Source organism: Pseudochaenichthys georgianus, chromosome 14 (genome assembly GCF_902827115.2).
Source record: "Pseudochaenichthys georgianus chromosome 14, fPseGeo1.2, whole genome shotgun sequence".
NCBI classification, from domain to species: domain Eukaryota; kingdom Metazoa; phylum Chordata; class Actinopteri; order Perciformes; family Channichthyidae; genus Pseudochaenichthys; species Pseudochaenichthys georgianus.
Genome location: NC_047516.1, coordinates 9,215,262 through 9,287,350, shown reverse-complemented (window position 1 = coordinate 9,287,350; position 72,089 = coordinate 9,215,262). Strand labels below are relative to the sequence as shown.

The 72,089-nt window shown below is 44.4% G+C and overlaps 1 protein-coding gene and 1 long non-coding RNA gene across 4 annotated transcripts; one reads left to right on the top strand and one right to left on the bottom strand.

The window, feature by feature from the left end:
* The first annotated feature begins 16,980 nt into the window (after positions 1–16,980).
* On the top strand, positions 16,981–31,393 carry LOC117458979 (uncharacterized). The gene is made up of 5 exons (XR_004553466.2): positions 16,981–17,051; positions 17,706–17,849; positions 17,948–18,020; positions 18,342–18,491; positions 31,312–31,393. It is a non-coding gene; the product is annotated as an uncharacterized lncRNA (long non-coding RNA).
* A 19,891-nt stretch (positions 31,394–51,284) lies between these two features.
* Positions 51,285–64,181, bottom strand: slc22a5 (solute carrier family 22 member 5). Of its 3 annotated transcripts, none has more exons than XM_034098471.2 (10): positions 63,618–64,181; positions 63,407–63,510; positions 61,748–61,902; positions 61,447–61,618; positions 61,183–61,309; positions 60,642–60,730; positions 60,263–60,477; positions 52,240–52,422; positions 51,918–52,053; positions 51,285–51,699 (listed from the first exon to the last, which is right to left on the bottom strand). In XM_034098471.2, the coding sequence occupies exons 1-10, from the start codon at positions 64,005–64,007 to the stop codon at positions 51,600–51,602; spliced, it is 1,671 nt and encodes a 556-aa protein (XP_033954362.1). In that variant the 5' UTR covers positions 64,008–64,181; the 3' UTR covers positions 51,285–51,599. The 3 variants fall into 3 exon arrangements, with proteins under 3 accessions (XP_033954362.1, XP_033954363.1, XP_033954365.1); XM_034098472.2 differs by having other exon boundaries at positions 61,204–61,309; XM_034098474.2 differs by having other exon boundaries at positions 61,246–61,309.
* Between the last annotated feature and the right edge of the window lie 7,908 nt (positions 64,182–72,089).

The following is a 72,089-nucleotide window of genomic DNA, read 5'->3' as shown; positions in this document are numbered from 1 at the left end:
TCACTACAATATCTGAGTACTTATTCCACTTCTGGTAGTGTATTAGTCTGAATTGTAGCTACAAAATCACACAGAGCTGCATAAAAATAGAATAATATGTACACGTGTGTACAATGATTTGTAGGTAATTTTGACTACTCAAGACACCTCACTTATACATCTTCAAAGTATTGGCTTTCAGAATATTAAACTTGTTTCGGCAAATTCAGATGATAAAATACAACTTTGAAGCTTGTAACGGCATAATTACAAGCAGAGAACGGACTAATGTAACATCACAGCAAGCATAACAACAGCCGTGTGTTATGAACACATACGCAAGAATGACATCATCTGTCGCTTAGTGATTTTTTTAACATTTAGTCTTAACACAAACGTGTGAATGTGTAAGGTTTACCATTATATTCAAATGTGAACAAAAATTGACTGTCTTTGTGTACCGGAACACTGGAAAAAAAATGCATTTGAGACATCTATGGCAGTAAATATGTTGCAGAGGCTGGAACTTGGGAAATAATCAGATAAGGATTCCGGACGAGCGTGCATGCACAGCTGCATTTCCATCGTAAATCCTGGACAAATCTCCACTCGTCAGGAGGTTTGTCTCTGATCTTTTTGACAGGAAACACTGGAATCGTTACACGGAATAATGACCCCTTGTTTAAGCAGAGAGGTAAACACTGGCCGAATGCCATCAACAGCTTCACGTTTCAATGAGTACGGTACGGAACGTGGACATTAACCCAACGTCATATCTGTGAGCTGCCCAGAGTGAGTATGGCACATCTGATTGCGCGGCAGGAAGCTCAGAGATATGAGAATTACCTTATCCTCAACCAACAGCAATGTGCGCAGAACGGCTACGTTCGTGCACATTTTCATTTGATACACGTCACGTGACATAGAGTACATGACATATTCTGTGTGTGTAGGTGCCCAATCAGTGACTGACTCCCAATCTTTAACGATTGGACCCAAATCCCTCCATCTATCAGTGGGGCCCCCTGGCTAGTGAAATGTGTGGACCGCCCCTGGGATTTGATACAGCTGGTTGTGTCTTGTGTGTGTGTGTGAGTCTAACAGAGATAGCGCTACCCAGCGAATTCCAATACATTTTTAAACATGAGCTCATCATTCACACATTCTAACAGTAAAACTCTCATCATAGCATTTACACGGATCTTTCAACCACGTTAGCAGTACAATGCAAAATGAGAAGCCTCCACACAGCAGGTGGAAAAACACATTGACCAAGGCAAGGCAAGGCAAGGCAAGGCAAGGCAAGTTTATTTATGGAGCACTTTTCAACGCAAGGCAATTCAAAGTGTTTGACCAGTCAAACGCAACAACTCCTGAGAATCAGGTTATGTCAGCAGCCCATTGATACACATTCACCAGTTATTTATCTTCAAATGACACTTTTTGAACCATCGTAGGAGATGGCTGTCGGACTTTAAGACCCTCATTTGTGGAAAAATGAGGTCCAAGCCGAACCGGAGAATCAGATCTCTGCCCAGTAAATGTATTGGGCAGGCAGATGATAAAATAACTGTTTTTTACTGATGTGGGAAATGGATGACTCATCACCGTTATCTCCACTCTGAAGTGGTACAGAAACTTCTCCTCTACAGTTACCCAGAAAATCCTATTGAGTGAATACATTTACTACTAAATTTGCATTCAGGCAAATCTGCCCTTTTTTACCACAGAATGTGTAGCCCCAGAATCAACCAAAAATGTGTGGGACATTTCTTAACGCAAACATTCACTGTCATATTTCAAATATGTACCCTTTTTAATTACAGACCTGTTCTCTAATTCTTCTAATTTCTCAATAGCATGTATGATGCGTGTGTGTGTGTGTCACTTCCCTGGTTAGATGCTGCTGGCATGGGTTCCGTCTCCCCCGACCGAATTCCTTCCTCCTCCACTCCCTCCCTCGACTGTCAGCTTGAAGAATTGTCTTTGTTGTGGTCCGATTTATCCGATCAAAAGTTCTTTTTCTGCTTCTCGTGTGGGCATTCAGCGATCCGATGACCCGTCTGTCCGCAGTTAAAACAGCGATTGTAGTTATTGCGGTCTTTTCCCCGTTCTCTGCCATTTCCTCCCCGGCCTCGGAAACCCCCTCCTCTGCCCTGGCCATCATTTTGGGTCCAGGTGGTTGTAATAGCCTGGATCATGGTCAGCTGGCCGGGGAAAGCGGAGCATGTAGTTATTCCTTTTTGGAGGTGTTCTTTTCTGTAGAGTTCAGCTTTCTTCGCGTCTCTTTTCTTTTTCTCTCTCTTGTCATGGATCTTTTTCAGTCCTGCTTCTTCTTCTTCATCTTCTTTTCTCTGTCTCTCTTCGTCTCTTTCCCCTCTCTGTATGTCCTGCTGCTGTGCAGCTGCTCCAGTGGCGGCTGGTATGTTGACCTCTGGTCCAGCAGCAGCAGCCCCTCCAGGAGCCTCCTCAGCAGGTAGCAGACGGGGGGAGGAAGGGGGGAATGGGGAACTTAGGTGAGGGAGAGGGTCCCGCACGCCTGAAAACAGAGGATAAAGGGAAGCATGTGGTTTATATTGTGGAGGAAACACAAAACACTTTTTATCTTTCTTTTCACCCTTATCGTCAGCCTGTATCTTTTTTATTGCCGCGGCCAATTGCCTTCTTTCACGGCACTCTGCTTCATCCTCCCAGTATTTTAAACACTTTCTATGAGTGTCCAGTTTTTCCAAGTCTTTTACTTTAATTGTACTCTTCTTTTTCATCCCATCTCCATACTCTTGTAATTTATCTCCCAGGTTTTTGATTTTTAATTTACTCAAAGAACCTCCCTTAGGAAATCCGAACATTTCCGTCCATATATTTAATTTAGACAGACTTTCTTCACCATATTTTGCTCGCATGACATCCACAATCGGACCCTCAGGAGGCTGTACACACCCCCTCCCCTGCTTTGCCCCCATAACAAAGTCTTTAAAGTGTTACCAAAACACTCCGTGTTACAAAAACACTATTTTTCATCCGTCGATGCCAGATATTACAAATATCTCTGCTTTCGAGCAGTCCCTCTCATAAATGTCATGGAGTTTAATTACGTTTAACTTTAAACAATTTAGACTTTGTACATCTCACCCAGTATTGAAAGCCCCTTTTAGTTCGTTGGATCTCGTGAAGTCAATCGGTTCCACCCCTCGCGCTGGTCCCCTCGTCCCGTACGGTTTTTGTCGGGGTAGAGGAGGACCCAAAGATCCCGGAGCTAGCAGCCACCAGCGTCCAGAGGTGTTCCCAATCAAACATACAGAGATCCTGCCAACAACGCCACTTGTTATGGAAATCTAGGACCCAAACACGGCTGGAGAGTACAAGTCAAGTGATCAAAACAAATAAATGGTGAATCGAGAAAAGCTGTCTTTTGGTTATTTATTTGAAGCTTCAAATACACGATACAATAATATAATGTCACAAGTCGGACAGAGTATAAGATAGTCTGCGCGAGAGTGCGCAGAACAATGAAAAAGCAGAGATTATATAGGAAATGAGTGGGAACGTGAGAAATCTGGATTCACACAGTCACATATTGTTATTAGACACCTGGCCTTGAGCGGGAGATAGCATAACGGTTCTCAGAGCAGGGAAGTTCGTGTGTGACTGTGTATGAGTCTCCCAGTAGTCAAAGCAGCTCTGTGGCCTTGACGCGTCTGGGAATAAACCCATAACAGAATATAATAGAATGATAATAGTAGAAAGCACATCAGGAAATAAGAAGCATTTGGTTTAAGCATATGAAAGATATAATAAGGATGATATAATAAAAAATGTCCACTACACTATTCAAAACTGGACTCGAATGCCCCCCCAGAACTACACATGCTGGCTATTGTGTTTCGCAACATGTTCTCTATGGCACGTCTCTACTGGGAATTGTAGTTTTAAAAGACGTTTTCGTTTTTCCAAAAATTAGAAGTTGACAGTATTAAACTGTGTACAGCCCTGGAGGTTTAGGCGATAGGAAACACATTGGTGTGTTCACATTTAAAACATGTAATTACTACATGGGTGAAAATCGCTTGTATCCATAATGGGCAGCATTAATATATACCCACATGACAGCTCATTGTTACTTTGTAATTCTACTCCACTACAATTCAGAGGTTAACCTGGTATTTTTACTCCACTACATTTACTTTAGTAACTCTACAGATTCTGATTAATGATGTGAAATATAAACAACCCTTAAAGCAGAGTTTAGTTCCACCTGAGTAAAATTCAGGGAAAGGTGATTGTCAAGTGCCAACAATCAGGCGAGATATTTGATAGTTGGTGCTTGAGAAGACTAAACATTTATCTGCAGATCTCTATAAAGTATATTAATTACTCGTTATTCTCTACTAATAGTTGATTAACTGTATATAATTGCTATTTTGCACATCCCTTTCAAGATTTCAAGATTTTCTAAGGTTTATTGACATATCATATACACAACTACGGTGTAGTTATGCAATGAATGAAAAACTTGGGTCACAGGTTCCTCAACAGTGCATTACAAGACATCTATCAATATGTGTGTACCTCCACCATTAAACTATCATATTCTGCACATTTCTTATTCTATCTACATACATAAGAGTATAATTCATGTGTATAATATCAGTTAAAATAAGTGCTTCGACATAGTTAACATTGCAGAAAAGCAATACATTAGACGTTAAGAGAGGAGCTGTGGATTATTGTTGATTAATGCATCTGTGTTTCTTAGGGTCAAAAACACTAAACCCACAATTTAAGATGAAAGCGTTTAGTTTATTTAATAATAGAGCACATGTTCATTGTGAAAAGTGACTGTAGTTATAGATTATTTGCAATTTGGTGCTATATATATTTAAAAAAATATATATATTTTTTAAACACCTTGAATTTCAGGGGGGGGGGGCGCGGGGTTCCGTTGGCGGGGCGCAGCGAACCTCCAAGACAATGGTAGGGGAAACACTGGATAGTGTTTAATCAACGATAGGTTTTCCCCCCCTCAAAGGTGATTGGTTCACTGCATCGCAGGTATTATTGTGATTGGCTCTTGGGCCACAACAAAATTAGACGTGCTGTCATCCTCTCATACTGACACCACACATACACACTTAGGGAGAGCCGGGACGAAAGTAACACGGGACGAAAGTAACGGAGCGATTTGATCCAAGCCCAAACAACTTTGACCGGCTGTCACAGTTTGCTTTCTCACTCACCTATTTTCTGCATTAACTTTCCTTAGTCACCTGGTAGTCACACCCTGTCTCTCTCTCACTCTGTTACACCCATCAGCTCCATTAGTATTTAGGCCCACTTCACTTTCACCTCAGTGCCAGATCGTACTTTGCAGCATGCCAGTCTTTCCCGCATTACCCTTCAGATTGCTCTCCCGGTTTCGACCCTGCCTGTCCCTGACCAGCCTGCTCCCTGACCCGTTCTGTACCTGCGACTCCCGTCCTGCTTTCTCCTGGAACCCTCGCCTGTCCCCGACCAGCCCTTTGCCTACTATCTGCCGTTTTGTCTCCTACCAGCCTATTGCCATCAATAAAGCTGGTTACCGACTATCCCTGGTTTCCCGTGTTCTGCATTTTGGTCCTCAGCTCGTTTGTGACAGAACGATCTGGCCAGAAATGGACCAAGCAAGCACCGGGTCTCCTAGAGACCGCTTTGAAAGGGTTGAGGATGCCATCCAAAGACAGGAGGTCACGATAGCTACCTTAGCTACCGAGACCCACCAGGCAACCTCAACCCAGGGACAAATGCTGGATTACCTTACCTCCCAGATGCAACAGATGGTCGCCACGGTACAACAGCTAGCTGCTACCATGGCTGCTACCGCCCCTCCGCCCGCAGCTCCGATGCTCGCTCCAGCCCTTGGCCCGACAGGATACGCTCCGGAGCCTCGTGTGGGAACGCCGGAACGCTACGCTGGTGAGCCGGAGGGATGCAGTCCTTTTCTCACAAACTGTTCCATATTGTTTTCACTGCAGCCACACACCTTCGCCTCCGAGGCGGCTCGGGTAGCTTTCACCGTTAATCATCTGACGGGAAGAGCCCGGTTATGGGGAACTGCAGAGTGGGAGCAGCAGACGTCAGCCTGCGCCTCTTTTGTTGCATTTTCCGCGGAGATGCGGAAGGTGTTCGGTTCCGTTCGTCTGGGTCCCGACGCTGCCGGGGGTCTGCTGAGTTTGAGCCAGGGTTCCGGCACGGTGGGGGATTACGCTATTGACTTCCGCACCAGCAGCCGCCGCAGCAGCTGGAACGAGCCGGCGCAGTGTGACGCATTTCTGAGAGGATTAGCGGATTATATGAGAGATGAGCTGGTTTCCTATGATCTCCCTGCTTCCTTGGATGGGTTGATTGAGCTCACCTCTCGGATTGACAGACGAATCCAGACCCGGAGAGGAGAGCAACAGACGCGAGCGGCGGGCCGCTGCTCGCGACAACAACTTCCGGTTTCTGGGAGATTTCGACTTCCGGTTTCGGCGGAGAATTCCCATTCCTACTCTGACTCACGGTACGGGGAGGCCGAGCCCATGCAAGTGGGTCGTACCAGTCTTACCTCTGAGGAGAGGGAGTTACGTCGAAGAGGTAATCTTTGCCTTTACTGTGGTCAGGCTGGACATATGGTTTCCCGTTGTCCGGTAAAAGGCAGAGCTCATCAGTAATGGAGAGTATACTGGTGGGCCAAACCTCTGAGTTGATCCCCAATCTAAGACCCTTGTGCCATGCTCAACTCCTCCTGACAGGCACATCTCAGGCTCTGGCTGTTTTTATCGACTCCGGATCAGATGTCAGCATCATTGACGAGGAGCTCGCACTACAGCTGGGCATCCAACAGGTTCGGTTGCTCCAGCCGGTACCGGCTAATGCTTTGGATGGTCACCTACTGGGAACGGTGACACACCAGACGACGCCGGTACATGTGCTCATGTCGGGGAACCACCATGAGACAATCCAGTTTCATGTGCTACGGTCCCCCCAAATCCCTCTGATTTTGGGCTATCCGTGGCTCCGCCGCCACAACCCAAACATTGACTGGGCAACTGGGTCTATCTTAGGTTGGAGTTCCTCCTGTCATCAGGTTTGCCTCAAGCAGGCTTCCGCACCTCAACTATCTGTGGATATGAACCTGGTTCCGGATGTCACAGGGGTTACGGCAGAATATTTGGACTTTAAGGAGGTTTTTAGCAAGGCTAAGGCGACATCTCTCCCACCTCATCGGCCCTATGACTGCGCCATTGAGCTACATCCAGGAGCAGTTCCACCCAAGGCCCGGTTGTACTCGCTTTCGGCACCAGAGAGGAAGACTTACATCAATGACTCTCTGGCTGCAGGAATTATTCGTCCTTCCACATCACCCGCAGGAGCAGGTTTTTTATTTGTGGCGAAGAAGGACAAGACCCTGAGACCCTGCATTGACTATCGGGGCCTGAACGACGTCACGGTGAATAATCGTTATCCCTTGCCACTCATCTCGTCAGCATTCGAGTTACTACAGGGGGCTACAATCTTCACTAAGCTGGATCTACGAAACGCTTATCACCTGGTACGAATCCGTGAGGGGGACGAATGGAAGACCGCCTTCAACACCTCTTCAGGACATTACGAGTACCTGGTGATGCCATTTGGACTTACCAATGCCCCTGCAGTTTTCCAAGCATTGGTGAACGACGTACTCCGGGACATGTTGGATCGTTATGTTTTTGTTTATCTGGATGACATTTTGATCTTTTCAAGGAACCTCAAGGAACACGTCCATCTTGTCCAGACAGTCCTCCAGAGACTTCTGGAGAACTCGCTGTTCGTCAAGACGGAGAAGTGCGAGTTTCACACTTCTTCGGTCGCCTTTCTCGGTTACATCGTGGGTCAAGGAAGTGTGGAGATGGATCCTTCTAAGGTTTCAGCGGTTACTTCGTGGCGGGTCCCTGATTCCCGGAAGGAGCTGCAGCGTTTCCTGGGATTCGCCAACTTTTACAGACGGTTCATCCGTGGCTACAGCACCGTGGCCGCCCCGCTCACCGCCCTGACCTCGTCCAAGGTGACGTTCCGATGGTCCCCTGCAGCCGAGGAGGCTTTTCAGGACCTCAAGGGCCGGTTTACATCGGCTCCTATCCTGCAGGTACCAGATCCTGCTGGTCAGTTGGTGGTGGAGGTGGATGCTTCTGACGTTGGGGTGGGGGCCATCCTGTCGCAATGTTCTGGTGAGAACCAGAAGCTCCATCCCTGTGCTTTCTTTTCGAGGAGATTGAGTCCGGCGGAGAGGAACTATGACGTGGGGAATCGGGAGCTTCTAGCAGTCAAGTTGGCGTTGGAGGAGTGGCGACACTGGCTTGAGGGGACAGAACAACCATTTCAGGTTTGGACCGACCATAAGAACCTGGAATACATCAGGTCGGCCCAAAGACTGAATTCCCGGCAAGCCAGGTGGTCGTTATTTTTTACCCGGTTTAATTTTTTCCTCTCCTACCACCCGGGCTCCCGCAAGGTTAAGGCCGACGCTTTGTCCCGGCAGTTCGAGAGGGGGGGAGACAACTGGGGTATTCCGGACACTATTCTCCCTGCTCCTCGGGTGATCGGCGTCCTCACTTGGGAGATTGAGGAGAGGGTTAGGACCGCTTTGGTGGACCAACCCGGTCCGAGTTCTTGTCCTCTCAACCGTTTGTTTGTGCCTCAGGTTTTGAGGGCTGAGGTGCTTCAGTGGGCTCACAGCTCCAGACTTTCCTGCCTCCCTGGAATTCAACGTACCAAGGGGAGGGTTCTAGAACGGTTCTGGTGGGCCACGCTGGAGGCTGACACTCGGGAGTTTGTGAACGCCTGTCCTGTGTGCAATCGGCACAAACCATCTCACCAAGCGCCAGCGGGACTCCTTCATCCATTACCGGTCCCACGTCGCCCTTGGTCACATATTTCATTGGACTTTGTGACTGGTCTACCACCGTCCCACGGACATACTGCCATCTTGACGGTGGTAGATCGGTTTAGTAAGATGGCTCATTTCGTACCCCTGCCTAAGATCCCGTCAGCTAAGGAGACGGCAGAACTGATTCTTATCCACGTTTTTCGCATTCACGGACTGGCGACTGATGTGGTTTCCGACCTGGGGCCCCAGTTCACCTCTGTGTTTTGGAGGGAGTTTTGTGAACTGATCGGGGCGACGGTCAGTCTCACCTCCGGGTTCCACCCACAGGCCAATGGCCAGACCCAACGGAAGAATCAGGATATGGAGACCACTCTCCGCTGCATGGCTTCCGATCATCCCACAACCTGGTCAAAACAACTCCTGTGGGTGGAGTATGCCCACAACACCCTCATCAGTTCCGCTACTGGTCTTTCCCCTTTTCAGTGTGCATACGGTTTTCAACCCCCATTGTTCTCTGCATTGGAGAAGGAGGTTACCTGCCCGTCTGTCCAGGCTTTCATCAGACGTTGTCGGAGGACTTGGAGGCAGGCTCGAACAACTCTGCTTCAGTCTGCTAACCGGTACGCCAGATCAGCGAACCGCCGACGCACCAAGGCACCTGTGTACCAGGTAGGCCAGAGGGTGTGGCTTTCCACTCAGAACATTCCCCTTCGGGTGGAGTCTAAGAAGTTAGCACCCAGGTTTATTGGACCCTTCGAGATTGTCAAGGTCATTAACCCCGCAGCAGTTCGACTGAGTTTGCCCCGGAACATGAAGATCCATCCCACCTTCCACGTTTCTAGGATTAAACCTGTCCGGGAGAGTCCTATGATTCCCGCCGCCCCTCCACCACCACCCCCTAGGATGATCGATGGGGGCCCTACCTACACCCTTCGTCGTCTACTTCGTTCCCGTCGCAGAGGAAGAGGGGTTCAATATTTGGTGGACTGGGAGGGCTATGGTCCCGAGGAAAGGCAGTGGATTCCTGCTCGTCATATCCTCAACCCTCAACTCATCCGAGACTTCCACCTGCGTTACCCGGAGCAGCCTTCTAGGACCCACGCTCAACCAGGCGTTAAGCCAGGGGGCACTCGTCCGCTACAGACCAGAGGCTTCGTCGAGGAGGAGGGGGAAGCGTCATCAGTCGAGGAGGACGAGGATTTCCAGGAGGGAGAAACCGAGAGAGCATTCTCAGATGAGTATTAGCCTTTCCCCATACCTCCACCTTCCACCCTTTGTCTGTAGGGTTTTTGTCTATTCTTCTTATATATATATATATATATATATATATATTTTTTTTTTTCTCCTAGAATTTTTCTTAGATGTCAGGAGCCGTCCATTAAGGGGGGGGTTCTGTCACAGTTTGCTTTCTCACTCACCTATTTTCTGCATTAACTTTCCTTAGTCACCTGGTAGTCACACCCTGTCTCTCTCTCACTCTGTTGCACCCATCAGCTCCATTAGTATTTAGGCCCACTTCACTTTCACCTCAGTGCCAGATCGTACTTTGCAGCATGCCAGTCTTTCCCGCATTACCCTTCAGATTGCTCTCCCGGTTTCGACCCTGCCTGTCCCTGACCAGCCTGCCTCGCCTGCTCCCTGACCCGTTCTGTACCTGCGACTCCCGTCCTGCTTTCTCCTGGAACCCTTGCCTGTCCCCGACCAGCCCTTTGCCTACTATCTGCCGTTTTGTCTCCTACCAGCCTATTGCCATCAATAAAGCTGGTTACCGACTATCCCTGGTTTCCCGTGTTCTGCATTTTGGTCCTCAGCTCGTTTGTGACACCGGCCAAATTACGTCAGAATGATCAGCATTCGATACTTAACAGACCTACTAAATATCAGGTTTAACTGTCAGGAGTAGCTAGTGTTATCACGATACCAACATTTTGGTTTCGATACCAAGTCAAGAATTGCGATTCCGATTATTTTTCGATACTTTTCTTAAAAAAAAGGGAAACAGTCTTAAATGTAATTATTGTGCTTTATTTCACACCAGAACCATAACCATAACACACACTTTTAAACAATGAGAACAATAAATTAAATAAATGACAAGAATTCGTATTAAATAAAATTAACACATTTCTTACAGACAGGCCTCGTGGTGTCCGAAGGCTTGCCCTCACTGTCAGAGATATCGCTCAAATACATCCAAATGTAGCTTCTGGCGTCTTTTTTGTCAACAAGCCGAGGCGCAGCGGCAGTTGCACTCCCACTTGCACTCCCACTTGCAGCCATGCTTCTAGTTTTCTCACATGCTCTGGCAGCTAGCGCGTGCACGAGAGAGGGGAGGCACTTGAGCGTGCTTGAGAGGGGCGGGACTGCAGGAAGCAGAGCGCTGAACACACACGGCTCTTATTAAAACGGCGCTTTCTCACCTGAGTACTTTTCCCCGTCATTCTTAAAGTACCGATACTAATGAAACGGAGGAATCGTAACGTTTTTAACGGCAGGGTATCGCGGTACCTTTAAAGTATTGGTACACCGTGCAACACTTGTCAGGAGTCAGTGTCTCTCCCCCAAACTCACACAATTCGATATGAACTGAAGAGCCGCATGAAACTAGGCAAAGAGCCGCATGCGGCTCGAGAGCCGCGGGTTGGCCACCCCTGCACTAGGCGGTGCACACAAGGTACACACAGCATACTAATAATAACTTTGTATTATTAGTGTAGGACACTTATGTATGTATAACATCTGAAGATGTGTAGTTTTATTCATGTTTTTACATAATTTTACAGGATATTGCTATACTATGTCTCATGCTTTACTTCTACACATTAATATCTGATTTGTAAAACATCACAGACAGAAAGCCATATCCGTCATTTAATGATCAGCTATTGAAATTGTGATTCCATAGATGTGTCTCCCATCACCCAAATTCCCTGACTATTCTCTCAACTCAGTATTTACATTCTTATATTCAAAGAAAATCAGTAATAAAACTACAAGTCCTTTTCTATCAGCTGTGCACCGTTATGGTGTAAATATAACCTATACCAATTGGATCAAATATAAAAGTCAGCCGAATTCGTAATGATACTGCAAGGAGACGTATTTTGTGAAAAGAAATGCAAGGTGTTGTTTAATTGTTGATATTTTTATGATCCACGTCACATATTCAGTTTTGGCGGCAGTTCTCCTGTTTGTCCAGAAGTCTTCTCATCAGGGCTCTATAAATAAAGAACTACAGCAGATGTGTAATATTTAATGCAGCCGAACTGTGTATTACAATGCCGTTATGTGATGACTTTCAAAGAGAAAAGCAAGAACACTCGGAATAAAGTATTATTATTATTTTATTTTTTTTCGGATATCATATCGCATTAACATCATATCCCAACATGCATTGCGGCTAAACATCCAATCAACGAGCTTCAAGCTGAGGATCTTGGGTAATCTGTTCAGTGGGTTTGTGTGTATCCTCAAAATGTCCCTTATAGGCCTACGTCTGTTTCCGGTGACTTTATTTACGGCTAAAAAGCATGCTAAAAAGCCCAAGATTATAGAATTAAACGAATAAATAAAACAAGGATAATTGTGTGTTATTGTTGAGTAAATAAGGAAAAAAGATTTTCAAAAATACAGATTTCAGTATTTTGAGGCTCTAAGCCCCATTTCTTTTCCTCACAGATGGGAAAAAAGTCCGACATTATACGATTTAAAATGAAAAACATAAAACACTGGCATGTAATTTACGTTAGAATAAATAGAATCGTTTTGAATAATAGATGAGTAAAATCTACATCACTTTACAGCCCCGCCCAGTTTTGGGGAAACCAACGGTGTCATTTGAACGGCGATCAAGCCTGAAGTCACAGAGATCTTCTGTTACTGTCCTTTCTTCTTAGAGGAAGTACAGAAACACGTAACTCTGGATTTGTTTTAATGTTTGAGCTGCAATAAACGACACAGCAGCTTTTTGGCATGTTAAAAACTATTATTTTCTGCCTCGCTCATGAGAGTAACAGCTGGTGAAATTACAGCCTCGCCTACTGATTTCAAATGTGTGCTCTAAAATGATATTTATAAATGACTATTATCATTATTATAAGCAAGACAATAAATGGCAAAGATATGTAGAAAATAAACGTATTTAAGATACGTTCATAAGTAGGGTTGGGTATCGTTTGAATTTCCACGATTCCGATTCCGATTCCAATTCTACTTTTCGATTCCGGTTCTTAACGGTTCTCAATTCCGATTCTTTGAGGGGCAGGGTAAAAAAATGATACATGCTTCTTCCACCAAAAAAATTACATTTATTCGAGAAACTTTTACACAGGTTAGTTTAAAGTAATATTCACATTAATCAGTCTGTTTATATTCACTGCTATGTAACTTTAACCTGAGAACCACTGAAGCTACAACAGTGCAACAGTCCAACTTTTAAAAACAGTTCTTGTTGAGAAAAACAAGCATATCTGCCTCTCAGGCATACCGGGAAGAAATGTTTGAACATTTTGAAGTAAAATGCTTCAATCTGGTGCACACGCAGAATTACTAGAGACTAGATCTTGGGGGTATAACTCTAAACACCCATATGAAAAAGATCGGTTTACATTTTAATAATTAAATAACAAATAGCCTACATGTAACGCATTTTATTTTTGTTGTTCATTCATATCTTATTTTACTATTTTATTTATGCATATTTTTTTATCTCTCCAGTTTAAAACGATATGTCTGGTTTACTGTCCTATAGTATAGGCCTACATTGGAATGATTTCAAACCTGTTTTATCCCAATAATTATAAAGGAGTGCCTTGGAAATATGTGTTTACATAAATTGTGACCAAAACGTTTGAGACCCACTGAGATAACTTAGACTAAAGTGAACTATCTAAACACTCAGAGTCCTTTACCTCACTGGGCTGGGCTCTCAGTCTGACTGGAGAGGACTCTCCATCCACATCATTGTAGAAACATCTTCTTCTTCCGTGAGAGCAGCTAGCACCAGATGCTAATAACAACAGCGCCCTCCCTTTCTCCCTCGCTCACTCGCACTTTGGCTGTGAGCTGCGGTTGCCAGATAAGCCAACATCCCCCATTTTCATCACTTGCAGCGCCCATCGTACAGGGCAAATGAAAAGTGTAACCGGGATGAGAAGGGTGTTACATTTACTTAATTATGAATGTTGTTACATCAAGGCCAACAATTAGGATGAGCACCAACGGTCAAAACATTTTTTTTTTCTCCCAGAGCTGTCAGCGCAGCGCCTCCACAGATCTGGCGCCCTCGGCGAACATTTATAATGCCAGTGCGACGGGCCGGCCCTGGTCTCAGGTTACACTGTAGGAAATGTAGATACAACGCTACATTGTCCGCCCCGCTGCAGTCATACAGTAGGCTACGGAGAGCGGCGAGAAACATTTCCTCAGGAATCGAAAAGCGGAACCGAAATTCACATTTCTAAATGATGCCGTTGGAATCGAAATGTTGGAACCGGTTCCGAACCGGAACCGGTTCTCGGTACCCAACCCTATCCATAAGAAACGTAACGTGGGAGAAATATGCTTCTAGAAGATATGTAGAAAATAAACGTATTTGAGATACGTTCATAACGAACGTAACGTGGGAGAAAATACGTTTCTAGCTAAACGTAATTGAGAATGCAGTTTAGTTCTGTGGGAACGTAATTTTTAGGAGACAGGGTTGCGCATTCACGCTCAAACCCGCTTGAGGAATGAACGGTGTGTGGAGGCATATCTGTGACATAGGAAATAAGCCTGTGCTGTCTAATCAACCGTCAGGTTTTAAAGACAGCCGGTTTGTGCCGCGAGCCCTGTTGCCTAATAACCGACAGGCTATGAGGCAGCCGCTTATGTCATCCGGAGGAGAGCTCTCCTGAACCGAGGGAACGGGGAGATCTCATTAGGCGGCTGCCTTTCCGATGATCTCCGGAGTTCCTGGAGAATACCGCCTATACGGCAGAGCCGAGATGGCGGATAGTGTCAGCCCGGCAGCCGAACCTATAGCTGACACCGGGCCTCGCCCTGTCTCCCCCGTCCGGAGGAGAGGGAGGATGGGGCCGGGGGAACCACATGGTGATCCGTGAATGGAGGGGAAGGAGTCACCTGACTGCTGCCCGCCACTCGGATCCAATAATCAAGGGCTTGGCCAATCATCCCCGGCCGCAGCCGCGAGAGCGTTCGCTCTCTGCTGTCTGTGGGCCAGAGGAAGACGGACACAATGAGTGCACGACACCTGGGGAGTGAGAGCCGCGTTTGCGTGCTCCAATCCCCGGCAGGACTCACCTGTATCGTCTGTGTAAAGCCGCTTCCTCCCTGGAGCGAGCCAGCCACAGCCGGTCGTAATTCATATGTCGGCTAACACCGAGCCCCGCCCTGTCTCCCCCGTCCGGAGGAGAGGGAGGATGGGGCCAGGGGGAAATGTTTGCTTTCTAGTAAACAGCTCTGAAAAGAGCTTGTGCCTGTACAGTGCTTCTGCGACGGAGTGCTGAAGAAAAGTGGGAGCAGATTGTAGGGACTACTTCCTATTTATACGGAAGTGAGTCCGTAGGTGGGGCCCATAGGTGGGGCCCATAGGTGGGCGTGTATTTAGTCTGTCAGTGCTGCACACGTGCAGTGGGGATTACCCAATAGCGATAGCCTTAGAGGGCGAAGCCTTATACGAAATAGAACAGAGACACAATATTGTGTGTGGGGGTTGATGGAGGAGATAGCACTCCTCCGTGCCGATCCCATGAGTTTGCTTCAAAAGAAGGAACACTCAAAACAACCAGGACGAGGGTTAAACAATAATCTGTTTTAATTATAAAAGGTAATAATGCAATACAATATAATACATTACCATACCATACAAAGCCATATCATATCATATGCGTAATGTCAGGAATATGCCTACCCCTGCCCTGGTTCATGTGCTGCAAGACCCTCCGGTCTGAGCAGCGCGAGAAGAGAGGCAGAACAAAAGGATGAACAGGCTCTCAATACCAACACAGACAGGAAGGGGTGGAGTTTAACGGGTCGTCTTTTCCGGTCATCTCAAACAAACACCTCTGGCATTCACTGTCTCATATTTTTGCAGCCTCCACACACACATCCCCCCACATTTGGGTCTTGCTCACAAAGATAACACAAAGATTTCATCTCTCATATCTCCAACTTCTTTTTACACAGACTGCTTATTATTAATACAAAGTAATTAAACCCACACATATACTATTCAAGATGTGTAGACTTCCCTGAAACATGACATGCATGTTTTTAAGCAGAATCTTAAGCAGATCTTAAGCAGAATATACTCTCATCCACCCAGCCCCCTGTCCTGCATACCTACACCTCCCCCACAGAGCAATAAAACCCTGTTTACTCCAACCAGCCCAGAATGTTTATAGCCATTTTAGTCCTCACATTTATGAAAGGATAGAACAGAGAAATCAATATAAAACACAAACACAGGTATTGTTTGAACAGTATTCACTTAACTGCTACTATTGATAATTACCAGAGAAACTCAAGGGACCTCTTTTAATATCTGGAAATTGCAACAAAACTTTCTGCCATTTCAAATGTAACACACTTCTTAAATATCAGATGATAATAATCTGCAGGGTGTGTCCCGGAAAGTGATACTTGATACTGGAGAGTGGAGGATATTAATGATTGTGTTACATTTTAGCAGCGGTGCACATACCATTAATATGGGGACATGCCGGACAGATCAAGTAAGGGTGACGATCCACCCGCTGTGAAATTAATTTATCTTCCATATTTGCCGTACACTTGTTTTTACGGAAGTTGAGATGTTTCTCGGTTGTGATTGGTTGTTTCTCGTCACATGACGAGCGGTGCGCACTGCTGCAGTAGTGTACGTCAATGGAAATGAGCTCGCAATGCTGATGTGTATGGCTCCGTACAAAGTTGTACTCATTGCATTAGTATAGGCTACTGTAGCTTTTTACACTGGAGGCGCCCATCTCGGCAGAAGTCGGTTCATATTAACCTAAAGATACATAATTAAATGGTAAATGTCGCCTTTAAGGAGCAGACATTTTTTGTATTTGTGTGTGAATAATGAAATAATTTCAAATATGTTTTTCTGTGATAGGTAATTGGTGTGGAGAAGATTGACCTCAGCCTTCCTTTGAACATTGTTCCAAAGGCTCTGTAGTAAATGGTGAGTATTCAAATGTTTTGTGTGATTTACTTGACTAACTTAAACTTGACCTTTAACGAATTGAAAACTGGTATTAGTCTGATAATTTCTGAATATTTATTCATAACATTTACATACTGCAAACATTGCAGGGATATACACATTTTCTGATTTATTAGGCAAACGTTATTCAGAAAGAGGCAAAAGCCAAACATTCTGTGATAAATCCTCCTTCACAAAAGTGATAATGTTTTGTTTGTTGAAATGGCTATAAGGGTGTTTCTTATATGTAGTCTTATATTACAGTAATACTTATTTTAAGTCGCTTTGGAAAAAAATGTAAACTAAATGAAATGTAATGTAGTCTAACCTGGTTGTTCGCACTTGATATAAAAAGTTATTCTCACTATGGAGCCAAAACAGGAGTAATGTGGTCCCTTGTCCGTGCTCTGGTCAATACATTTTGAATCAGCTGAAGCAACTTAACTGAGTTTTTGGTACACCCTGATAATAAAGAGTTACAATAAGCTAGCCTTGAAGTAACAAATGCATGGACTAGTTTCTCTGCATCGTTTTGAGGCAAGCACACAACTACAATCATAACATCATTAGAAAATGAAATGATTTCATGATTTTCATGACTATGATATTTTGTTTTCTTTGATAAATGCGGAGTTTAAGCGCATAACAACCCTGCCCCTCCAATCAAGAGTTCTCTCTCAGCTGGATGTGCTATCTGACAAACTTCTGAAGGTTTTTGAGAAGAGAGGAGGACAGATAGGCCAGCGTCTAAACTGTATTATGTCAAACATGACTCAAGTAAGAATTCATTTTAAGGAAATTATACATCGAGTCAATAGTGTACACATTTCATTGAGCAAAACAGATTCTTTCTTTTCTTATTCCCCTTCACTTAGGTTGATGATGTCGATTTATTCCGGGATTGTCTTCTCAAGGGGCTGTGTGTGTACCTCAATGAGAGAGTTTGTGGTCAGTAGAAGTAATATTTGACCTTTTGATTTTTTTGTTGGGCGTTAAAATATATATAGCCAAAAGTATGTGAACATCCCTGTTTTTTGTTTAATAGCCAGACTACACTGAAAAGCTAGAGGGCTTTTAATTTAAAACAGATACAGGAAATGAAACATTTTTTATCAGGTCAGACAGGACTATATCAGATAACAAGGAGGCTTAAAAGTACTGAAATCTGACCAAATGTACTTGTTAAACACAGGGACTTAGTAATGGGTATATATATGTATTGATTTGTTAGATCTCACTCTGTTCCTTTTGTGACTGTGCGCTCTGCAGACAGAAGATGAAGACGTCATTCTGCGGTCTATTGAGGGGATTACAGTGGGACTTTATGCCGTCAAACACAATTCCACCATGAGACCAGAGGACAGATGAGACCAGAGGACAGATGAGACCAGAGGACAGATTGTCCTGGAAGGCCAACAGGTACTAACTGATGTGGACAACATTGCATTAGCTGCTACCATGTTATTTGGACTAATGTATGCAATGAACCTGAACGACCCTCCTAAACTGAAGTGCACGTTCGAAGTGCTCCAGAAAATGTTAATGGAGCTAGACGGCAACATGCTCTCCAAGAAAGCCCAAGCGTTTAAAAACAAACTGTTTGAGTGAGCTGTTGCCACGGACCATTGTGCACTTTTACAGCATTCATACTGGACTTTCATCAATACAACTGTCTTGCACTTCCTTTGCTCATGCTTTTTGCTTGATTTGCATGTTTCAGAAATGTGTGTTTTTCCTTGGGTCATGTGTTAGGGTTAGGGTTACAGAAACCCTCCTTTTTACGCAGCGGTCCAGACATAGACATCAAACAGTTACTTTGTCATTAGGGCAGGGATATCTAAATACTTTCCAAGGTTTGACATCATGAATTGTGCTACTTTTAAAGCAAGGAGCGATGTTTTCAAATCTGTAATCAAAAAGCTCCGCAAAAACTAAAGCAGTTCCTACCGTTGGCTTTTCAAACTGACAAAAGAAGCTCTAACTGTTTTTCAAATGTAACAGTTTGAAAAGCAAGCAAACTGTCTGATTGTCTTTAGTTTTCCACTGTCGTGTGATAGCAACATGGAGGATTTTAACATTAATTTTAATATATTTGGAGAGCACAGTAATTTGGAGGAATGGTTAGTGGCTGATGAGTCCCCAGTGAAGAAAAGAAAAAGACAAGAGGGACAAGAAAACAGCGGAGAAGTAACGGGCAGAAACAACCTGATCTCACCAGAATGCGTGACTCCACCACGACTCCTTAACACTGCATTGCGTGGTGGACATTCCATTTCAAAATGCTGTTTGTCGCTCGGCGTAAACTTTGCGCACTGCCACTCCAACATCCAATCACACTGCCACTCCAACATCCAATCACACTGCCACTCCAACATCCAATCACACTGCCACTCCAACATCCAATCACAGAGCTTGAGGACAAACACCTTCATGCCGATCTAGATCCCTCCGCTTCGCGTCGGGCTCCTGATCAGCCTGTCGGTGTTCTTTTCCCCATAATGACCGCGTCGCAGCACATTATCCCTTACATATTGTTCAGGTTCAATTACGAAACTATTAAAGTACGGGTCTGAGTCTGACCATATTAATTTGTGAATAAAATATTTGTAAATAATAATTAGAAGCTGAGTAATCGGCTGCGGAGCAAGCTGCTGACATATGGGCTCAGTGGGCGGAGTTACAGAGACAAACATACGTTTTTTATTATTTCTTAACATGATTGAGACTTATAGAACGTACACCCCTCAAGTATAACATAGTTCTACATGATTGATTCATGTTTTGACGAGAAACATGAATAAATTATGTTTCATATATTAAATGCATATTTGCAAATTGAACAACCCCACTTTCCCCTTTTTTTCAGTGCATGATGGAAAAACCAAAAGCTCACCTGGATGTGTGGTGGTTGTTAATATTGTTCTATTTCGTATATGGCTTCGCCCTCTAAGGCTATTGCTATTGGGTTATCCCTCTGCGCCCCCGCGCAGCACTGCCTGGGGCCAGAGCACGCGGACGCGGCTCTCAGCCAGCAGATCGCATGTTCTCACTGTGTTCGTCTCCCATCATCCGACAGGAAGCAAAGGGCGGACGCTCTAGCTGCTGCGGGTGAGGAGGACGACTGGCCCATCCAGAACAGGGACAACAACCTGTTTCTGGAGGCGAGTGGGGGGCAGGAGTCGGACGACTCCTACCCCGTCTCCCTCCATGGCTCGCCATGCGGCTCTCCCCTTCCCCCTCTTCCCCGGACGGGGGAGACGGGGTCGGAGCGAGAGTCAGAGGTGGCGGCCGAGCACGTGGTCCCCTTCTCCGTGTCCACGGCGCTACCGGCGTTGGGTGGCATTATGCTGGAGCTGCCGGAGATAATCGGTAAAGCAGCAGCATGCAGAGGCCTCCCCGTTCCCCGAGGACGGGAGAGGGTGGCTCTGGATGACATGGCCGGAGTATTTTCCCGGGTGCAGACGGGCAGGAGTGACCCGATCTGGCCGCGCTTCCCCGCCATTAGGCGTTACCAGGAAGGGGCAGCGGCGAACCCGAGGACCTTAAGGGCTCCGGTGGCCACCTTTGTTCCCTTCACTAAGGTGGAGGGGTTCACGGACGAGGTTTTTCCAACCACACCCGCTCTGGAACCGAGCTTAACGGTGTTTTTCGGGGTTAGGCAGGCCAACTTGGTCGCCGGACGACGCCCTATGTTGGCCACCCCCAAAGACCAGTATGTCGCCCGCCAGGCTGACCGGGCGCACCAGTGTGCGTTCCAGGCATCGGCAGCAGCGAATAACATCGCGTTGCTGACCAACTCGTCCCGTGCCTCCAGGGCACCGTCCCGCGCCTCCAGGGCACCGTCCCGCGCCTCCAGGGCACCGTCCCGCGCCTCCAGGGCACCGTCCCGCGCCTCCGGCCCCCCACCAGAGAGGGGGGGTAAGAAGGGAGTGAGGTACTCACAAAAGCCGGCCTTGACGGTTTGGGGGGAGTGTGAAGGAAATAAAAAAAGATTATTTCCCAACATGTTGTCTGAGTCATCAGTTACAAATGTATTTCACATATCCTCCACCCTGGGTGAACCAGCTGCCTATGACCTATCGGTTAATAGCCAGCTGAGTTCGTTACAAAAGCCTGCACTATTTAATCTATCGATTAATAAGCGGCAGAGCACAGTAACTACACCAGCTGCCTCCAATCTGTTGATTAGTAGGCAGCAGGAGTCGCTGCAGAGGCCTGATGGTTATGACTTTTCGATTATTAAACCACAGACCTCGCGGCATTCCTCTGTCCGAGATATGCCACCTACACACGGTACAATAAGCCCATGAGCGCCGTGGTAACGCCTCATGTGGATATCACTGCACACACCCCCATCCATCCTCTGAGCGTGTACGCGCGTCATGATGAGAGGCTGAGTGAAATGCAGCGTGTGGAGGTTTCCTCACAGCCCTTTCGCTCTAGGCCCACCTTGGGTTGCCTCACGGGCAGCGGCGGCGAGGGCTTTGGCGTGGCTCGTCGTCATGACAACCACAACACATCTCGAGCATGTGCGCCCGCTCTCAGAGTGTTTCTCGGAGTGGCAGCGCGTGTGTCTGATGGACAGATGGATGAGCAGGCTGATCAGCAGAGGGTACACCCTGCAGATCGCCTCCCCCCCCCCACAGTTCAACGGGATACAGGTGACACGCCTGTCATCCAGAGAACAGTGTCTTGCGCTCCAAGCAGAGCTACAGGAACTCCTGTTGAAAGAGGCTATTTCCAGGGTTCCCCAGGAGGAAGAAAATCAGGGGTATTACTCCCGCTATTTTCCTATCCCGAAAAAGACGGGGGAATGAGACCCATCCTCGACCTGTCAGCTTTCAACAAGGCAATAATGAAGAGACCTTTTCACATCGTCACCTTCTTAAACTAATGGCCTAAGTCATATTTTGGAGAAAATGTTTTTTTTGCCTAAATCATCTCTTCTTGATGCTGGCCACCTCTGGTAAAATTGCCTACATCCTTATTGAAAGGATAGTGCTGTTCCTACCCTGATAGTATAATGGCCTATGTCAAGAGTGTGACTGAGGCCATATATTTAAAAAAGAGAATTGCTTAAGTCACATTGTCTTGTGACTTAGGCAATTTTACAAGCTTTACAAAATGGCTGCTTCAAGAAAAAGAAAAAACTAACAGATAAATTAAGTTATTTTCATGGTTCAGGGCTTGTCCCCTAATGGGCAAGTGATGTTTACTATACTATAGGCTAGGCTATAAATGTTGTGTAGTTATATAGCTAATGTAGCTCCATGAAGATGTTCCGCTGAGTTTTGCCGACACACTCAGCCGCAGCTGCGTGGATCTCCACTCACAGTTCGCCACACACTCACGTGTGTGTGCTCAGGCTGAGTGCCGTGGTATCTCGCAGACCCCATGCAGCAACCAGGAAACGACACCAGTAATCGAGCTCACACTGTCCGCTCCTCAAGCCTCAAAAGGCGGATCAGCGAGCCCGGCAACGTCTTGCCAACACAGCACCCAGACCGCATGCAGCATTCTCATCTGTTTGTCATTACTGGTGTCATTTCCTGGTTGCTAACAAACGCCATTGTAACACATAATCACTGATGTTCCGCTGTAACGGTGGTGGACTCATCAGAACAGAGTGGGCGAGCTGACCAATCAGAGCACAGTGGGCTCATAGGGAGGGGGGGGGGCAGGAGCTCCAACAAGCCGTGTAGGACAGAGAGTGAATACACAGACTATACAGAGATGCTGTTTGAGAAACCAATGTGAGTTTGGAACAATGTAAATATATTCTAGTAGACCTCAACAATGGAATTATGATCAGTCGAAATGGCCATGACATGGGACCTTTAAATGGAAAAGGGTTAGCTGCAATTAAAAACACAGCAAAGAAGAGCTGGAGGGAGTAGTGAGGAGAGGCACATGCCTCCTCAGGGTTTCATTTACTTGCCTTTTGTTTTATTTAGCTGAGATTTAAGTTGTACCTTTTGAGTTTGCTATATTGAATTAAAGGGCCAACAACGTCCAAACTGCCCTCTCTTTTCTGAGTCTCTGTATGCTCTTCTAGCATTTGAAACTATTAGTGGCCGACCCAGCCCCATGGTCTGTCACAGTAATGCGGAAAAGAGAAGTGCACTGTTTTGCCTAAGTCACTTACTCCAGAAGTAATAAGGCCTAAGTCAGGTTTTAAATTGCCTAAGTCACAACAACATGTTCGTAAATTAGCCTAAGTCATCTAATCCTCTTATTTTACACAATTGACAGACAGTGTTATTTGTACATCAATAGTCATATATTGTCATAACCTTTTTGTGTGAAATAATTAATATATATCATATATTCTATATTTGGTTCAGTTTTTTGAAAAACTTTCAAATATGACTTAGGCCATTAGTTTAAGAAGGTGACGACATGCTGACAGTCAAAAAGGTATTCACCAGGGAGACTGGTTCACCTCTATAGACCTACAGTAAAGGATGCATACTTCCATGTACCCATCATCCCGCAACACAGGAAATTCCTGCGGTTTTCATTCCAGGGAATATCGTACCAGTACAACCGTCTGTCGTTCGGTTATTCCCTGGCTCCTCGCACTTTTTCAAAGTGTGTAGAGACGGCGCTACGGCCGCTACACAGAGGAGGGATGAGAGTACTATTTTACCTGGACGACCTGCTGCTGCTGGCTCGCTCCAGGGAGGAAGCAGCTTTACAGACGGTACAACTCATATCGCATCTGTCAAAGCTGGGTTTCATAATGAACTGGAAAAAGAGCTGTCCTCTTCCCTCCGAGAGTATTATTGACCTGGGGGTGGAATTAAACTCAGCCCGCATGAGAGCACGACTCTCACGGCAGAGAGTGGAGAAGCTGACAGCTCTCCTTCAACATGTCACACCCCGCAGCGTGGTGACGTCACTCTCCGTGATGCGGCTGCTCGGCATGATGGCAGCAGGTCACGGGGTGATTCCCCTGGGTCTCCTGCACATGAGGAGACTGCAGAGGTGGTTCATCAGCCTGTGCATTGACCCCGTACGACAGAAGAGGCGCATGGTGGTCATCCCTCTGTCCATGGGTTCAGACTTAATCTACTGGAAAAGTCCCCACGTCCTGTCAGAGGGGGTAGCCCTGGGCAGAGTTATGTCACACACCTCGGTGTTCACAGACGCATCGCTCTCAGGGTGGGGAGGAACGTGCATGACGCAGGCAGTGGGAGGACAGTGGCCGGCTCACATGTCTTTCCACATAAATGTGCTGGAATTAATCTCCGTACGGAGAGTAATTCAACATTTTGCCCCGTTGCTGCGGAATCAGCATGTGATGATTCGCACAGACAACAGAGCCGCGGCGGCCTACATCAATCGCCAGGGAAGTGTACGCTCAGCGCAGCTCCTGAACACAGCCAGGCGGCTGTTGATCTGGGCGCGCGCACACGTGCTCTCCATCAGAGCACTGTATGTGCCCGGAGAGCTGAACAAAGGGGCAGACCTCATGTCCCGAGGAGGTCCTCGCCAGGGGGACTGGAGCCTCCATCCCGAGCTGATCGCCCAGGTTTGGAGCCAGTTCGGGAGGGCGGAGGTGGATCTATTCGCCGCACGTGGGAACGCGCAATGCGCACTCTGGTTCTCCCTGTCAGCGCGGGACCACCCCCCTCTGGGGGTGGACGCATTCGCACATCGACCATGGCCCAGGGGACGGCTGTACGCCTTCCCACCAGTCCCGCTGATTCCTCGGCTCCTGGACCGGGTACAGGAGGAGCGGCTGTCAGTGATCCTAATTGCCCCGGAACGCACGGGAGCTTCCTGGTTTCCATGCCTACAGCGTACGCTGTCAGGCAGGCCATGGGAGATCCCGTGGCGGGGGGACGCTCTCTCACAGGTGGAGGGAGCGATCTACAGTCACCCAGTGATAGGCCAGCCCTTATGAGCATGGCCCCTGAGCGGGAACACTTAGAGAGGTGGGGTCTCTCTCAAGATGTTGTACGCACCATTCAGGGAGCCAGGGCCGCGTCTACCAGAGCGTCCTACACAGCCAAGTGGGCAGCGTTCCAGCGTTGGTGTGTAGAAAGAAGCCTGGACCCCATCACGTGCCCCCTGCCTCACGTGCTGTCATTCCTCTAGCTGTTGTTGGACAGGAATTTGGCGTTCAGCACAAACAAGGTATATGCGGCTGCCATATCATCTTGTCACGTGGGTTTCGGAGCAGGGACGTTGTTCAGTCACGCCCTGATGAAACGGTTTCTGCAAGGGGTACGAAGACTCAGACCGGTGTCACGCGCACTGGCGCCTCAGTGGGATTTGGCTTTGGTGTTACGAGCACTAAGCAAAGCCCCATTTGAACCTTTAGAGCAGGTTCCCCTCAACATGTTATCAGCCAAAGTAGTACTGCTTTTGGCTCTAACATCGGCGAAAAGGGTGAGTGATTTATCGGCTCTCTCTGTGGCCCCGTCATGCCTCCGGATCCAAGGGGATGGCAGTTCGGCTGTGTTACGCCCTAACCCAGCCTTTATGCCAAAGGTCATCACAAGCTCTTTTAGGTCAAGAGTGATCACCCTGGACGGGTTTTTTCCGCCTCCTCATAAAACGGAGGAAGAAGCCACATCTCATCTCCTCTGTCCGGTGCGCGCACAGGTCTGCTATGTGGCGCGCACGGCGGCATGGCGCCGAGAGCAGCTGTTCCCCCTCTATGATCGCAGGATAAGGTGGGACCTTCGTCTCTACTTTCTCACAGCGGCCGGTATGTATTGTTCCCAGCCTTCACCCCGTCGGGAAGATAGGCATGTTTTGCTATGTTCCAGGGACGGTGATGCGCCATTACGCATGGCACAACAGGCAGGGGGTGTTATTGAGCAGGTGTGTCTGTGCTTCTAGTGCCGGGCGGACCCAGTGGGGCGCAGACTACATCATGCTTCGCCCTTAACCCAATAGCGATAGCCTTAGAGGGCGAAGCCATATACGAAATAGCCCTGGGGTTACCTACTGTAACCCAGCTTCTATGAGTAATGGCGCAGCCCTCTAAGCGCTGGGCCCCACTGGCTCTACGAATAGCTGAAGAAAAGTTATATTGTATGGGAGCAGATTGCCGGGCCACCTTCCTATTTATACCGGAAGGAGGCCCGAGGGTGGGGCCCACCTAGCGGGTGGGCGTGGAATACAAGTGTTTCAATGCTGCGCGGGGGCGCAGAGGGATAACCCAATAGCGATAGCCTTAGAGGGCTGCGCCATTTACTCATAGAAGCTGGGTTACAGTAGGTAACCCCAGTATTGGAGAAAAATACATGAATGTTGTTCAAAGAAATGTGTTTGTCTTTATTGACTATTTGTTTTAAAATGTTATGATAAATGCTGTAGATATAAGAGATTAGGATGGATCCTGTAGAAGAATGTATGACATGCCTCTATTCACATGAAATAAATAATCTTATGTACCCCTTGAGCACTAGGTAGATTAAACAGAAAACTATAGCATGTATTTTAAACAAAACATTAATGTGGCTTTAACAGGTACAAATGAAATATACTGACTGAGTATATTAAAAGCCTAAAATGAACATTAAAAGTCATGTTGGTTAAACATAGGGTAAATGAATATACCTATATTAAAGGAAATATTCACATTATCATAACAATTTCATGTTTCTTTGACATAACATAGTTGTGTGTCTCTAACATAATGGAATAGTTTTGAGTACACATGATTTTAATATGTGCAACCGATCTCCATGTTTTTTATTACTTAAGTCCAACAGACTTTTTAGAGTGAAGCTTAAATAAAGAAATCATGTTGCTTTAACAGGTACAAGTTAAATATACTGAGCATATTAAAAGCCTAAAATGAACATAAAAAAGTCATGTTGGTTAAACATAGGGTAAATGAATATACCTATATTAAAGGAAATATTCAAATGAACATAACAATTTCATGTTTCTTTGACATAACATAGTTGTGTGTCTTTAACATAATGGAATAGTTTTGAGTACACATGTTTTTAATGTGTGCAACCGGTTTCCATATTAAAATCATGTTAATCCAACGGCCTTTTATTTCAGTGTGGAGCAGTATTGGAGCAGTAACAAGGCTATTATGTAAGCTGGCACTTCTACTAAGCCAGACAGGAAGCAGTTTAAAAAACGGTCGCCATGCAGGTTTGAAGTGTTGAGGACTAAAGCGTAGTAGCCAATGGTGACAACAATCCTGCAGAGACATTCAAGACAACAAATTGAGTACACATAGGATGGGAGACACACATTTGGGATGGATCTGTAATATTTACATTGTTTTGTAGAGTGATTTTTTGAGTTAAAGAGAAGATTGTAGACATACCACAGCATTGAGCACAGCACTGTAATGGAGAACATATTGCAGCTGCTCACAATAACTGAAAAGTTGTATTTCTTGTCTTTCCTAGACATTGTATCGTCAATCTTGGAAAAAGAAGAAAATGCATTTGCAACAATTAAAAGCATCAAATCCTAAACTGTGAAAATAGCCCTGCCACTCATGAAACACACATTTTAAAATAAAAAGCTTGGATGTTAGAATCAGTCAAATGTAGTTGAGTAAAAAGTACAGAATTCACAAAACAGAATAGTATATTGAGTTGATACTTGACTATAATTACCTTAGTGAAATTGCTGACCTGAAATGCAATACTCTCAAGACTTGGATGTGGTGTCTTGGCAATTGTGTTAGTTGTGTTTGTTTTATGTCTGTCATTTCATGTTTAGTCAGGTATGTAATTCCAAGTCTAGTGAGGTTTCTATGTAGAGTCAGGTTTTCATGTTACTTGTCGTCTTGTCTGTCTATTTTATGTGTCACGATTCTCATGTTATGTCACGTTTGTAGTTTTGTCTGTGTTGGTGTTTTTCTTGTCTTTGGGTTTTATTGTGTAAAGTGTTCACCCCCGTTTCCTGCCTGTCTGCTTTCTGTCTGTTTCCCTCCCTGATTACCCGATTGTGTTCACCTGTTGTCCTTGTGTTTCTCCTCCCCTGCCCAGCTGTGTCTTGTTCTGTGATTACCCTTCTGTGTATTTAGTCTAGTCTTCCCCTGTGCTCCATGTCGGTTCATTGTTTCCCCTCCATGTTATTTCACGGTCTGTGTTCCTTGTGCAGCTTTATTGGATATTTTGGATTCTGCCTTGTTTTTGCCACAGCTTTATTATTTAATAAAGCTCGCTTTTCATTATTCTGCATTTGAGTCCTACCTGCTTCACCCATTCGTAACAGAATGAACCGACCAAAAATGGACCCAGTGGATATGGAAGATTTTGAGTTAGATCTGTTCGATCTAGACTTTTCCCTTCAATGTTATCATGCCGAGTGGAAAGGAACTTCTTCTAGAAAGGACAAAGAGGCTATTCTCGAGAGGGCACGAATGGAGGTGGCCGAAATGCCTTGGTTGAGGAGTTCGTTGCCGGAGTGGTTACAGCTTTTCACAAGTTGTCCTGAGGACTGGTCCGACGCATCTAACCCTTTCCTCGGATCCGACTACGGTCCTGTTGGAGGTCCACGGAGTCTCCAAAGAGCCTCTAGGAGACGCAGGGCCAGGATTCCAGCCCGTGCTCCAACAGCCATGATCCGGGCTTCAGTTCCGGTTTCCACAGCCATGGATCCATGCACCAGTACCGGCCCGCAGAGCTATGTTTCCTTGCTCGATTACCTGGCCCACACAGCCATGGTCCAGGCCTCGGTTCCGGTTCCAGCGGCTCCAGTTCCAACCTCAGACCTTTTCTCAGGAACCCGTCTGGCGTTTGGAGGTCCACGGAGCCTCCAAAAGGTCTCTGGAAGATGCAAGGCCAGGATTCCAGCCCATACTCCAGCGGCTCCGGCTCCAGTGCCGGTCCCAGCAGCCATGGTTCCGGCCCTGGTTCCGGCCTCAGCAACCATGGTTACAGCCCCAGTTCTGGCCCCAGCAGCCATGGTTCCGGCCCCAGTCCTGGTCCCAGCTGCCATAATCCCTCCTCTAGTCCCTTCTCTAGTCCCTTCCCTAGTCCCTCCTCAGGTCACTTTCCTAGTCCCTTCTCTAGTCCCTTCCCTAGTCCCTCCTCAGGTCACTTTCCTAGTCCCTTCTCCAGTCCCACCTCTAGTCACTTCTCTAGTCACTACTCAAGTCCCTTCCCAAGTCCCTTCCCAAGTCCCTTCTCTAGTCCCTTCTCTAGTCCCCTCTCGAGTCCCCTCTCCAGTCCCCTCTCGAGTCACCTCTCGAGTTCCATCTCTAGTCCCTACTCAAGTCCCGCCTCTAGTCAATTCCCTAGTCCCATCTCTAGTCCCTCCTCTAGTCACTTCTCGAGTCCCCTCTCGAGTTCCCTCTCGAGGTCCCTCCTCTAGTCCCTCCTCGAGTCCCCTCTCTAGTTCCCCTCTCAAGTCCCCTCTCGAGTTCCCTCCTCTAGTCCCTCCTCTTGTTCCTCCTCTAGTCCCCTCTGGAGTTCCGTTTCTAGTTCCCCTCTCGAGTCACGTCTCAAGTCCCTACCCAATGTCCTGGTCTGTTGGAGGTTCCGCTGGGGGTCCTGCCAACTCCATGTCCTGTCCCGTTGGAGGCCCCGTCGACTACTCCTCTGCCGGGGGTCCTACCAATCGTATGTCTGTCCCGTTGGAGGTCCCGCCGTCTGCTCTCCTGCCGGGGGTCCTGCCAGCTCCTTGTCCCATCTCGTTGGAGGTCCCACCGACTGCTCTCCTGCCGGGGGTCCTGCCAACCCTTTGTCCTGTGCCGTTGGAGGCCCCGCCGACTGCTCTTCTGCCGGGGGTCCTGCCAGCTCCTTATCCTGTCCCGTTGGAGGTCCCGCCGACTACTCTCCTGCCGGGGGTCCTGCCAGCTCCTTATCCTGTGCCGTTGGAGGCCCCGCCGACTGCTCTTCTGCCGGGGGTCCTGCCAGCTCCTTATCCTGTCCCGTTGGAGGCCCCGCCGACTGCTCTTCTGCCGGGGGTCCTGCCAACCCTATGTCCTGTGCCGTTGGAGGTCCCGCCGACTGCTCTCCTGCCGGGGGTCCTGCCAATCCTATGTCCTGTTCCTCTGGGGGTCCCGCCAACCCCTTGTCCTGTTCCGTTGGAGGCCCCACCATCACCTGTCTCACCGGGGGTCCTGCCAACTCCTGGTCCTCTTCCGTGGGGGATCCTGCCGAAGCCTGTCCCACTGGCTCCGGTTCCTGTTCGGCCGACACCGGGTTCTGCCCGGCCTCCGGAGCTGTCTGTTCTTCGCCCTCGAGCCCGGCCCCCTGAGAGCCTCGTTCTTCGCCCTCGAGCCCGCCCCCCTGAGAGTCGCGGTCTTAGCCCTCGAGCCCGGCCCCCTGAGTGCCGCGGTCTTCGTCCTCGGGCCCGGCCCCCTGACTCTTCCTGCCGCTGCTTTCGCCCTCATGCTCGGCCCCCTGAGTGCTGTGGCCTTCCGCCCGAGACCCCGTCCTTGGTCTCTGCCTTGCCCCTGGGCCTTCCGCCCGAGACCCCCTCCTTGGTCTCTGCATTTCCCCCGGGCCGTCCGCCCGAGACCCGTCCTCCAGACCCCCTCCACCCACCCTTTCTTGGCCCTAGTTATGTGTCCTCCCTCCGGTCCCCCTCCACCCACCCTGCTGGACCTTTTTTTTTTTTTTTTTTTGGGACGTCTGGGATCCGTCCCTTGAGGGGGGGGTTCTGTCACGATTCTCATGTTATGTCACGTTTGTAGTTTTGTCTGTGTTGGTGTTTTTCTTGTCTTTGGGTTTTATTGTGTAAAGTGTTCACCCCCGTTTCCTGCCCGTCTGCTTTCTGTCTGTTTCCCTCCCTTATTACCCGATTGTGTTCACCTGTTGTCCTTGTGTTTCTCCTCCCCTGCCCAGCTGTGTCTTGTTCTGTGATTACCCTTCTGTGTATTTAGTCTAGTCTTCCCCTGTGTTCCATGTCGGTTCATTGTTTCCCCTCCATGTTATTCCACGGTCTGTGTTCCTTGTGCAGCTTTATTGGATATTTTGGATTCTGCCTTGTTTTTGCCACAGCTTTATTATTTAATAAAGCTCGCTTTTCATTATTCTGCATTTGAGTCCTACCTGCTTCACCCATTCGTAACATTATGTCTGTCATCTTTAGTCAAGTTCCCATGTTTCATGTCATGTCTCGTTTTCCAATTTCCTGTTTTATTTTGTACTTGCCTCTTGTCTTTTCAGGCCCTGTTACTTCCTCACTTTGGGTGTTTTTCCGCCATCGTCAACGTCTGCCCCGCCCCTGATTGTTTCCACCTGTTCCCAATTCCCTCATGTTTAAATAGTCCTTGTCTCCTTTTGTCTTGTTTCAGTGTGCGTCTATGTCCAGAGACCCAGCGTGATACCAGAGAGGAGAGTTACCAGAGAGGAGGGTTTTGTGTCTTTGAAATCAAGTGTTTTGTTTTGTCCTCGCAAGAGTGATTTTTTTTGTTAAAACTTTGTTTTATTTTTCTCATTAAAATATGAGTCGTCGCATTTGAGTCCAGTATTTTTTGTACCCCGTTCTAACATGGACAACATGGACTCAGCCGACTCAAATATTTAAAGCGGATGTCGAAGGACAGAGAGCAGAGCTTGCTCACCATGCTGCACAGCTGGTCTCATTAACAGAGGAGTTGGTAACCTCACTGATCGCCAAGCAGAATTCCAGGAGGCTGTAACTAATCAAGTTAATCACCTGGCGGTTCAAGTGTACAGAGCTCTTGCCCAACTCGAAGCTGGATCATCTACACCAGGGGTCGGCAACAGGCGGACCGCGATCCGGACCCAGACGCCGACCTATACGGACCCGGAGCTATAATCAATACATTAATAGGGGATTTTCCGGCTCCTCCCGCTTTTGTAACGCTGATTTGGGTGACTTGTGTAATTCGTGGAGAACCGAAGAGTTTTTGTTTTGGGGGGGAGTCCGTCAGTCAGTCTGACTGACTGACGGACAACTTCTCACTTCAAAAAAGAAGAAGAAATCTAGACCGCAAAAATAATTAAACAAGCGAGTACCTGTTTCTCCTGGCCAAGGACAGGTTTGTTGAACACAACACGAGCGTAACGTGTCTTCACGTGGTATATGTCTCGTCTGAAAGGAGGGCTGACAGAGAGCACCGGAACGCCGCTCCAGCCCTTAAAATATTGCAATACCCATAAGGAGCCGTACACATGCCGCAGTGTTTGCGTGGCTGTGTCTTTAGTTGTAAGCACAGTGGGGATCTGTTGTTATTAGCATCTGGTTAGCTAGCTATGCTAACGGATTTAAAGCGCTTTTCTACAACCAGGTGGAAGAGAGCTCTCTCCTGAGAGGCTCAACCTCAGCGCAGTGAGGTTAAGGCACACCTTGATATGATCAATAGAGTTATTAATGAGACTAAATGAAAAACAGGTATAAAATACTATATGACAGTAACAAAAAAGTTGTTAAAAATAACAAGAATAGAGTTTAAAATGGGAGTGATTTGTAAAATATCCAAAAAGAAAAATATGCTTACAGTTCTGTTTCATATGGGTGTTGAGAGATGTATCCATAGATCTCTTAATATTGCTCTCAAAGTGTACCAGATTGATGCTTTTAACTTCAATATTTAAAAACAAATCTTCCCGGGGGAGTATGCCCCCGGACCCTCCTAGAGGAGGTTAGGTCCCCCCCCACTTAAATCATGTTCACATGGATAGGATACTAAAGTTGCACACATCTTGTGTCCATATCTTTCTGTTTTGGTGGTCATGCCACACCGAGCACATGCATGCATACGTGAGTCATGGTGAGATATCTGGATTAAGAGGTTGCTTTTTCTTTGCACAGAATGCAAGAAAGGCCAAATGAATGGGCTGTGATTTTAGTATTTTTAAGCAGAGGTTGAGTTCAATAATTTGTACGACCCTCGGAGGATGTTGTAAAAATTGAAAGGAAAAAGGTTCCTCTCCCCTGCTGTAAATAATAATAAAAACCCTTGATTTTTAACTTAACATCTCTGTCTCCTATTGATCTGAGTATAGTATAAAGAATAGCCAGTTAATTGAAGCATTATAGCACAGGCCTTTGTCAGATGGTATATTACACTGTTTTTTTTCTGCTTCGAATAGTTCTCTCTTTTTTCACCATACCTGTGTTTGCATCACTGTAACCAATGAGCACCTGCATGTGTATGAGAATGGCCCCGACACCATTTCAGCCCAGATTTACAAACTCCTGGCAGGACAAGCTCGAGCTCAATTCTTACACTGAATTTAAAAAAAGTGAATGAGGGACTGCAATATAAGAGGGAAAGAAAGAGAAACTTTAAAACGGTTCAATTGTTATGATGTGTAAAGACTGATATTGTTCTATAATCGTCTGAAACTGTTAAGTCATGATGTGAAACGGTTAACAAAGAAAAAGGGACTCTCAAGCTGCTGCTGCTACACTTTATTTTATTGATCTAAAATTAAGCACTTTTAAGATGCACACACATCAAAAGCTATTTTATTTATTTTCTCTATTTTATTTGTAAATGCAGCCCGAGAGGAACATTACACATATCCACAGTATTTACTGTATAGTTCAATGTTAATTGACAATAAATATTGTTGTTTTTGAATTGTACTTTATTTGATTGGCAGTCAGTTGTTGATTACATGCAGACGTTGATAAAGCTACAGGTCACTTCAATATATATCACACTAATTCATGAAGCAAGTTAGACATTTTGATGTTCCGGACCTTTGCATGGGGAGATTTTCTCTAACTGGACCTCGTTGAATCTTAGTTGAAGACCCCTGATCTACACGGTCTCCTACTATGCCGAGCCCATCCGTTGCATCTGCTGGTTCTGCTGCTGCTGCTGCAGACCACATTCCCCCTTCTGGAACGTCGCTTCGCCTTGCATCTCCAGAGAAGTTTTCCGGGGACTCTGGGGACTGTCGCCCCTTTCTGGTACAGTGTGAACTGCATTTTGCCCATAACCCCTCTTCCTTTATTTCAGACCAAGCTAGAGTAGCCTTTATGCTGTCCCATTTAACCGGGCCAACTGCCGCCTGGGCTACGGCCGAATGGTCCTCTAATTCTCCAGTGTGCCAGTCATTGAACATGTTCTCAGAGACTCTAAGGCGTGTTTTTGATCACCCTTCACCAGCCAGAGAGGCCAGCCGAGTGTTAATGCAGATTAAACAGGGACCCAGAAGAGTGACAGATTATGCGATACAATTTCGCACTTTAGCAGCTGATAGCGGGTGGAACACCTCAGCCCTTATTGATGCCTTTATGAATGGCCTAAAGGATTCTATTAACCTGGAGCTACCAACAGATCTTGACTCAATCATTGCAATGTCAACCCGCATTGATATTAGACTTAATGAAAGGAACAGTGAAAGGTTAAAAACCAACGTGCGCCCACCTGCCCCACAATGCCCATGGGTAAACAATACACCCCTGACAACATAATCCGAGGAACCAATGCAGCTGGGCGGAGCCAGGATCACAGCAGTGGAACGACAGCGCCGTTTTCGTGAAGGATACTGCTTCTACTGTGGACAACATGGCCATGCTGCATCCTCCTGCCCGTTAAAAGGACAGGCTCATCGGCGCGACGGAGGGCGCTGGTGAGCCAATTTTCTGCAGCTGACTTTCCTCCACGATCATTAACCGAGGTAAAATTACAGTTACGTGCTCACAATAACTCAGGGGGTACTAGTGGATTCAGGGGCGGATGAAAGTCTGATGGACTGGGGTCTTGCTAAAAAACTGGGCATTACAACTGTTCCTTTGACTTCCCCTGTAGATGCCAGTGCCTTAGATGGCAAGCTGTTATTCAGAGTAACCCATATAACTGAACCCGTTCAAGTAACTATAGATGACATTCACACAGAAAGATTAAGATTCCACTTATTTGACTCTGCACTTCACCCTATAGTTTTGGGACTTCCATGGCTCCTCAGACACAATCCGAATATTGACTGGCGGTCGGGAAACATTAAGAACTGGGCTCCTGATTGTAAAGTTACCTGCTTAGCCTCCCCTGGGAACTCCAGACAGTCTGTTAATTGTGACAGACAAACCCAATAGAGTTACCACTGACATCAAGTCAGAGTACGCTGACCTGTCTAGAGTGCCTACATCTTATCTGGACTTAAAAGAGGTTTTTGACAAGACTAAGGCTACATCGCTACCACCTCATCGACCTTATGACTGCCCTATTGACCTTTTGCCTGGAGCTCCGATCCCTAGAGGTCGGCTTTACTACATCTCTACACCAGAAAGAGGGGCCATGAAGACGTATATTGACTCTTCCCTTAAGTCTGGACTCATTAGACCGTCGTCATCACCTGTGGCTGCAGGCTTTTTCTTTGTGGGCAAGAAAGATGGTTCTCTCCGTCCATGCATAGACTATAGTCCACTCAATGGAATAACTGTCAAGAATAAATACCCCCTTCCACTAATGTCTTCAGCGTTTGAACTGTTGCAGGATGCCCAAGTATTCACCAAAATGGACCTCAGAAACGCCTATCATCTCGTCAGAATTCGGGAGGGGGAGGAGTGGAAGACAGGGTTCAACACTCCGAGTGGCCACTACGAATATCTTGTAATGCCTTTTGGTTTATGTAATGCTCCAGGTGTCTTTCAGGGTATGATCAATGATGTGTTGAGGGACTTTCTCAACAAGTTTGTCTTCGTCTACCTTGACGACATCTTAATTTTCTCACCGGATGAGGATACTCACATTCAACATGTCCGCCAAGTACTCCAGAAACTGTTGGAGAATCAACTGTACTGCAAAGCTGAGAAATGTGAGTTTCATGCCAAGACGGTCTCCTTCCTGGGTTATATCATCACCGCAAACCATGTTCAGATGGATCCAGTAAAGGTTAGTGCTGTGGAAAATTGGCCAACTCCCACAAACAGGAAACAGATCCAACTATGTTTAGGCTTTGCCAACTTCTACAGAAGGTTCATAAGAAACGTTAGCGCCATTGCGGCGCCATTACATGCACTAACCTCTTCCCATGTTGCATTTAAGTGGAAAACTGAGGCGGAGAAAGGCTTTCAAAGACTGAAGACGCTGTTCACAACCGCTCCAATTCTCACAGTGCCTGACCCACAGAGACAATTCATTGTGGAGGTGGATGCCTCGAACGAAGGCGTCGGAGCGGTGCTCTCCCAAAGGTCTGCTCAGACCTTTGGGACAAGCTCCATTCGTGTGCGTTCTTGTCACGTAAGTTGACAGACGCAGAGAGGAACTACGATGTGGGGAACAAGGAACTTTTGGCAGTAAAGATAGCCTTAGAAGACTGGCGTTATTGGTTAGAGGGGGCGGAACAACCATTTCTAATATGGACTGATCACAAGAATCTGGAATTCATTCGAAAATCCAAAAGACTAAACCCACGCCAGGCTAGATGGTCATTGTTTTTTAGTCGCTTTAACTTCACCTTGTCATACAGACCAGGCTCTCAAAATGTGAAACCAGATGCTTTGTCACGCATGTACGAGCCTGAACCTGCTGCTAAAAAACCTGAAAGCATCCTTCCACTTCATTGTGTGGTTGGGGCAGTTTCATGGCAAATAGAATCTGTGGTGAAGCAAGCACATGGTGAGAGCCCGGCCCCTACGATACGATATACTTTATTGTCCCCGTAAGGAAATTTGTTCTGGACTCCGTCCTGCAGTTCCGCATACATGTACATATACAAACATAGTGGACATTAAGAGACATACACATATCATCAGTCATACACCATTTGAACAAACACAATACACAGACTGACAATGGCGACCTATTGCACAACCCTCATGGCCAACATTTAAAAAGTACATTTCATTACATTTGACTACATTTCATTTCATGTGAATGTTAAGAAGCTTAATGGACATAGGTAGGAATGAGTGCTTATCGCGGTTCAGCCTGCTCTTGGGAACCCTGCATCTTCTACCAGAAGGTAGGAGCTGGAATTCTGGGTGGAGTATGTCGGTGGGATCAGACACAATTTTGTTTGCCTGTCTGATAAGTGGTTGCCCGCAAAATAGGTTGTTTGTACCTGTTTCAGTTCGCTCACAGGTAATTCATTGGGCTCACACGTCTTTGCTCACCTGTCATCCGGGGGTTAAACGCACAATCTTTATGATAAAGCAACGTTTCTGGTGGTCGGCTATGGAGAAACAGGTGGCAGAGTATGTGGCAGCCTGCACCGTTTGTGCTAGAAACAAGACCTCCAAACAAGCTCAAATGGGTCTGCTGCAGCCTCTTCCTTTTCCACACCGTCCATGGTCACACCTCTTCATGGACTTCGTCACTGGATTACCCGTGTCCGAAGGAAACACCACCGTCCTGACGGTGGTGGACAGATTCAGTAAGATGGCACATTTCATTGCATTACCCAAGCTCCCCTCTGCCAAAGAAATGGCAGAGGTCATGTTACGTGAAGTTTTCCGCATTCATGGTTTTCCCAGGGACATCGTATCGGACCGAGGCCCCCAGTTCATCTCAGGTTTTTGGAAGGAGTTCTGCCATCTCCTTGTTGCCACCGTCAGCCTGTCTTCGGGTTACCACCCGCAGTCCAATGGCCAATCAGAGCGCATCAACCAGGAGCTGGAGACCTGTTTGCGGTGTCTCGTTTCCCAGAACCAGGCATCGTGGAGCAAGCACCTGGTGTGGGTCGAGTCAATCAATCAATCTATGTTTATTTATATAGCCCAATATCACAAATGTTACATTTCAAATCAAATCAAGTTTTATTTATATAGCACATTTATAAACGATTTTTGGTCGAGCCAAAGTGCTGTACATAAAATAAAATAGCCTACAGTAGAGACACTTTACAGCAAATACAACAGCACAGATTGTTCAGAATATCAGTATGAGAAAAACGACACCCTCTATCCTCAGACCCTCACATCGTACAAGGAAAAACTTCCAGAGAAAACCCACAGTTTAAAGGGAAAAAATGGGAGAGCAACAGAGGAGGGATCCCTCTCCCAGGACGGACAGACGTGCAATAGATGCCGTGTGTAAATTGAAGAGATAATACATTTTACAGCATAATGTTAGGAAATGCATGTGTCTGTAATAAGAAGATGAATCCACGAGGATGTCAGCTACAATCCTGTGGAAGCCATCAGGGAAGCAGCACGACGAGACCCAAGGCAGGACCGCAGAGACAGGTTCAGCCACTACCCAAAGTCCACGACTTAATCCAGAACTCGGGATAGAGGATCCAAGACACAGGACTACAGCAAGAGGATCAGCCTCGACTCCGGATCCCGGCGTAGATATAGATACAAAACAAGAAAAAAGATTTGGCTGGGTTAATCGGAACAAGAGAATACACAGACACAGACAGAGAGGGAAAAGGTCATTGGATAAAAGTTATTCTTGATAACCCTCTAGAAAGATCTCATGAACTTCCCCACTCAATCTATCAAGACCCGAGCAGTTCTATTAAATATAGGATAAGAAACAGAGATAGGGAGCACAACAACCTATCTCTTCGTCAGATGCACTCCCCCGCTTATCTAAGTGACTCTGTACCCCGTTACCCTCTACAAGGCCATAGACCAGCAGAGGGAAAATGGGGGGTATGTAAGGGTAAGGATTTTTAAGAATAAACCGCAAGGGTCTAAAGGGAAAAAAGATGAAATATAAGGTACTATATTTTAAGTAATCCTATCTACTATTCCTATATTTGAATAATGTATAAACTATTTTAAAAATACTTTATGAAATCCTATGTTATAAATATTAAAATAAATAACTAAATGAATAAATAGATAATTAAACAAAAGCCAAAGAGAAAAAGTGAGTTTTAAGTGTTGATTTAAAAACCCCCAGGGTCTGGGCCAACCTCATATGGAGGGGCAAAATATTCCAGAGCCTAGGGCCAGCCGCTGCAAAAGCTCGATACCCTCGGGTTTTAAGCCTGGTCTTAGGCACTATCAACAACAGCTGATCAGCCGACCTTAAGGCTCTGCCTGGGGTGTAGCGATGGAGGAGTTCGGCTATATAGGCAGGAGCCAGCCCATTTAAGGCTTTAAAAACAAATAAAAGGAGTTTAAAATCTATTCTGAACCGAACTGGAAGCCAATGCAATGAAGCCAGAATTGGGGTAATATGGTCGCACTTTTTATGGCCATTGAGAAGACGTGCAGCTGCATTCTGAACTAGCTGGAGGCGTCTAATTGAGGCCTGATCCATACCCACATACAGAGCATTGCAGTAATCCAGTCTCGAGGTAACAAAGGTGTTAATAACCCTTTCTAGGTCTTTAAAAGATAAAAACGACTTGGTCTTAGCCAATAGTCGTATTTTGAAAAAGCAGGTCTTGACTACAGTACTAACCTGCTTATCAAATTTAAAGGCGCTGTTGAAGGTCACTCCAAGGTTCATAACAGAGGGGAAGATATTTTTTATTGAGGGAACCCAGAATATCAACCGGGGAGACTGTTGGTTGGGGTCCAAAAAAGATAACCTCGGTCTTACTCTCATTACGGGTGAGGATTTGGCTGATTTGTCTCAGTGGACTTCACAGTTTGTACAGAATATCAGTATGACAATACGACACCCTCTGTCCTTAGACCCTCACATCGTACAAGGAAAAACTTCCGGAGAAAACACCACAGTTTAAAGGGAGAAATGGGAGAAACCTTAGGGAGAGCAACAGAGGAGGGATCCCTCTCCCAGGACGGACAGACGTGCAATAGATGCCGTGTGTAAATTGAAAAGATAATACATTTACAATGTAGGTAGTCCAGATGTTTGGAAATGCATGTGTGTATAATAGGAAGATGATTCCACGAGGATATCCATCCAGGACTTATGATCCAGGACCACAGCCACGACTCAAGATCCAGGGATCGCGATCCAGGACACAGGACCGCAGGATCATCCATGACTCCGGATCCCGGCGTATATCGACACCAAAAAGAAAGAAATGTGGGGAAGCTGGGTTAATCGGAACATGAGAGTACACAGGTATAGACAGAGAGAAGGAAGAAGTAAGATGTCCCCCGACAAACTAAGCCTATATCAGCAAAACTAGGGGCTGAATCTAATCAGCCCTAACTATAAGCTTTATCAAAAAGGAAGGTCTTAAGCGCACTCTTAAAAACGGATAGGGTGTCTGCTGCCCGAACATGTTGTCGAGTATGCTCACAACACACTGCCCACCGCCGCTACTAGACTTACTCCTTTCCAGTGTGTTTATGGTTACCAGCCACCCTTGTTCCCTGCCAATTGAAGCTGAGGTAACGGTCCCGTCGGCACACGCCATGGTCCGTCGGTGCCGCTGGATCTGGGCAGGTGCTCGTCGTGCTCTCCTGCGCAGTGCCAGCCAGATGAAGAAGGTGGTGGATCGGCATCGCAGACCTGCTCCATCCTATAGGCCCGGACAAAGCGTTTGGCTGACTACCAAAGACTTACCCCTTCATGTCATGTCCAGAAAGCTAGCCCCAAGGTTCGTGGGCCCTTTCCAGGTTTCTAAGGTGATTAACCCAGTGCACTTACGTCTACCCAGGTCGCTCAAGGTCCATCCAACGTTTCATGTGGGCAAGGTCAAGCCTGTAAGAGAGAGTCCTCTGGTGCCCGCCTCTAAGCCCCCACCGCCTCCCCGGATGGTTGATGGTGGTCCTGTCTACACTGTTAAGAAACTGCTTGGAGTCCGTAACAGTGGTCGAGGGAAACAATTCCTCGTGAATTGGGATGGTTACGGTCCCGAAGAAAGACAATGGGTCCCTGCAAGCTTCATTGTAGATCGGAGTTTGATCACTGACTTCTATCAGGATCATCCAGGAGTGTCTGGGACTTCCGGAGCAGTCCCTAGAGGGGGGAGTAATGTGGTGTCTCGTCAATTGTGTTAGTTGTGTTTCTTTTATATCTGTCATTTCATGTTTAGTCAGGTATGTAATTCCAAGTCTCGTCAGGTTTCTATGTAGAGTCAGGTTTTCATGTTACTTCACGTCTTGTCTGTCTATGTTATGTTTGTCATCTCTAGTCAAGTCCCCATGTTTCATGTCATGTCTCGTTTTCCCATTTCCTGTTTTATTTTGTATTTGCCTCTTGTCTTTCTTTTCAGGCCCTGTTACTTCCTCACTTTGGGTGTTTTTCCGTCAGCGTCTGCCCTGCCCCTGATTGTTTCCACCTGTTCCCAATTCCCTCATGTTTAAATAGTCCTTGTCTCCCTTTGTCTTGTGCCAGTTCGTCTTGTTTCAGTGTGCTTCTATGTCCAGAGACCCAGCGTGATACCAGAGAGGAGAGTTACCAGAGAGGAGGGTTTTGTTTGTTTGAAATCCAGAGTTTTGTTTTGTCCTCACAAGAGTTTTTTTTTTTTGTTAAAACTTTGTTTTATTTTTCTCATTAAAATCGTCGTCGCATTTGAGTCCAGTATTTTTGTACCCCGTTCTAACAATGGACTTAAAATCACACTGTACATTTTACATTTCTATTTATATCCAATTTAATATTCCATTCCTTATATACTTATATATGTATATATATGATATCCTGCTTTATATTTATATGTATATATTCTACTTTTTAATGCTATTTTATTGCTATTGATATGACATTTTGGAATGTTTATTTCTTTTAATTTTTATTGTACAATGCCATGTATTTTTATGCTGCTGCAACACAAACATTTCCCAACTTGGGATCAATAAAGTACTTCTTATCTTACAACAGGAAGACTATGCTATGTAAAAAACACAATAAGTAAACTCTTTTTACTTTTACTAACATTCTGAGTCAGGAATGGTTTATTTGTATAACTTGTTAAAAATAAACTAGCAGTTTACCTCAGCTTGTGTGAAAATGGCCTTTGGAGGCTCCACATTGTTGCTCTTAGCGGCTCCTATCAGTATGGCCTCCGCCTCCTCCACTCTGCCCCGAGACAGCAGCCAGCGAGGAGACTCTGGGACTAACCTGCAGAACAGGGAAACAACAATATCAGCACATGTACATAGTTCTTAATATACCATTTGGACTAAATGCAAAACATTTTGACAATGTTTACCTATAAGATTAAAGCATATGGAGATAGCCATTATATTAGCTATTAGAGAAAATAAAGCCTTAGTGATGAATAACTAGTTGGTTTAGCAAATACACATCTGGTCGATCACCACTGTATCTCACAGGAACATGCTACTTTCTCAAAGTTTCTACTTACAAGTTCCTTTCAATATAAATGTGTTCTAACCATGCAAGCAACATACGTTTTCTGTATGAGAGAGATAGTAGTAGTAAGTAGTTCTAAATTACGCATTTTGTGGTCAACAATAAACTTACAAGGGCCAGTGAGTTTATTTAGTCATTTACTTCTTAATATAGTATACAACATAAAAATGCTTGAGATTCATCCGAACGTTTAACCTCTTAAGCCAACACACTCTCACTCCCTAAGCGTCCAATAGCGACGTTTGGTCAGTGTCCGTGGCGTCCAATTGTGACGCTCCTTGGCTCCTTCAGCGTCATAAAGGGACGCAAATAGCTTTCAACTGATTGCAATGTATTCCCATCTGCGTCGGGATTTGACGCTCATGGAAGCACGGCATTCGTTTATGTCGGCTGCCCTTAAAGGTAATGTGAGCGTCCATTCCCAGGAGTAAAGGATGGCAGAAGACACTACACTACCCAGAATCCCCAGCTATCGTTTGGACTACACCATGTGCTCTTGACAAACCCCGTGATAGTCCTCAAGCTCTGTGATTGGAGAGTGTGCTCCGAGGGTTAAGCCAGCCTCGAACAGCACTTGAAATGGGATGGAACCAGGCAGACTGTCCAAAACTGGATTTGAACGGGTCCACCGCGTCCCCCCTCCCCCACCCCGTCCCCAGAACTACACATGCTGGCTATTCTGTTTCGCAACATGTTCTCTATGGCACGTCTCTACTGGGAGTTGTAGTTTTAAAAGACGTTTTCGTATTTCCCATAATAAGAAGTTGCCAGTATTAAACTGTGTACATCCCTGGAGGTTTAGGGGACAGGAAACACTCACATTTAAAACATATAATTAATAAATGGGTGAAAATTGCTTGTGCCCATTATGGGCAGTATTACTATATATACCCACATGCCAGCTAAGGTCAGAAGAGCTTTATTTAACAGCTGGTCTTATGTGTGTGACCCCTGTGATAACATTACATTACATTAATTGATACGCCTGAAACATGCACTTGTCAAGGTTCAGAGGCACATTTTGCAAATATGGCAGTAGCCATCGATCAGCTTAAGATAAGATATACTTTATTGATCCCAAGTTGGAACATTTGCGTTACATCAGCATGTGTAACAGTTAAATATGCAGTTGTGTTTATTTGAAAATCATTTAGTATAATCACATAAATTCTGTGTTTTATATTCAACAATTCTGTGTTCTTTATTTATTGATTGTTCAATACCTGACAAGGCCGGAGATGAAATATCTACATACATCTTATAAGAGTATAATACATTATGTATAATATCAGTTAAAATAAGTGCTTCAACATAGTTAACATTGCTGGAGGTATGCACAAATATTGATAGATGTCTAATGCACTGTTGAGGAACCTGCGACCCAAGTTTTTCATTCAGTGCAGAACTACACCATAGTTGTGTAGGCCTATATGATATGTCAATAAACCTTAGAAAATCTTGAAATCTTGAAAGGGATGTGCAAAATAGTCATTACATACAGTCTTTAATTAACAATTAGTAGAGAATAACGAGTAATGAATATACTTTATAGGGATCGTATTAATATCTAATAATACAAATATTGAAATTCAATAACATGCTTTAACCACCAGGTGTCCCTTTATATCAGCTGTGCACCTTTATGGTGTAAATACAGCCTATCTACCAATTGGATCAAATATAAAAGTGAGCCGAATTAGTGTTGATACTGCAAGGAGACGTATTGTGTGAAAAGAAATGTAAGATGTTGTTTAATGACTGATATATTTATGATCCACGTCACGTTTTCAGTTCCTGATGTTTGTCTTCTCATCAGGGCTCTATAAATACAGAACTACGGCAGATATGTAATATGTAATGCAGCCGAACCGTGTATTACAATGCCGTTATGTGATGACTTTCAAAGAGAAAAGCAAGCACACTTGGAATAAGGTATTATTATTATTTCGGTCTGTTTCCGGTATTTGTTAATGACGGTGTGCTCTGAGATGTGAGACTGGAATTGCACAGGGGGGAAATAACGTAGGCTATCTTTAGATGCGGATTTTGTTAAACTAATATGTTTAGGCTGTGGACCAACACTATACATTGACGGGGAAGGGGGTAGCAATAAAGATAACACCATTAAACAGTTACACAACATAACAGAAATAATATCGATAGCAGCGTCCCTAGCAACCACCTTGGTAACAATGAAAACGTCGCGATTTCCTGAAGTAATCTTCGTAATAACTAGCAAACTAAAGATCATGTACATCCACTGCACACATAATCTGAAATAAAAACTCATATTTCTCGCATCAAATGACATCAAAACGCATTTTAATGGCCAAACTAACTTTAAAATAGGCATTTTCTACCGAGAATAAAACGAATTTCGGCCATGTTTTCTTTTTCTGCAGGGAGAAATTTGAAGATCACGTGACATAGACGCCAGCCATCGGAATGAATGGTGAAAAAAACGGGGTTTGTCAAACAGAGCACATGGTGTAGGCCAAACGATAGCTGGGGATTCTGGGTAGTGTAGTGTCTTCTGCCATCCTTTACTCAGAAAACACATTTGTTTCTCCGAATCGAAGGGGAAAAATACAAAAGCATTGCACACAATTTAAACCAATCAATGTTGTGTAATTAACAAGGATACTCTGGTGTTTTTTAGTCGATGAGTAGTGCAGATATCACTGTAAAATCAATCGACAGTAAGAGGAGTACTTACTTCCGGGTGTAAAATTCTCCGTTATCCAATGGGAATGGATGCTCACATTGCCTTTAAGGGCAGCCGGCATAAACGAATGCCGTGCTTCCATGAGCGTCAAATCCCGACGCAGATGGGAATACATGGCAATCAGTTGAAAGCTATTTGCGTCCCTTTATGACGCTGAAGGAGCCTAGGAGCGTCACAATTGGACGCCACGGACACTGACCAAACGTCGCTATTGGATGCTTAGGGAGTGAGAGTGTGTTGCTTAAGCCCGAGGGTCCCCCCAGTGGACCCACCGTTTTTTTTACGAGACTATGTCTCAGGGCTTCTTAACATTTATGAAACTATTAATGTTCCATACCCTTTTAACGGTAAGAAACTCAGCTAACTGACAATATGAACCATTTTTAGCTAAAAGAAACACAAGAGCAATACCAAGCCTTTGAATTAGCATGGAGCGAAAAAATGCTAACTAATGCTAACGGACTTTTGCACAGCACTCACGGTACCGTAGAAATGCCCTTATTACTTAACGTAACTGCACAAACAAGATATCCGATTAAAGCTGAGACTCCACAGATTCCACACATGTAATCTAATCACTGTACGACCCCGAATTCCTGGAGCTATCAGCCAGAAAAGAGAAAGTAAACAACATCCGGTTTCAAAAATATTACAATAATTACGTTTTACCTTTTTTGATTTGTGATCAAAAGTTGTGTTCAACGGAATAAAAACGCCGCTCAAGGTTAATCCAATGTCTTACTGATAATCCATCATCATATTTATGGCAATATAGAGGCTTCCTAATGATGTCACGGGATTTCGCGTCAGACATCTTGGAGTACCACTCTACTGGCGGCAGCATTCAAAAATGGCGAAAATGAAAGGCTACTACGAATCACTAAACCCGGAGGATAAGACCGTTTACAGAGAAAAATGTACGTCGATTGGTTCCCTTATTTGATTCCCGTTAAGGATTACAGCACCGATATAAATTCATGGCCTTCACTTTCCTACTGTGATATCGTGAACTACCTGGTTTTTTCGTCTATTCCATTGTACACCATGGAGGAAATGAAGGCGTACAAAGGACTCTAGGCACATAAAGAGTTCACATCCGGGTGGATCCGCGACGTTTGCGTTGCATATCAAGGAGATGTGGCTGTAATACCTGGAAAAGTGAGTAAATATTTCTTGAGGTCCTCTTCAGCTGGCTTTTTAAATATTCCTAAAGTCCCCCAAAATAAAATGGGTGAGGCTGCTTTTATCCACTACGCTACCAAGAAATATCAGAGGCCAACTCAGTGGACATTTTTAAACACCAGCTTTTATTTTTGTTGTACCTATATCTATATGTTTACTTTATTTTATAGGATTTTATATTGTTGCATCAATTAACTTAGTCTTGTGTCTTATTATGTATTTTTATTATCATACCTTTTACCTCGCCGTGTCTCTTAACCTTTTAAAATGTTATATGTATATATATGTTGTTGCTATGTACCTGTAAAGGTCTTAACATCTGATCTGAGGGGAATTTCTCGTGGTTTATTTTTAACTTGTGATTGTAAAGCACTTTGAGCTACACGTGCTTTATGAAAAGGGCTTTATAAATAAAGCTTTATTATATATTGCAATATATTTAAATTCCAAAAGTTGTGAACCTATTCTTGGTTGTCAGCTTCTGTTATATGCTACCTAGCATATGACAAGGTGGTTCTAAATAGTCAACAATCCAATAATATTTTTGTATTTTATTTTTCAGGTATTGCATTCTCAGAATATTGGGCTGCCGCCAACATGTCCGTGGGTACTGATGAAGAAGGATGGTGCAGCCAACTGCAACTGCAAGGCTGGTTTGGGATCAACATGTACCCATGTTGCATCTCTCATTTTCTACATAGAAACATCTATACGGATACGTGATGCCAAGACAGTTACCCAGGAAAAGGCGTCCCCTCTCAAAAGTGATTAAGTGATTAATCAATCTGAATCACAGTGTATATATTTATTTGATTGAACTTGTTTATTTTACATCAAATCTATATAAAGAACATGTAAGTACACGGCACCTCTGTTGTTTCCCCGACTCAGACTGCAAGGAATTTGGGTGTGACCCTAGATAACAACCTGTCCTTCCCTGCAAACATCGCTGCTACAACCCGCTGCTGCAGATACATGCTTTACAACATCAGGAGGATGCTGACCCAGAAAGCGACACAGGTTCTGGTCCAGGCTCTCGTCATCTCACGCCTAGACTACTGCAACTCCCTCCTGGCTGGTCTACCTGCATGTGCCATCCGACCTATGCAGCTCATCCAGAATGCAGCGGCTCATCTGGTCTTCAACCTTCCTAAATGCTCCCACACCACGCCGCTCCTCCGCTCCCTCCACTGGCTTCCGGTAACTGCTAGAATCCACTTCAAGACAATGGTACTTGCGTACCATGCTGCGAATGGATCTGGCCCTTCCTACATCCAGGACATGGTTAAACCGTACATCCCAGCGCGTGCACTACGCTCTGCATCAGCCAAACAGCTCGCTGCATCCTCGCTGCGAGGGGGACCCAAGTTCCCATCAGCAGAAACACGTGGGTTTGCTATCCTGGTTCCAAAATGGTGGAATGAGCTCCCCATTGAAATCAGGACAGCAGATAGCTTACACACCTTCCGGCGCAGACTGAAAACTCATCTCTTTCGACTCCACTTCGAGCAATAGAACTATTAACAAAGCACTTATATACTAATAAAGGACTGGCTTATCTAAAGCCAGTTGAGTAGCACTTGAAATGTTTTGGCTCTATGAAACCTGATGTACTTTATGATTCTGTTTTCTTCAAGTTTGTATTGTGTTGGTCGAACGCACTTATTGTAAGTCGCTTTGGATAAAAGCGTCAGCTAAATGCAATGTAATGTAATGTAAGTGTAACAATCAAAACAAGTTGTGCACACTAAAATGACACAAAAATCATCATTATTTAAACTGACACTCAAAGAGCAAAACCTCAGCTCAAATATCCAAAACTCTAAACACATGTTCAGCTCTGCACCCAATTTGCAATTCAACTTTCCACTTTTTGAAAAGTAAAAGTATAACAACAGTATATTTGTGTTTCTGCACATATTTTGGAGACTTGAACAATCTTTATTTGCAGAATTCTCTATCAAACGCCATAAAACAGTGTGATTGAGCACGATGGTGTGTAGTTGGTTTTACAAAATGTCTTGTACTATGAATGAAGTGTGTGCTATTTGGTGCAAAAGTTTGGTTTTGGTAAGTGTTTCTGTGGTTCTGGGTGCAGTGCTTAAGTCTGCAGTATATATGAGGTGTTTTTCACATTGTGTGTATGGTGTTTAGTGTTTTGAGAAAATAAGCCCTGCTTTCAAAAAATGTGTTTTAGCATTGAAAAAAACTGTAATATGAACACAATGTTAATCTGTTATGTGAGGTGATCTCTGCAGCTTACAGTTAAAGAAGAATGTACTTGTTTTTCACTGGGTAAATTGGAAACCTGTAATAAATATAATACTTTGCCCTTTCAATTGTTTTTTTCAAAATGTATTTACCCAAGCTTAATCAGTCTGAGTTGCAGTGCCAGTCTCTGGTTCAATCAGTCCTTCTTCTTCCCCAGTGGCTCCCAGGACTGGTGTGGGCTCTTCTAAAGATGGTATATCGATACCATGCTGTAGAGATCAAGTAGTGCGATGGATGACCTTTTTCTGGCGCGTTTATAACTGGCATGTGTAGCAGGGGAAGGTGCTGTAATTTTCTCGTGGCCCAATTTGACAGACGGTGCCCAGTCAGGAAGATTTTTGTCAAAAAGTGCCACTTGGAAAACTGGGTTTTCTTTGGAAGTTTTTCCTTGTACGATGTGAGGGTCTAAGGACAGAGGGTGTCGTATTGTCATACTGATATTCTGTACACACTGTGAAGACCACTGAGACAAATGTAACATGTGTGATATTGGGCTATATAAATAAACATAAATAAACATTGACTTGTAGGTCAGTTATATCCTGGGTGAATTGTTAATTAATACACATTTGACCTCTTTTGACAGGACAAGTCAGACTTTAGATATATTTAAAATGCTGGTGTCAAGACATTGGAACATGACAAATAATTGAGGAAACCAAAAGCTGCCAGGGACTGTACAGCCTTTACTGTTTACATATAATCAAATGGCCAGTAGGGGGAGGAATTACTTTAAATTACAGTTAAACGCAGGGGATTGATAGACTGGTGTGAAGATGACCAAGGGATGACTTTACTTTGTAGATACTCCACAATCTGATATGTCGATTGATGACAGACTCCAGGATTCCTATTTCCTTGTTAAGATGCATGTCTTAGTACGTGGGTTATATGTTCATTTTGAATGTTTGTATGTAAAACCCGACACTTACATGACGTGAAATGATCCCCACAAACGCGAGAATAGTTGTGGTTGGATGGTTTGAGATCCTCCCGTCCGATCCTATTGAGCAATTTTTCCTGTCGATGCTTTGAAAGTTCATGTGTTGCTTCACCCTGGTGTGTTATAATAACCGCCGGCAGCCTGTAAAATGACTTCGGCCCCCTGTTTCGATCACCTCTGTTGCCGCAGCCAACAATGGCACAGAAGTTAACCATTGTATGTCCGGTAAAAAACAAACATTGAACAGGTATGACGTATTACGGTGTCTGTTTTGGTACTCCAGTATGGCCGTTGCGCTGACTTCACGGGTAACGTGACGTCATATGCAAAGCCTCTATAGGCCTACTGGGTATAAAGTTTTGCCGTCCAGGCTTGTACTTTCAGATACTTTCAGCCACATTGGATATTAACCTATGGATTAACTACATCATCGTTTTTATTGTTTTAATGCCATTGAAGACCAGTTTAGACCAGACAAAGAGGAAGGTACGCCATGTTAGCCTAGTGCATGTTAGTACCTAGCGCCTCTTGTTTTGATGTACGTTTTTGTTGATAACGTCGCGAGTTTGTATCTTTCAGTGTTGAGGTCGGCACCGATTCTGTGTCTTTATGATCATAAACAATGTGTTGTATGTGCAGCTAGGATAAGTAATAAGGGAGCTAGGAGTGATTTTCGGTGCAGTAATAGGTTATCATTTTTCGCTGGGCTAATTCAGAGGCTCACTGTTAGCATTGTGTGTTTTTTTTGAGGAAAAAAAATGAAAAAGATCAGTTAAATTAGTTTTTTCCCGTTATATGGATATAAAATATTCATAGTTTATTAAATATTAAGGTTCCTTAGACATTGTTTAATGCAAATGACGCGATTTCGGGTCCGTGGGGCCTAAGAGGATAACAGAGTATGTTTTTTAATTTTTAACAACAGTTGTATTTGGATGGAATGAATAGCTATAGTGATAATTCAAAGTAATAAAAATGATTTTTACAGTGAAAAAGTTCAAATGGAACTGATGGTTCCCAAATTACCCAGAGGTGAGTCCGCCTGGACTTTATTTTTCTAAACCTCTCTAAAAAGGTCAAATTTAACTTGTTTTGCATCAATCTTGATACAGGGTACTTATATGTTATAGTTTGAATTCCTAAAGCTTTTAGTCTACTAACCCGTCATTCAAGGGTGGTTTTCACTATACACTGTAGGTAATGGCTTTTTTTTTTTTAGGCGGACATTAGAATGTACATGTTTTTACTATGTTCCATCTGAATTTACTTTAAAATAAAAACATCTATATTGATTCTGACACTTCTACATCCAACTCACAGATGTAACCTTGCTTTGAGAGAAAGGATTATTAATTTACCCCTTTTAGAAGTGAAGATATAGTCTTTGTTGTGTTAGTGGCATTTTCGAGCCTGAAACCTGAAAAACAGGTTCAGGGCTTAAGAGGTTAAAGATTCCTTCAGATCACACTCATAACCGCTTTTTGGAATAATGCATCTAGTTTAGCAGTCAACGTTTAAACTCACTGCCATGGGAATAGGACATCATTTAATGGCACAACCATATAGACCAGTGTTACTTTGCGTGGCCCAGTATCTCCTAAAGGTATAACATGTTTCCTTTTCCAAAGTAATCTGAACGCCTTCCTGCTGGGAATCAATCCTCTACTATTTTTGTCAGTGCATGGTAGACTCGGACATATAACGTTTTTTTTTTTAAATGTCATATATCTGGATACTTGTTCCAACTTACAAGGTAAATTGTATGATAAATAAGTTGGGTAATACATTTTGATTTTTGAGCTTTAGAGGTTGTATTTTGTTCCTTTTGGACAGAGCGAGGCTTGCTGTTTCTAGCTGACTTTTATTACTTATCATTCGGGCATGTGAGTGTTTTTGTTCCCATATGTTCCCAGTGTGTCAAACACAGCATGCTCCAAACCTCTTTTTCACTGAAAGCAACAACGTTAACACATTGAGAAACAAACATTTAGGATAATTATTTATGTTTAAATAAAAAACAACTGATAATGGCATGGTGGTTTCCAATGTTTAAGTATTGTGTAACACGGACTCACATACTAATCAAACATGTACTTCAATTTCATACAAACATTTTAGAACCTAAACTTTTCTCTTGGAATTTTGCCAAAACATTTTTTCGAATTAGCAAGCATCAACTGAGTAATAAAATAAACTGTTTAAAACAAAAGAAAGAAAACAAGATACAAAAAAAACTCTTGCCAGTGGACTTTTGGATCCGTCAGATTTCTGACTATTAATGTCAATCAAGATAAATGTATTTCTGTCTTTTTTTCTTTAAGGGAAATAGGTAATTGAGAACATCTACGGAGCCTGCAGATCCTGTCTGACATCACGTTGTATGGGCAGGTTCTTCCTTCCTTCATCGTCTAAATATTTCCTTTTTTTCAGCCCATTACACAACCTGCAATCAAAAGAAAGACCAAGAAAAGCAGTTAAGCAGCACAGCTACCACAAATATAGGGTATTAAAATATATACAAAAAACATCTTGAAACCAAATGTACATTTTATAAGAAAACCATAGCCTGCTATAATAATAATAATAATAACAAAGTTGATTCAAAAATAAATATGTAATAGTAACATGAAAAACACAGGATTGTAAGTGGAATGAACTTACCCCTGACATTCCTGCATCTGCTCCACTGTTTCTGGAAGATCTCTGTTGAGGGTCTCCGGAAGGAAAAGGTTCACAACAGATGAGGCAATTGTGAGACTTCCCATGAGGATATAAGGAAGAGCCTTATTATAACTACCTGAAAATAAAAAAGGAGCAAAATTCTTCATTATAAAAAGACACCATTTTACTTGAATATAAATAAAACATCAAATGTGTACATGTCGCTGATGTTATCCAAAGCAGATGTTCTTTTGGATTCATAAAGAATGTCAATGCAGTGATGTCTTATATACATTGTGATATAATATACTCATCTTCTCACCTAAATATATGACATAAGGAGCTGTGATGCTGCCGATGCGTGCCGCAGAGGAGCACATCCCCATGCCCACGTTCCTGAGTACAGTAGGGTAAACCTCAGCGGTGTAAATGTAGACGATGCTGAAGGCCATGGTGAAGCCAAACTTTCCAGTCATTTCCAGTGCCAGAGCAACATATTGAAGATCTGAGGAGGAGAAAGAGAGGATGTTGGAAGTGAGTTATGAATGAATTTTCTAATTTTTTTTTTTTTTTTTTAAATACATGGCATGTTAAAAAAGGGGTCACATGAAATCATCAAGTTTCTCCCAAGCGGAGCGAACAGAAGTCTTATGCATTAAAGAAATATAAATGATCTCAGTTGGGAATAACTAGCCAAACACTGTCCAATTTGACCTCAGTTCAGATGTTTATTGTCCCTTCTGGTAAAGAGGGACAATAAAGGGCCTGAATACTTGTCAGGGTGCGTGGAAAAGGTAGGACCCAAATGCATAACTATAGGGCCAAGAAAGGGTGGGTGGAGGGGGTCTGGAGGACGGGTCTTGGGCGGACAGCCTGGGGGCAAGGCAGAGACCAAGGAGGGGGTCTCGGGCGGAAGGCCCGGGGGCAAGGCAGAGACCAAGGAGGGGGTCTCGGGCGGAAGGCCCGGGGGCAAGGCAGAGTCCAAGGTGTGGAACTCGGGCGGCCGGCCAGGGGGCAAGGCAGAGTCCAAGGTGGGGAACTCGGGCAGACGGCCCGGGGGCAAGGCAGAGACCATGGAGGGGCCAAGGCCACAGCGGGCGAACTCAGGGGGCCGAGCATGAGGGCGAAGGCAGTGGCAGGAAGTGTCAGGGGGTCGGGCCCGAGGGCAAAGACCATGGCACTCAGGGGGCCGGGCTCGTGAGCGAAGACCGCGGCTCTCAGGGGGCCGGGCTCGTGGGCGAAGACCGCGGCTCTCAGGGGGCCGGGCTCGAGGGCGAAGACTAGATAGCTCCGGAGGCCAGGCAGAACCCGGTGTCTGCCGAACAGGAACCGGAGCCAGTGGGACAGGCTTCGGTAGGATCCCCCACGGAAGAGGACCAGGAGTTGGCAGGACCCCCGGCAGGAGAGTAGTCGGCGGGACCTCCAACGGCACAGGACATAGGGTTGGCAGGACCCCCGGCAGAAGAGTAGTCGGCAGGACCCCCAACGGGACAAGACATAGGGTTGGCAGGACCCCCGGCAGTAGAATAGTCGGCGGGACCTCCAACGGCATAGGACATAGGGTTGGCAGGACCCCCGGCAGAAGAGTAGTCGGCGGGACCCCCAACGGGACAGTACATGGAGTAGGCAGGACCCCCAGTGGAACCTCCAACGGCACTTGAGTAGGGACTTGAGTGGGGACTTGAGAGAGAGGGCTTGAGAGGGAACTCGAGTGGGGACTCGAGAGAGAGGGCTTGAGAGGGAACTCGAGAGGGGACTCGAGAGAGAGAGAGAGAGAGAGAGAGAGAGAGAGAGAGAGAGAGAGAGAGAGAGAGAGAGAGAGAGAGAGAGAGAGAGAGAGAGAGAGAGAGGAGACTCGAGTCGGTCGGTACGCCGACAGGACACGGCGAGCTGGTGTCGGCTGGAGAGCCAGCGAGGTGCTGGAGTCGGCCGGTACGCCAACAGGCCTCAGGGAGCTGGCGTCGGCCGGTATGCCAGTACTGGAGCCGAAACTGGAGTAGGGACCATGGCTACTGGGGCCCGAACCATGGTTGCTGGGGCCGGGACTGGGGCTGGAACCATGGCTGCTGGGGCCAGAACTGGGTCTGGGACCATGGCTGCTGGGGGCAGAACTTGGGCCGGAACCATGGCTCTTGGGGCTCTGGCTGCTAGCCTGGCATTGCGACTCCTTCTTTTAGGAGCCGTTTGGAGGCTTCGTGGACCTCCAAAAGCCAGACGAGTTCCAGAGAACGGCTCCTGGACAGGAGCAGGACATGGGGAAGAAGCAGGGGTTGACTCCGGACGGAACACACCGAGACGTTTGTAGTCAGCAGGCTGGAAATCACACACCCAGAGGAAGTTCAAAATCCAGCCAGGTTAAAATTTCACCAAGCCTGGTTTCTCCATAGCCAACCGGTGCGCCTCTACCAGAGCGGCCCCCTTCTGCAGAACACTGGACGCTCCCTTCCACCAATCAAAGCAGCAAGCCAGATAAAAGGTAAAATGCTGTAATTCTACCTCAAATTGATCATCTGCTCGGTTGATTTGCGGTCGGTCCATTCTTTTAGGGTGCGTGGAAAAGGTAGGACCCAAATGCAGAATTTTAACAAAAAGCAAGCTTTATTAAATAATAAAAGCGGTGTCAAAAGGCAGTATCAAAAATATCCAAAAACAAATGAGCATCACAAGGAACATGGACCGTGGAATAACATGGAGGGAAAACAATGGACCGACATGGAACACAGGGGAAGACTAGACTAAATACACAGAAGGGTAATCACAGGACAAGACACAGCTGGGCAGGGGAGGGAGAAACACAAGGGCAACAGGTGAACACAATCAGACACACCAGGGAAACTAACGACAGGGAGGAGGACCAGACAAAACACAAGGAGGAAGACAAAACAGACTTACAAAACCCATAACCAGACAGACAACACTAAAACCGTGACATAAACCTAGGAGTGTGACAATACTGTCTTTTCTGGTATTTTATCGGCACCGATTCTTTATTTGAACCTTCTTGAACCCATTGCCAGAGGATGACATTATCCAGAGTCTGGCTTCTTGAACATCTTGCCACAATAAGTAAATGATACAGGCCATTATAGTGTAGAACACACACAAATATGCATTTTACTCTCCCTTATTCCTCGAAAGCAATAAAGTGTATTGCTAAATAATTTGTTGAGGTCAGTTTGGTGATTGTGCAAGGGTCTATTGCTAAGCCTATAGGAAACTGGGTCTGCTTAATATGTAGCTTAACTTTATCTGGTGAAACACAACAATTATATAATCATTCTTTACTGCACTGTAGCACACTCTAAGCACTAAAATACGAAACTAATGAATAATAAAAACATGACAGAAAGTACATTTCAGATGTGTCTTTGCTTGTCTCAAGGTAACATCAGTAACACAGCAACTTTCTCCAGATGTGGTTTATGTATTAATCCAGAGTCCACTATTTATGGAAGCCCATTTCCGCCACTTGAAAAAAATAAAATCCCCATGAAAAGTCATAATTATGAGATAAAAAAGTCAAAATTATGAGATAAGAAAGTCGAAATAATGAGATAAAAAGTCATAATTATGAGATAAAAAAGTCATTATGAGATAAAAAGTCATAATGAGATAAAAAGTCATTATGAGATAAGAAAGTCGAAATAATGAGATAAAAAGTCACCGGTGATGAAGGGACCTTTGAAGACAGCGCCACTGCAGCGCCCCTGCAGCGCATGCGCACTTCTTATCTCATAATTCTGACTTTTTATCTCATTATTTCGACTTTCTTATCTCATTATTTCATGGGGATTTTAATTTTTTTAAGTGGCGGAAATGGGCTTCCATAACTATTCTAGGTGCTTAGAGAATAATTATTGCATGATGCCGACATGTAAATGTAACAAAGTTCGTGACTCCGCCACGCATTGTGGTGTTAAGGAGTCGTGGTAGAGTCACGCATTCTGGTGAGATCAGGTTGAATAATTAACATGTGATAAAACTGCAAACTGCACATTTCTGAGTTCATGACAGTCTAAAGCCCCGAATGTTTTTTCTGTAGCCCCGGACAATTCTCCCTCAACAATATAATCAGGGGTGCACATAACTGGTACGCAGGTATGCATGCGCGGCAACTGAATTGCATAGCGTCACTTGTGTCACTACGCGCCTTTGCGTACCTCAAAACAAAACAAATATTTCGTCTACACGTATTTGTTGTCAACACTCAATGGAGTAAACTACTAGACATGTCAAAAAACTCAACGACATTAAGCAACTACGTTGCCGTTTCGGTCCCTACAAAAAATCTTTGGACTTTCTATGACTGATTGAACTGGTGCTGGCCGAGCCGCGCAGGACATAACCCACGGACCTGTGAAGCTACAGGAGGCAGAGGCTTACCCCTAGTTCTCATTCATAACACTCCGTTCGATGTCTCACTATGGATGCGCCTCATCGCGGAGCAAACAGAAGCATCAATCTCATTACGCCAATCCTGATTGGCTGGTGATCTTGACGTCAACGTCAAGGGAAATCACCCCCTATAAGTAGCCTGCGCCACGACGCATGCGTCATTCAAACACCTCTTCTCGCTTCAGAGCACATCTCTAATGGTAGCCGGGCAAGCTTAACAGTCCACAGACTGAACCAAAGCTAATTTCGGTCGACGGGCGTTAGCCGGCTACCCTATTCTGCCTCGCAGAAGAGTATAGTATTAACACACCAGTTAGTATTATAATCAACCTCGCCGTTCTTCCTCTGGAATCAAGGTAAGGTTTTGATTTTCAAGTTAGCAACACACCCGTTGCTAGCTTGTTTTTTTTCCTCACTGCCGACACCACGGTAGCGAGGACGTTTTTTCTTTTCCCTTCCACGAAGGAGAAAAAGGATTAAAAGGATATTACCACACCAGGTAATATTCTTTGAGAAAAAAGACCCACACCGTCCTTTTTCTACGGATTAAAGACAGGTTGGGAACAATTTTTTCTCTCGACGTACCTGTTACGAGCGGGTCCTCTTCACGCCACGCAGCGTATAAGATGGACGCCTCTCTCCCTCACACCAGAGGAGTCAGGAACTTGGAGGCTCGGCACACCAGATCTGTTCGTCCTGCCTCGGGCTGGAACACGCCCAGGAGGCCATTGACAACCCCGGCTCGTGCGGGCATTGTGCCCGCTTCACTATGAAGAGCCTCCGCCGAAGGTTAGCACAACAAGCTAGCCTGTCGGGACAGGACCCCCTCATGTCCACTGGTTTGCCGGCTGGCAATCAAGACACGGGGGCGTCCGCCGCAGAGATGGAGCCCCTCACTGGGTCGGTCTGGGGCTCATCGACAGCGGCAGCCGCAGAACCGGAATCCCGCGCCATATCAGGCCGAGACCCGGTGGCGGCAAGAGACGCAGGAACGGGGCCCCACGCTTTACCAAGCTGGGGCTCCCGGCTGGACCTCACCATGGTTTCACCCACGGAAGATGTCCTAGAGTTAGACTACATGGAGGACGAAGAGGATACCTCTGAGTTCCTCCTGTCTGACTCGGATGAGCAGGAAGACGACATCTTCATGTCATCGGCTCAGGCTGGTAGCGGCTCACCTTCTACCAAAGGTGGGCCAGTCACCAAGCAGGAACCCCACACTGCCAGCAAAGTCGGACCGTTTTCAGTCAGCAATGACTGAAAAGGCCCACAAAGCGGCAGCGTTGACCGCCAGGGCCCTGCACGTGTCCTCGCCGTTAACTGCCTACCAAGCGGAGCTCTGCGAGGACCTGTCGGGTAACCCGGGGGCAGCCACTCTGGACGAGATGGCAGCAGTCACGGACATTTGCTGCCTCCCACGAAAGGTCCAGCCGCTGCTCTCGCAGCAGCAGTCCTCTGCCCAAGCTGCCTCGAACTCTACGCGGTTTAAAACACCGAAGACGCAGAGGTCGCAGCCCACCCCGAGTCCCCAGCCCAGGCTGGAGACAAGGGCAAGTTGGCCGAGAAAATCTCCGGTTCCGGCTGCAGCTCAGGCTCAGCCAACCCAGAATTTCGGCCAGCAGTCGAGGAAGAAGAAGCGAGCGGCGTGACAGCCCCTCCTTCTCCCCTCCGTGAATGGGTTCCCGCCGCCTCGAGAGATGCCTAAACACCATCCTCAAGTCCGCACAAACACATGTCACATGCTGATTGATTCCTCTGTTATAAAACATTTGCCGCTGACGCATCCAGGCTTCAGGCCGAGGGCACAGCTCAAAAAAATGAAAAGAAAATCAATAAAACCAATAAGCAGCCCGCCAAATTTTTCCCCTTTTGAGAGCAGCTACGGCATCTCTCAAAAGGCGGATTATTGACGGGTCTGTGAAGGCACCACCGCCACGCGCACGCGCAGTGCCGGCTGGGGCTTTAAGGGCACCACCGTCACGCGCATGCGCAGTGCCGGCTGGGGTCGTGAAGGCTCCACCGTCACGCGCATGCGCAGTGCCGGCTAGAGCTGTAAGATGCCGGACCAAAACCGCGGCGCAGCCGTAACGCGCCGCAGACGGACCCAGTGGAAACTAGGGGTTAGATCACTGGACGACAGAGTTGTTCACCGTGTGCACAGACAGGGTTAACGTCGGTATGAACAACAGAATTGTGCCAAAACTCCGCCAACTGGCTGCAGTGGGAGACTCCCCTGCGCACATTCTGTGCCCTGGAGAACTGCGCAAAATCAGCTGATCACAACGTTCACGCTCTGTGGGCAAGCTGCTGCAGTTTTATTTACACCAAACTGGAGTGAAACACACAGTTTCAAACTTACTCAGGGTGTTAATGGAAGAGTTTGAAAGCAGACAGAGGTGGAAGAAGTACTCAGATCTTGTGTAGGAATACTCTGTTACAGTAAAAGTCCTGCATTCAAAATGTTACTCAAGTAAAATTAGAAAAGTATTATTAAAATATAGTTAAAGTACTAAAAGTATTTATTGTGCATTATTTACTGGTCCATTTCAGAATAATATATATGATATGTTTTATAATTATTGATCATTAAAGTGTTATCAAAGCTGGTAAAGGTGCAGCTAGTTTTAATGACTTTGTATACTGCAGGGTAGCTTGTGAATTTACTCCAACTTGATTATATTTCACATCATTAATCCACATCTGTAAAGTAACTAAAGGTATTAAATACATGTAGTGGAGTAAAAGTACACCATTTACCTCTGAACTGTAGTGGAGTAGAAGTACAAAGTAGCATCAAAGTCATTTTACTTTAAAATTCCACTGTAGCGCCCGGTACCTTAATGGGAAACCCTACATGTTTGAGCACCCTCTATGAAATGTCAAGCTACCCCACAGCACCCCCAAAAGAAAATCTCTGGCGCCGCCACTGTGGGCTAAGCCCCCAATGTGTCCAGGTCCAGGAAACGCCCCTGGTTCATGACATAATCTTGCACAACCAGCCCCCTCTTATATAAACCTGTACCCTGTGTTGCACGTTGAACATGATCTCCTCTTAGGAAACGATGACATTTATGACTGAACAAAGGTCGCAGTGATGTAGATTTCAATAAGATTATAACATTTTTGTAGCATTACTGTCCTGTTCGAATCTTTTGAAGTTTTATGGACTCAGAAGAAGAACAATCCTGCTTTAACTTTGTGATGATGCAGTTTCAAGCTAATCCAACAGGGGTTTAAATTGTTGATTTAGTTTAAGAGGTGGGAGAACGCTCTAAACTCATAATGTGCCACATAACAAGCAGCTTCTATTAGAGTCAACTCACCCAAAGTACAAATGATTTCCTACAGCAATCTATGTACGTATTACTCTATATTTATAATTTGTTCTCCTTGTGTTTTTGTACATGTTTAATAGATCAACAGGGACATGTGTTTCTCGTACTCTGGATAGTCAACATACCACACTTTAAAAAAAGAAAAACCTATACATAGTGTGTTGCTGTTTACGCAGAGTAACGAAGACACTATATCTGAAAAGAGAAGTTGTTGAAGTTTTACTTTTTTTAAATGCTCCAAGGTCCACAAGCAAATTCTACTCAATTAATATGGTATGCAGCAGAGCTTTCCAGGGAATAATGAGCAAATTAACACATATGTATGTAATTTAAAAAAACTATTATATATGTGTACGTACCCCTTCCTACTTTGCACTACAGCTGTTGCAGCACAATTTCCTTACAGAGATAAATTCAGTTCTATCTTATCTTAGATTTTATGCTGACAGACAGGCAATTATGGTGTGTGTGTGTGTGTGTGTGTGTGTGTGTGTGTGTGTGTGTGTGTGTGTGTGTGTGTGCGCGTGTGTGTGTGTGTGTGTGTGTGTGTGTGTGTGTGTGTGTGTGTGTGTGTGTGTGTGTGTGTGTGTGTGTGTGTATAGTCTGAAATGTTACCTTCAGGGATGAACTGGATGAGAAGAAGAACTCCTCCTCCGATGACGAGGAACGACGACAGAAGTGCTCTTCTCGGACACTTCTTTAGAAGCACAGTTGAAACGACATATGCAGGGACTTCAGTCGTAGCTGATAAAAAACAGTTCATGAAGGGGTTGCCGCTCAGGTTGGAGGTGTTCAGGGACAATCCGAAATACCCGATGTTTATTGCCATCCTGAAAAAAACAAATGATCAGAAAAAACATAACATGCAGGGTTAGATTGTACATTTTATGTCACTTTGAATTTTTAACACACTACATATTCCCATAATTAGATAGCAGTAGTAATTTTTTTACCATTATGTAATTGAAGAATGATTAAAACAACTAACACTTACCACAGAATGAGACACATCAAAGTTATGCTTCTGATTTTCTTGGATTTTAGGATGTCAAGCATGGTGTATTTCTTAAATTGTGCCGATACCTGTGACGGAAAGAATTGCAACGAGAGAGTTAATGTGGTTATACTGACTTCAACAAAGACTATATTAAACATTTTAATTCTTTCAGGGTATGGGATTACCTATCCAACATTGTTTTAGTGATAACTGTTGTTTTTATTTTAATCATTACTAACTAAGGTGCCAGGATCAAGAAATCAAGGAATACCGTCTTTGTCTAAAGCAATAATTTGCAATATTAGTAACTTGACAGAGGGATGTCACTCATTTTTTGTAATTTTGAAACAGCTTAGGCTAGGCAGAAGCAGACATAACAACAGCTAGCATTTATAAAGTGGCAGAGGAACGCATGTGACCACAATTTATTTACTGTCTCCATGTCTAAAAAGAGAAATATTGGGGGCAAACGGACATTATAATCAAACATGTCACAAACATTCAGTCGTATTTTTTACAGACAATATGTGAACTGTACATCATATTCTTTAAAGATTACAGCTGGGGCTTCAATCTTATTTTTCCGTGCAGCCTCTCTCACTATGGCCTCCGCCTCCTCCACTCTTCCCTGGGTGATCAGCCATCGAGGAGACTCTGGGATGAACCTGCACAATACAGATTCAACATTACATTCTAAATATATATTTGAAATTCTGATCACATCATGTTGTTAAACCAGGAGTTTGACTATTGGCAGATTGTCAGTATATGACTTTATAAATGAGAACTATGAGTGGCGTACCACCACAGAGGGATGTAGACAACAGCAGTTGAGGACAGAACTGCCAAAAGAGTCCTCCATTCTCTGATGCCGTATGCAATCCAGGGTAGTGTCATGTACCCAATGCAATAGAAGAGGAAGGCTCCGAGAGTTGTGAAGAGTATTCGCATTGTTTTACTCAAAACCTCCGTTCCTGCCCGAGATAAAATCAAAGTTGTTGAGCGAATAAAAAGAGACACTTCGTGATCTATTCATGCACAAGGCACAATCATTTCTACATAAAATATCAAACATAGTAGGAGGATCATTTTACGATACTTACCTAGCACAAACGCAGAAATATAGAGGGAAATCTGGGAAGCTCCGACAAAGAGGAACATGACGCAGAACATCTGCCATGAATGAGAGAAGGACTGAAGCATGACTGCCACACTCTGGGCCACGAGAGAGATGAAAACAACCTTCTTCCTCCCAAACCTGGAGGAAAAATAATGTTATATCATTAACATTAATTCACAGAGAGAAGCATTTAGACAATATGATGATAGTGATATCTATGTGATTGCTTTGTCGCCTTTTAAACAAAAGCCTAGCAATAGCTGTGCTAGCAAAAAGTAGATAAAAACGTAAAACTGATGTATGTTGGCAGTAGTAGCCAGTCAATACATTTTGCTAGAAAAGTACGATTCATTATACAAGTTCACATTATCTTGGTTATTTTCTTTCCTTCTCTTAAACCTGGTGGACACTGTTCTATGTCCTGCACAGTTGAAAAATGCAATGTGAATTTAAACATATCAAGTTACAAATCTGCACTTAACCCTTGTTAATGTTTCATTTGAAAACCACTGTGTTGGAGTACGGGACAAAAGCAATAACCTTTCCTGTGCAACTTTTACTGTATATATCCAAGATTCATTTTAATGCATCTGAGCTGCATTAAAATTTCACTTTTTTGCAACTAAGTTCATGCAAAATTCAAACAAGATGCTGATATCAGACCTTGTTACTTCTGATCCGGTACAACTGTGACTTAGTTCAATACAACAACAAAGCTCTGACTTCAGTCCAAGAATACAATTGTGTTATTTGGATTATTAAATGTTTTGTAAAACACTTGCAGTTAAGCAAGTTACATGGTTCTTTCATTATGTAATGCCATTACAACACACAGTGCTTTTGACCTCTCACCACTCTCACTCATGCTTTGGTGTTAACAGAAAGTATTTAACAGGAGGAGTGTGGCAAAGGGAGCTATAATAAAATCTTTATCTTATTTTTGTCTTTAAAAGTACTAAATGTGACGCAATGATCAAAAAGCTCAAAAAGCTTAGAGGCCCTCACCCCTCTTTTACAATCATTAGGGGGGGGGGGGGGTCAGTTTTCACAGCTGCAAAAAGGCTAAACAGAGTGCTGCTGTGTGTCCTGGGCCTTGTGGATTTCCACACTCAAAAGGAACACAACCTCTTCACGACTAACATCAAATACTCAATCACAATTCTTAATTTAATCAAAGGACGTGCTTGTGAGGTGAAATTATTTCAAATTCTTCCTTAAGATGATGAAGTTCAGTAGACTTGACAGTCTGTTGACATATAACAACATCTACGACCATAATAAAATAAACTAGGTCGGCTTGTAGTATTTCATGTTGTACATTAAAACTGATTAAATATATGTCTGCTATTCTAGACCAAGATACATCTATCTCAGTGACAGCAAATCCTCTTTTGTAGGAGATCAACCTGAACAGTAGATGGGGCTGTTGTCATTTAAAAAAAGCAACACTCATTACAGTGTGAAAACCTCACTTAACTTAATAGTTAATTTTGTATTTTTTCAAGCACTCACTAACATTACATACATAATAAGAACCCCTCAGATATAATAGTCCAAGTAAATGATCATATTGGTGTAATTTTACATGAACAATGAAATAAAAACGTTAGGGGAAAGCTACTGATAAATAAGGATGAAATACCTGTCAGAAACATGGCCTGAGATCAGGGATCCAAAGAGGTATCCCACAAAGAGCATTGAGGATGCAAAGGGAACTTTCCATTGATCATCACAGACGAGATCCCACTGTAAAAAAAACAATACATATTTCAAACACAAAAACAAAGCAAAGAAAACTTCAAATATCATATTAATGACACTCTGTAAACACACACAAGCACATTCATATTGACCTCTGTGACAATGTTGGATTGGTAGATGTCTTTGCTGTAGTTCCATCCATCTAAACATCCCTCCTGCACCAAGTCGGTGAGATTCACATCCCTTCCAGGAATAAGTCCTTCAGCTGACATATTTCTCACCACGTCCAGACTGTACCTACTGCACTGGCTCTTCACCTCCTCGCCATTTACTAACGTAAAAGGGATGATGGCATTTGTCCACTCTTCAGTTAAGTTAAAGTCTGGAATGAGGCAGTGATGATTCGGAGTTGCCCCGATAAACACCATATAAAGTCCGTTGAATCCAGTTGAGACAAAAACTGTGTTGAGGAGGAAGAATGTGGTCCAGAAAAAAGGACCAGTCTGTCCCAGGAATGCAGTGTCTTCATCATAGTCACTCATTTTCTATATACAAAATATAAAAATACTTCCCTTCTCGTGAGAGAGAAAGCAATCCGGAGAATTCTTCAGTGTATGAGCTGTGGTATCCGTCTTAAAGTCTTGAGCTAAGTACCAGAGTGTTTGAGCTCTCAGTCGAGTGAGCTGGTCCCCCAGTGGGACAGAGTCACAATGGAAATACCTCCAAGAGTTTTAAAGCTTCTTTCAAGGGGATAACTTTTTCACCCCTTTCCACTGTCTCTCAGTTTGTGGGAATGGGACTTTATTGGGAAACTCTTTATGGGAAAATACTGATGGAGAATCCCCTCTCTCATTGATTTGATTAACTGAAAATAAAATGATCAAAAGCTTCAAAGTGGCCAATCTGACCACCCAGCCCCCGCACCACTCTGTTGAAAGTGGTATTTTCTCTAAATAGCATTCCATATTTTTAAATACCCCGAAGAAGTACTCATGCCTGTACTCTAAATGTTGCTAAGTAGCATTAGGAGTCCAGTTGGGACTATTTTCAAGCCACACAGCAGACATGACATAAACATGCCTTTGTGTAAAAGTTCAGTAGAATTATAGCAATCCTGTAGTAGTCTTTGAATTGTACAATACATATATAAATGTAACAATCCTTAGTAGACAAGGAAAAAATGATTTACAAAAAATATATCCATAGTTCCAAAGTGTTATAGTACACATAAGTCTGTTACATAAATATGATCATTGCAATCCAATTGATTGTGAACACTGATATTGGCATGTGTATTTCCTTAATTTAGTATATTGGTGTACTGTACATAACTGTAGTTGTTCCTCCTCAGGCCAGAGAGTAACACTATTAAGGCGTGATCATACCGGCAAAAAAAAACGTTACATTTTTTTAGAAATTGAGGTTTTATTATAATTAACTTTGTTATAAATTCAACACATGTAAGCATTAGGATGTGGCTAATGAGCACATTTAAACAAAACATTTTAAAAAACTTGTTATACCAAAAAAAAAGGACTTTAATATTATATCTAACCAAATAAAACTGGGGAATTTCATCGTGATATGAGTTTTTTTTACAGTGTCCACATGTTATGTCTTGCACATTTCATATTGTATTAAAGGACCATTTTGTATTTCTATTTTTTGTTTCTAATACTCATCAGTAACACTTATATACAATACACTTTCCAGTTTGTATTCCTTTCTATTATCCCAAAGTTCGAACAGTGTTTTTCAGGATTTATCTATATGCTGATTTATGCCAACATCCTAAAAATACAATCACTTTAAACCTAGCTTTATCCATTGTACACATATTCTTTTCGGAAATGTACACACATTAGCACGTATTTAACTTTTAAATATAAAACTATAATACTATATGACAGTAAAATCTATGGATACATCTCTCAACACCCATATGAAACAGAACTGTAAACAGATTGTCTTTTTCTTTATGGATATTTTACAAATCACTCCCCTTTTAAACTGTATTCTTGTTTTACTGTCATATAATTTTTAATTTAACTGAGGTAGCTTAAAGGAAATATTAGTGACATTTTACCTTGTTTACCTGTATGTAATGAGTGCATTAGCTTTCAGGAAGCTAATCAGAAATGTTTTAACTGAGCTAAAGGATGCAAATGTTTTCTCCCCATTTGCAAGGCCAGGACACTTATGCATGACAACATTATGTAATCATCCTTAATCAGTGAAGACACCTAATGGCTTTCACTAACGACTCTTCAAAAGTCGGCAGAAGACATAATCTACTCTCAAAAAGCAAGAAAATAATTGGTTGCCAAAGGTAAACCAAAAGTGAATAGCTCACATGCTACTAATTTTAGTCACTGCATCCAAACCATGTTTTTAAAGTGGATAAGATGAAATTAATTAAGTTATGATAGTCATGTGACAACCCAACAACAGTTTCTCTAGGGATAAAAAGCTTACCAATACAGGGGACTGACCTCCGAACTGACCACGACACTGTATAATTGAAAGGAGGGAAATTGGTTGTGTTTATGTCAATTATTCAGGAGATGGAACATATTTAATTACACTGAACAAAATATAAATGCAACACTTTTGCTTTTGCTCCCATTTTTCATGAGATGAACTCAAAGATCTAAAACATTTTCTATATACACAAAATAACCATTTCTCTCAAATATTGTTCACAAATCTGAAAAAATCTGTGATAGTGAGCACTTCTCCTTTGCCGAGATAATCCATCCCACCTCACAGGTGTGGCATATCAAGATGCTGATTAGACAGCATGATTATTGCACAGGTGTGCCTAACGGTACGTCCACACAGCAGCTTTTCAAAAATCTTGAAAATCTTGGAGCTGGGCGTGTCTGACAGCTTGGGGATTTTTTGCGAGCAACCAATCACATGAATCTCCCGCCCCCGACATACAAAGCAAAAAACCCCGGGGATTTTATGCGAGCAATATATATATATATAAACTCCCCAAACAGGCGAAAACCTACCAGTTTCACCCACTGTCTCTGCCACCTCCCTCCATGCCTGGTTCCTCCGGTTTGTATCCCGTCAATAGTTCTGGTCGTAAAGAACCGGGTGATTTGCTACCGTAATTTCTCGTTTGGAATATGAGGAAATGAACTGCGGTCTGGTTCTCCCTGCTTACACGCGGTTTGATTGGCTAGCGCTTCTACTGTCAGATTTGCATAAACGTGTTTGATTGGCTGGCGCTTCCAGCTCAGCTTCAAAAGTTGAACATTGCTCAACTTTGAAATCCTGGACATCCTGGAAATCTTCGCTTCGCTCCCCCACAATGCAGTTCGGCGAAAAGCGAGGCAAAGTGACGTCATCCCCATTCAAAGTCAATGGGCAGAGAAGCGTTGGAAGCGGTGGAAGTTTCTTCTGAAGCTGCTGTGTGGACCTACCGTTAGGCTGGCCACAATAAAAGGCCACTCTGAAACGTGCAGTTTTGCTTTATTGGGGGGGTCCGAAAACCAGTCAGTATCTGGTGTGACCACCATTTGCCTCACGCAGTGCAACACATCTCCTTCGCATAGAGTTGATCAGGTTGTTGATTGTGGCCTGTGGAATGTGGGTCCACTCCTCTTCAATGGCTGTGCGAAGTTGCTGGATATTGGCAGGAACTGGAACACGCTGTCGTATACGCCGATCCAGAGCATCCCAAACATGCTCAATGGGTGACATGTCCGGTGAGTATGCTGGCCATGCAAGAACTGGGATGTTTTCAGCCTCCAGGAATTGTGTACAGATCCTTGCAACATGGGGCCGTGCATTATCATGCTGCAACATGAGGTGATGGTCGTGGATGAATGGCACAACAATGGGCCTCGGGATCTCGTCACGGTATCTCTGTGCATTCACAATGCCATCAATAAAATGCACCTGTGTTCGTCGTCCATAACATACGCCTGCCCATACCATAACCCCACCACCACCATGGGCCACTCGATTCACAACATTGACAACAGAAAACTGCTCACCAACACGACGCCGTCTAACATCTGCCCTGAACAGTGAAACCCGGGATTCATCCGTGAAGAGAACACCTCTCAAACGTGCCAGACGCCATCGAATGTGAGCATTTGCCCACTCAAGTCGGTTACGACGACGAACCGGAGTCAGGTCGAGACCCCGATGAGGACGACGAGCATGCAGATGAGCTTCCCTGAGACGGTTTCTGACAGTTTGTGCAGAATTTCTTTGGTTATGCAAACCGATTGTTGCAGCAGCTGTCCGAGTGGCTGGTCTCAGACGATCTTGGAGGTGAACATGCTGGATGTGGAGGTCCTGGGCTGGTGTGGTTACACGTGGTCTGCGGTTGTGAGGCCGGTTGGATGTACTGCCAAATTCTCTGAAACGCCTTTGGAGACGGCTTATGGTAGAGAAATGAACATTCAATTCACGGGCAACAGCTCTGGTGGACATTCCTGCTGTCAGCATGCCAATTGCACGCTCCCTCAAAACTTGCGACATCTGTGGCATTGTGCTGTGTGATAAAACTGAACATTTTAGAGTGGCCTTTTATTGTGACCAACCTAAGGCACACCTGTGCAATAATCATGCTGTCTAATCAGCATCTGTGAGGTGGGATGGATTATCTCGGCAAAGGAGAAGTGCTCACTATCACAGATTTGTTCAGATTTGTGAACAATATTTGAGAGAAATGGTTATTTTGTGTATATAGAAAAGGTTTTAGATCTTTGAGTTCATCTCATGAAAAATTGGAGCAAAAACAAAAGTGTTGCATTTATATTTTTGGTCAGTGTATGTGCCCGGACTTCAGCATTACGCTTTTTGTATACTGATGCAAATTCAATCTAAAATCATGCGGTATGTTCTAGGGGTGTAACGGTTCACAGAAGTCACGGTTCGGTTCATACCTCGGTTTGGGGGTCACGGTTCGGTACGGGTTCGGTACAACAAGGAAAAGCAAAAGAAATTCCCAAATGCATAATTTTTTTTGCTGTTATTTATTTGTAACAGTAGTGCAAGTTGTGGTATGAAAATAAGGAACTCTAACATTTGGAATCATTAACTGTATTACACAGTTAAAAACAAACCACAAACAGTAACACACACACCAATGGCCATATTATTTATAATGGCTGATGTCAAACAAAAAGGTTAAATAAGCTGTACAACTAAAAAGAATGTCTTGAAAATATTAAAATAAATAATAAGAAAGTGTTTCAATCACAATCAATAAAAGGCAATACAGAACTGTATAACATCTCCTGATGTCAAAATATAAAATAAATACAATGATAAATATAATGTAATATAATTAACTTTGTTATAAATTCAACACATGTAAGCATTAGGATGTGGCTAATGAGCACATTTAAACAAAACATTTTAGAAAACTTGTTATACCAAAAAAAAAGGACTTTAATATTATATCTAACCAAATAAAACTGGGGAATTTCATCGTGATATGAGTTTTTTTTACAGTGTCCACATGTTATGTCTTGCAAATTTCATATTGTATTAAAGGACTATTTTGTATTTCTATTTTTTGTTTCTAATACTCATCAGTAACACTTATATACACTACACTTTCCAGTTTGTATTCCTTTCTATTATCCCAAAGTTCGAACAGTGTTTTTCAGGATTTATCTATATGCTGATTTATGCCAACATCCTAAAAATACAATCACTTTAAACCTAGCTTTATCCATTGTACACATATTCTTTTCGGAAATGTACACACATTAGCACGTATTTAACTTTTAAATATAAAACTATAATACTATATGACAGTAAAATCTATGGATACATCTCTCAACACCCATATGAAACAGAACTGTAAACAGATTGTCTTTTTCTTTATGGATATTTTACAAATCACTCCCCTTTTAAACTGTATTCTTGTTTTACTGTCATATAATTTTTAATTTAACTGAGGTAGCTTAAAGGAAATATTAGTGACATTTTACCTTGTTTACCTGTATGTAATGAGTGCATTAGCTTTCAGGAAGCTAATCAGAAATGTTTTAACTGAGCTAAAGGATGCAAATGTTTTCTCCCCATTTGCAAGGCCAGGACACTTATGCATGACAACATTATGTAATCATCCTTAATCAGTGAAGACACCTAATGGCTTTCACTAACGACTCTTCAAAAGTCGGCAGAAGACATAATCTACTCTCAAAAAGCAAGAAAATAATTGGTTGCCAAAGGTAAACCAAAAGTGAATAGCTCACATGCTACTAATTTTAGTCACTGCATCCAAACCATGTTTTTAAAGTGGATAAGATGAAATGAATTAAGTTATGATAGTCATGTGACAACCCAACAACAGTTTCTCTAGGGATAAAAAGCTTACCAATACAGGGGACTGACCTCCGAACTGACCACGACACTGTATAATTGAAAGGAGGGAAATTGGTTTTGTTTATGTCAATTATTCAGGAGATGGAACATATTTAATTACACTGAACAAAATATAAATGCAACACTTTTGCTTTTGCTCCCATTTTTCATGAGATGAACTCAAAGATCTAAAACATTTTCTATATACACAAAATAACCATTTCTCTCAAATATTGTTCACAAATCTGAAAAAATCTGTGATAGTGAGCACTTCTCCTTTGCCGAGATAATCCATCCCACCTCACAGGTGTGGCATATCAAGATGCTGATTAGACAGCATGATTATTGCACAGGTGTGCCTAACGGTACGTCCACACAGCAGCTTTTCAAAAATCTTGAAAATCTTGGAGCTGGGCGTGTCTGACAGCTTGGGGATTTTTTGCGAGCAACCAATCACATGAATCTCCCGCCCCCGACATACAAAGCAAAAAACCCCGGGGATTTTATGCGAGCAATATATATATATATAAACTCCCCAAACAGGCGAAAACCTACCAGTTTCACCCACTGTCTCTGCCACCTCCCTCCATGCCTGGTTCCTCCGGTTTGTATCCCGTCAATAGTTCTGGTCGTAAAGAACCGGGTGATTTGCTACCGTAATTTCTCGTTTGGAATATGAGGAAATGAACTGCGGTCTGGTTCTCCCTGCTTACACGCGGTTTGATTGGCTAGCGCTTCTACTGTCAGATTTGCATAAACGTGTTTGATTGGCTGGCGCTTCCAGCTCAGCTTCAAAAGTTGAACATTGCTCAACTTTGAAATCCTGGACATCCTGGAAATCTTCGCTTCGCTCCCCCACAATGCAGTTCGGCGAAAAGCGAGGCAAAGTGACGTCATCCCCATTCAAAGTCAATGGGCAGAGAAGCGTTGGAAGCGGTGGAAGTTTCTTCTGAAGCTGCTGTGTGGACCTACCGTTAGGCTGGCCACAATAAAAGGCCACTCTGAAACGTGCAGTTTTGCTTTATTGGGGGGGTCCGAAAACCAGTCAGTATCTGGTGTGACCACCATTTGCCTCACGCAGTGCAACACATCTCCTTCGCATAGAGTTGATCAGGTTGTTGATTGTGGCCTGTGGAATGTGGGTCCACTCCTCTTCAATGGCTGTGCGAAGTTGCTGGATATTGGCAGGAACTGGAACACGCTGTCGTATACGCCGATCCAGAGCATCCCAAACATGCTCAATGGGTGACATGTCCGGTGAGTATGCTGGCCATGCAAGAACTGGGATGTTTTCAGCCTCCAGGAATTGTGTACAGATCCTTGCAACATGGGGCCGTGCATTATCATGCTGCAACATGAGGTGATGGTCGTGGATGAATGGCACAACAATGGGCCTCGGGATCTCGTCACGGTATCTCTGTGCATTCACAATGCCATCAATAAAATGCACCTGTGTTCGTCGTCCATAACATACGCCTGCCCATACCATAACCCCACCACCACCATGGGCCACTCGATTCACAACATTGACAACAGAAAACTGCTCACCAACACGACGCCGTCTAACATCTGCCCTGAACAGTGAAACCCGGGATTCATCCGTGAAGAGAACACCTCTCAAACGTGCCAGACGCCATCGAATGTGAGCATTTGCCCACTCAAGTCGGTTACGACGACGAACCGGAGTCAGGTCGAGACCCCTATGAGGACGACGAGCATGCAGATGAGCTTCCCCGAGACGGTTTCTGACAGTTTGTGCAGAATTTCTTTGGTTATGCAAACCGATTGTTGCAGCAGCTGTCCGAGTGGCTGGTCTCAGACGATCTTGGAGGTGAACATGCTGGATGTGGAGGTCCTGGGCTGGTGTGGTTACACGTGGTCTGCGGTTGTGAGGCCGGTTGGATGTACTGCCAAATTCTCTGAAACGCCTTTGGAGACGGCTTATGGTAGAGAAATGAACATTCAATTCACGGGCAACAGCTCTGGTGGACATTCCTGCTGTCAGCATGCCAATTGCACGCTCCCTCAAAACTTGCGACATCTGTGGCATTGTGCTGTGTGATAAAACTGAACATTTTAGAGTGGCCTTTTATTGTGACCAACCTAAGGCACACCTGTGCAATAATCATGCTGTCTAATCAGCATCTGTGAGGTGGGATGGATTATCTCGGCAAAGGAGAAGTGCTCACTATCACAGATTTGTTCAGATTTGTGAACAATATTTGAGAGAAATGGTTATTTTGTGTATATAGAAAAGGTTTTAGATCTTTGAGTTCATCTCA

Excerpts from the sequence above, each read along its gene's own strand:
- slc22a5 (XM_034098471.2), bottom strand. The coding sequence starts at position 64,007 with ATGAGTGACTATGATGAAGACACTGCATTCCTGGGACAGACTGGTCCT. Across the intron at positions 61,310-61,446 it reads GTCTACATCCCTCTGTGGTG|GTTCATCCCAGAGTCTCCTC; the intron begins GTACGCCACTCA and ends TGTATTGTGCAG. Across the intron at positions 51,700-51,917 it reads CAGATGCAGGAATGTCAGGG|GTTGTGTAATGGGCTGAAAA; the intron begins GTAAGTTCATTC and ends TTTTGATTGCAG.